The sequence below is a fragment of the Podarcis vaucheri genome, assembly GCF_965113315.1.
Source record: "Podarcis vaucheri genome assembly, chromosome: 16".
Lineage (NCBI taxonomy): Eukaryota > Metazoa > Chordata > Lepidosauria > Squamata > Lacertidae > Podarcis > Podarcis vaucheri.
Window position 1 is genome coordinate 7,795,713 of NC_138754.1, and position 72,089 is coordinate 7,867,801.

At 43.6% G+C, this 72,089-nt stretch overlaps 1 protein-coding gene and 1 long non-coding RNA gene across 2 annotated transcripts; both read right to left on the minus strand.

Moving 5' to 3' along the window:
* Positions 1 to 25,388: 25,388 nt before the first annotated feature.
* LOC309520802 lies at positions 25,389 to 44,618 on the minus strand. Its single transcript, XR_014214436.1, has 2 exons — positions 44,545 to 44,618; positions 25,389 to 25,577 (listed from the first exon to the last, which is right to left on the minus strand). It is a non-coding gene; the product is annotated as an uncharacterized lncRNA (long non-coding RNA).
* A 14,737-nt stretch (positions 44,619 to 59,355) lies between these two features.
* On the minus strand, positions 59,356 to 67,104 carry LOC309521676 (protein S100-A7-like; the record flags this gene model as incomplete). Its single annotated transcript, XM_082204386.1, has 4 exons — positions 59,356 to 59,581; positions 61,480 to 61,709; positions 66,627 to 66,679; positions 67,091 to 67,104. 4 exons carry the CDS (start codon positions 67,102 to 67,104, stop codon positions 59,417 to 59,419), a joined length of 462 nt encoding a protein of 153 aa, XP_082060512.1. The 3' UTR covers positions 59,356 to 59,416.
* Between the last annotated feature and the right edge of the window lie 4,985 nt (positions 67,105 to 72,089).

Sequence of the window (72,089 nt, forward strand, 5' to 3'; positions counted from 1 at the left end):
ATCATCGTCGTTGACGTCATTGCCATCAAACAATCAATGTTAAGGAAATGGAGGAAATGGGGTTAGACTCTAGCCTTCCTCTTGAATGGCAATTAGTTGCCACTGGATCATATTTAAGTTCCATGCTCAGAGGAGGGTTACAAAGGGATTTGGCAGAACATCAAGTTTCCTTAAACTCCCAGTGATGCCACGCCATGAGAAGTGCTAAATTGTAATTTCTACAAAGATGGTAGATAAAAGGAGGACTCACCCAGGTCACCAGCTGTTCCCAATTGATGCCCCAGGAGTGTACAAGGAGCAGAAGGTTGGAACTGCATCCTGTATACCTGAAGAGCACAATTGCTTCCCCCATTGCAAGCAGTAACCCAACTGAGCAACAAACCACCCTCTCCTGCTCCTCACCATTGGCATGTCTGGAAGCTGATCCTTTACCAGTTGACACAGTCCTCTCTCACTCAGCACACGGCCTTCCTTGGGCTGAAGCATTGCACTCTCACTCATGCCCATACTCTGTGGTTCTATTGTATATCTAAGGAAAATGTTGATTATGTCAACATAGGTTAGCAATGGAGCGCTCCATTTCAGTCTGGCTTCCTGACATGTTGACCTGTCAAGAGAACTTTCAGGTGAGTCAAGGAAGTGGAGGAAATGGAGATAGACTCCAGTCACCCTCTTGAATGGCAATCAGTTGCCACAGAATCATATTTAAGCACCATGCTCAGAGGGATTTGGAAGAACATCAAGTTTCTTTAAACTTCCAGTGATGCCACACCACGAGTTGTGCTAAATTGTAATTTCTACAAAGATGGTAGATAAAGGGAGGGCTCACCCAGGTCACCAACTGTTCCCAATTGATGCCCCAGGAGTGTACAAGGAGCAAAAGGTTGGAACTGCATCCTGTATACCTGAAGAAAGTCTCCACCCCTGATTTCAGACAAGACACCGAGGTCCAGATCTGAGGGCCTTCTAGTGGTTCCCTCAATGTGAGAAGTGAAGTTACAGAGAGGGCCTTTTCGGTGTTGGTGCCCACCCTGTGGAACGTTCTCCTATCATCTATCAAAGAGATAAACAATCAAATGACCTTCCGTAGACGTTTAAGGCAGCCCTGTACCAGGAGGTTTTTAATGTCTGATGTTTCGTTGTCTTTTTTTCTGCTCTGTTGGAAGCTGCCCAGGGCGGCTGGGCAACCAATGCAGATGGGTGGGGGACAAGTAATATATTTAATATATCATCATCAACATCATCATTATTAAACAATCAGTATATCTATTTCTAAGTGACTCTAGAAATTATTTATTGCTTTCATTAGATGGATCAATGGTCTCGTTAGTAAAATTCTTGTCAAATTGCTATTTTGGGGGATGTTCTTAAAAGTTTGGAACAGATCGATCCATTTTGCATTACCTTTTATGGGAAAGTGAACCTTGGTTTTGGTACGCTTTGGTCTTGGAACGCATTTCTGGATCAGATTAAATTTGAGAACCAAGATACCACCGTATAATCTTAATGCTCTTGCTAACTTGAAAACCCGTCTAAAGAAACAGTGTCCCATGGACCATGTTCTTTAGAGACAGGTCCTGTGAAGATTTTACTCTGAACATCCCATTTAGATACTCCAGAAGATTCTTTCTGAACCCGGGGATATGATGATCTTCAATTTGTCAATTAATTTGTCTGGCACAGGTATTTAATGGGGGGGTGGACACTGTATTAATTTGATTTAAAGAATTTGAAAAATGTTCTAAAAACAAAGAGTGTTTTGCATCAATTTTCCCGTGAAAAACATTGAGTTAACCAGCCTGGAATCACCTTGATCTCCACTGGGGGCCATTTTTAAAAAACAGTGTCATGTGGACAATGTTCCAATCTTTAGAGGCAGTTCTTGTGAACATTTCAGTTCCTCAAGAGCTCATGCATTGAGCCCTTCTGGACCTGGGGATATGATGATCTTTGTCAACTAATTTGTCAGGCCCAGGTACCTGAACTATATCTTCTGCAGTGAAGGGTGAAGACTGATCCTAATAATTTATCCAGCTGCTCTTCAATTTCCCTGTCTTCCTTTCAAATGACCTTCTATTCCTCTTCATCCAAAATTCCAGCTCCCCATCCACCAGCCAGAACCAGTTTCCTCCTTCTAACAAAAAGAAACAGTATGTTATGTTGGTCTTTAAACAAGATTTCTATTTTCTTACTTAAGTCTTTGGGCCACTTCTCGTTTATCCTACTGGAATCCCCTTATCCTCGAGGGAATGTCCTGACCTGCAGTTTTTGCTGCAGCTAAGATTCTGTTACTGTGCCTCCGAAAAACACCACACAGAAGGTGATGGATCTTTGAATCAAATCTTTATTGTCTCAGGAGGACATGAGCCTTAGAGATGGAGTTGAGTTGATGGATTCTTCACCTCCAGGTTGGTTCTTCATGCTGTGGAGTTCTCATAGGACATGATAAGCCATCTTCTTAGTATATCTGTGAACTCCCAGAAGTCGACCTGGCCTTCATTTACTTCCAAAGCCTCATCAACGACAGAAGAGGCATTTTTGTTGTGCAGTTGGGAGAGAATAAAGAAGGAAAGATGGTTACAGTGGCAGAAACCAGTGGAAAAAGCAAGCGGTCTGCTGATGAATTCAAGCACACACAAGAGTATGATACCCTTAGTCATCCTTCCTGGGATGTTCTAGGAGAGCTGTGTCTCTCCTAATGGCTGCCCTTGGAACTGCATCCTGTATACCTGAAGAAAGTCTCCACCCCTGATTTCAGACAAGACACCGAGGTTCAGATCTGAGGGCCTTCTAGTGGTTCCCTCAATGTGAGAAGTGAAGTTACAGAGAGGGCCTTTTCGGTGGTGGTGCCCACCCTGTGGAACGTTCTCCTATCATCTATCAAAGAGATAAACAATCAAATGACCTTCCGTAGACGTTTAAGGCAGCCCCGTATCAGGAGGTTTTTAATGTCTGATGTTTCGTTGTCTTCTTTTCTGCTCTGTTGGAAGCTGCCCAGGGTGGCTGGGCAACCAATGCAGATGGGTGGGGGACAAGTAATATATTTAATATATCATCATCAACATCATCATTATTAAACAATCAGTATATCTATTTCTAAATGACTCTAGAAATTATTTATTGCTTTCATTAGATGGATCAATGGTCTCGTTAGTAAAATTCTTGTCAAATTGCTATTTTGGGGGATGTTCTTAAAAGTTTGGAACAGATCGATCCATTTTGCATTACCTTTTATGGGAAAGTGCACCTTGGCTTTGGTACGCTTTGGTCTTGGGACGCATTCCCGGATCAGATTAAATTTGAGAACCAAGATACCACCGTATAATCTTAATGCTCTTGCTAACTTGAAAACCCGTCTAAAGAAACAGTGCCCCATGGACCATGTTCCAGTCTTTAGAGACAGGTCCTGTGAAGATTTAACTCTGAACATCCCATTTAGATACTCCAGAATATTCTTTCTGAACCCGGGATATGATGATCTTCAATTTGTCAATTAATTTGTCTGGCACAGGTATTTAATGAGGGGGTGGACACTGTATTAATTTGATTTTAAAATTTAAAGAATGTTTTAGGACTTCCGGAGGCGGCGCGAAACTGCAATGGCGGTCCTCTTCGGTCTCTGAAGAGGGGCTCCGCAGGAAAGGATTGTTCGCTGCGGCACAGCAACGATCCACTAAGAAAAACCATGGGCAGAGTGAGCCCGTGGCCGTGGGACTCGGCGGGCACCTGGAGCGACCCCCAAAACGAAGAAGGGACCCTGTAAGGGGCTCCGGAAGCGCGGAGGGGAAGCGGTGCTGTGAGTTCATCGCTCTTTCTGCGGGAGCAAAGCCGCGCGGCTGCTGCTGATGAGCGCTGACCTTTCTTCCTGGAGCATTGGATTCTAAATTACCTACTCGTGAGTAAGGACTACTCTTTTTGGGATTACAAATTCGGAATTTGGCTGAAAGCGGGGGACGAAAAAAAGGAAGTCCGTCTCTCGGCAAATGCTTAAAGCTCAAAGGCAAAGAAACTGACAAGCTGGAAGCAATTCAAAGGGATTACAAATTTGGAATTATCGTGCGTTGGCGGAACTGGCAACTGAAAGGGTAAAGGCAAGTTTTTTCTTTCTTATTGTACTGACTTAAACTGGGGACTTTCTCCTCTCTGTGGATTACAAAAGTCTAAGACACCAAATATCGGGCTGACAGGAGGAAAGAGAACTGTCATTGCGGAAACTGTATCTAAAATAGAAACTGTTATATTTGGGCGCTTTTGGAAGATACAATTAAGGAACTGTAGCTGGCACCTTTTGGATGAGACTTTGTGGCAACTTGAGAAATACTCTGTAAGTTAAAAAAAGTTTTTGAAGGGCTATTGTTAAACTTTCTGGGACTGCAGGGACTTTAATGGTGGACAAAATTCTTTCTTTCTTTCCTGAACTGTAACAACACTCCCTCTAGTGGAGTTCGGGATTTACAAGTGCCTGGGAACAAACTTTATTTTGACTCTCTGGGAACACCCAGGATGAGACAGTTAAATCAGCCATGATAAAGTGGGCTCAAGACATTGAGTACAACATCATGTTTGAAGACTGGGAAAGGTTATGGACCACCGGTATGAAATTTACGGCATGCAATGCCTTGAAAGAAAACATTATGAAAATGATATACAGGTGGTACATGACCCCAGTCAAGCTAGCAAAGATATATCATTTGACTGACAATAGATGTTGGAAGTGTAAAGAGGCTGAAGGGACATTCTTTCACCTATGGTGGACGTGCCCTAAAGTGAAGGCCTTCTGGGAAATGATATATAATGAGTTAAAAAAGGTGTTTAAGTACACCTTCCCTAAGAAACCAGAGGCCTTCCTCTTGGGCATTGTCGGCCAAAAGGTGTCAAAGAAGGATAGAACGTTTTTTATGTACGCAACTACAGCAGCAAGGATTCTCATCGCAAAACACTGGAAGACTCAAGATCTGCCCACACTGGAAGAGTGGCAAACGCAGCTGATAGTCTATATGGAATTGGCTGAGATGACTGCCAGGATCCGAGATTTGGGAGAAGAAGCAATGGAGGAGGACTGGAAAAAATTTAAGGACTATCTGCAAAAGTTCTATAAATTATATGAATTATAAGAATTTGCACGACTTGGAAAGATTAGCTCCAGCAAAGAGGTAGAAGATATTGAAATTAAATATTAAATTAATGAAAGGATTAAATGTTTAAAGGTTGGAAATGTTATTATATTGGTTGATTAAAGTAAATTGACAATAAGTAATTTAAACTAAAACGTAAGCTTTGAAGGTACAAAAGAAACGCATGAAACAAGGTTATAATTTGCTGAAATTTTTATTGTTAAGAATGCATTGCGGGGGAGATGTGGGGAAGTCCAATAAATAGACTGGAACAAGCTTGAAATAATCAATCTCTCTTTTTTCCTTTTTCTTTTTTCTGTAAATTGATATTTTTCTGTGTAAATTGATGAATAGCTTTTATCTGGGAAAAAAAGCAATAAAAATATATTTAAAAAAAATATTTTGACTCTCTGCTGTTTTTTATTTACACTGGGGGACTGTCTTTCCCAAGGGAAAATAGACAATTTGACCTTGATCCATAGACAGGTGTGGAATGAGTGGCCCACCGAAAACAAGATCTGCAAAAACGAAAGCAGGGAAAGTTCAACTTGTGCAAACAACTCTGACTACTCAGTCACGCAGATCATCTGTCCCAGCTGTATTAGAGGAAGCTGAACAGCCAACAACAGAGGATATGGCTGCAGGAGGAACTGATACTCTTTTAAAAGAAATGCTAGAACAATTTGCGATTTTAAATAAGAAGGTGGATGACCAAACGGCAAAAATTGACCTAGCCACATCCTCTATTACAAAACTGTCTGAACAAGTGGCACAACATTCACAAGCAATTGGAAATCTTAAAGACGCAGCTTCTGAGAATCGGAAATTGGCTGAAGCTGCCAATTTAAAGGCAGACCAAGCAAATCAGAAAGTTGAGGAAATAAAAGGGGAGGTAGGGCCACTACATAAACACATCAGTGACCAGCAGGCCTACCTGTCTATGGTGGAACTGAGAAATCGGGAAAATAATTTAAGATTACGATCTATCCCAGAGCTTGAGAAAGAAGATTTGATTGGCTATTTGACAGTAGAGTTCTCTAAGTTCTGGGGTATAAAAGTAGACCAAGACTTTAAAATAACAACTGCGTTTAGACTGGGGAGAGTAACAAGGAAGGACAGACCCAGGGATTGTTTGATCATTTTGAGATCCAAACAGGAGAGAGACAAAATACTAGACCTTCATTTTAAGAAATCGCTTGAGATCCAAGATAAAAGAGTGGAAATTTACAAGGATATACCAAAACAACTTTTGGACCTCAGAACCGTATACACTGATCAAGCAAGATTACTGAGAGGCAATGGGATACCCTACAGGTGGGAGTTTCCTCAAGGTTTATCTTTCAACTATAAAGGAAAGAAAATCAAAATTAAAACAAAAGAGGATAACCAGAAGTTCCTGCAAGACCACGGAGAGGACCTACAGAAGGGAATAGCGGCTCCTTGGCCTCAACCACAGCCTGGAGTAGAACCATCACCTTCTCCCTCGGGTCCGGAAGAAAAGGAGGACACCCCATAAAGAGCAACAACAGATTGATTCAGGATGTCTCTGCAGCTGTACAGTTGGAACATTAATGGCGCAAATTCCCCGGAGAAAAGGAAAAGGATTTTTCATATCTTGAAAAAAGAACATTTGGATATAATTTGTCTGCAGGAAACACATGTGACGAGACTCCATAGGAAAGTGTTAATTAACAAAAGACTGGGCCAAGAATTTATTTCATCAGACAGAGTTAAGAAGAGAGGAGTGGTGATTTATGCAAAGGAGAACCTGTCACCGAAATTTTTGTTTAAAGATGAACATGGACGAATCCTGGCAATTGAAATACAAACTCAAGGAGAAAAAGTTTTGATATTAGGAATTTATGCACCAAATGAGGGGAAATCGGAATTTTACAAGAAGCTGCATGAGATATTGCTGGACTATCTGGACTACTCTAACATCATTATGATGGGAGATATGAATGGGGTGGTCTCTACCTTAATGGATAAGTCTCAAAACCAAAATTTAACTAAGGACGGCAGACTACCTAAAACCTTTTTTGAACTAACAGACAATATGGATTTGATTGATACTTGGAGGACAAGGAACCCTCTAGGTAAAGAAGGAACTTTCTTCTCTGAGGCCCATCTGTCTGTTGGGGTTGGAACTTAACGGGTTAAGTTGTTCCCATGATGCCACACCATTCTGACGTCAGTTTTGGAAGCTTGGGAGGAGCTTGGGAGGAGTTTTGCCAGTCTCACTCTATGCTGTGAGGGGAAAAGAGCAGTCCTATAATGGCTGCAAGCAGTCCTGGTTTATCTGAAGATATGTTGAAATAAACAGCTGTAAATAGACAAACTGGACTCTGTGTGTTTGTCTGAGAGCTGAGCCAAGCTACGTGACAGTTTTACACCGCTGTGCGAAGCTCTGCTGAGCCGTGACGGAGAGCTGCGGAGCGGAAGCGTGCCGGGCGGCCATAAATCGCTAAGTGAGGTTCGTAAATCAATTAGCGGGAGTCACGGATCACAACAAACTGCCAGACTGTCATGGACAAGAATCGACCAGATCTGGACAACTAGAGGGCTGGCACCTAAGATTACAAGAGTGGAAATCTGCCCAAAGACCTGCTCCGACCACAATGTCCTGAAAATGGAATTAAGATTTACCCCAGCCGGTTCCTTCAGATGGAAAATGAATGACAACCTGCTAAGAGATCAAGAGATTGTAAAGAAGGCCCAAAAAGCTTTAAAGGACTATTTCGAAATTAATTTGAACACCTCGGTGGAAAAGAGAATAATCTGGGACACAAGTAAAGCTGTAATGAGAGGGTTTCTGATACAACAGAATACGATCAAGAAAAAACTCTGGAATGGAAAAAAGGATAAGATATTGGAGAAGATAAGAGATGGAGAGAAAAAATTGAGATTAAAACCAAAATCAAAAGAGATTTTGAGAGAAATTAAATTCCACCAATTACAATATACGAAATTGATAAACCAAGAAGTGGAATGGAAAATTAAACAAATGAAACAAAGATCTTTTGAATCAGCGAATAAATGTGGAAAACTGCTAGCATGGCAGTTGAAGAAAAGACAAAAATTGAACTATGTTACCAATCTAGAGGTTGAAGGGAAAAATATTCAGAAACCAGGTGAAATTAGAAAGTGTTTCCAGAAATATTTTAAAAAACTGTACACGCAAGGGCCTGAGGAAGTGCCTGAGATGGATCAATTTTTAAAAGCCAATGGTCTACCAGAACTATCTCAGGAAAAGAGATCAATCTTGAACTACAAAATAACACAACAGGAAATTGAGGATGCCATTCAGAATATGCAGTTGGGCAAATCTCCAGGCCCAGATGGACTTACCTCCAAGTATTATAAGATATTAAAAGACTATTTGATACAACCATTAATGGAGGTTTGTAACCAGATTATGGATGGAGGGAGAGCACCGGAAACGTGGAAAGAAGCTTTCATTACATTGATACCTAAAGTGGAAACTGAAAAGACTCAGCTTAAGAACTACCGTCCCATCTCACTCCTAAATGTGGATTACAAAATATTTGCAGACATTTTGGCAAATAGACTTAAAAAGGTATTGAATGAAGTAATTCACAAGGACCAGGCAGGCTTTCTCCCGGGCAGACATTTGTTTGACAACACTAGGAATATTATTGATATCCTGGAACTCTTGCAAACTAACATTAACACTAAAGCAGTGTTAATTTTTGTTGATGCGGAGAAGGCCTTTGACAATATTTCCTGGAAGTTCATGAAGAAAAATTTGGAAGGGATGGGAGTGGGACGGGGGTTTGAAAATGGTTTAGAAGCAATTTATTCAGAACAAAAAGCTAAGTTGATTGTGAACAATGTGGTGACAGAAGAGTTTCAAATTGAAAAAGGAACACGGCAAGGGTGCCCTCTCTCTCCCCTATTATTTATCTCAGTCCTGGAGGTGCTTTTGAATATGATTAGGAAGGACCGGCAGATACAAGGAATACAGGTCGGAGCAAAACAATATAAACTGAAAGCTTTTGCAGATGACTTGGTTTTAACATTACAGGAGCCAGAATCTAGTACAAAAAGAGTTTTAGAGTTGATTCAGGAGTTTGGTCGGGTGGCGGGATTCAAGTTGAATAAACAAAAAACTAAGGTATTGGGGGAAAACTTGACATCTTCAGAAACAGATGGGTTTCAGAGGGAAACAGAGTTAAATGTGGTTAAAAAAGTGAAATACCTGGGGGTTAACTTGTCTTCCAAGGATTTGAATCTATTCAAAGATAACTATGAAAAATGCTGGATAGAAGTTAAAAAAGATCTAGAAATTTGGTCAAGACTGAAACTTTCCTTGTTGGGCCGAATAGCAGCTATAAAAATGAACGTTTTGCCAAAGATGTTGTTTTTGTTTCAAACCTTACAGATCGTGGACAGAGTGGAATGTTTTGGAAAGTGGCAGAAGGATATCTCAAAGTTTGTTTGGCAGGGCAAAAAGCCCCGAATAAAGTTTAAAATACTAACTGACGCAAAAGAAAGAGGGGGGTTTGCCCTGCCAGACTTAAGGTTATATTATGAAGCTGCAGCCTTCTGCTGGATGAAAGATTGGATTTTATTGGAAAATACTGATGTCCTAGATCTGGAAGGGTTTAATAATTCGTTAGGATGGCATGCGTATTTGTGGTACGACAAGGTAAAAACACATAAAATGTTCAAAAACCATATTGTCAGAAAAGCAATATTTATAGTCTGGACAAAATATAAAGACCTATTAGAAAGTAAGACCCCGAGGTGGTTATCACCAGTGGAGGCCAAGGCTCGGAAAAAAACCAATATGGAGGCCGGCTGGCCGACATATGGGGAAATAATAGAAAAAATTGGAGACAATTGGAGGTTACAGAGTTATGAAAGACTAAAGAATAAGGTGCAAGATTGGTTTCATTATGCTCAAATTCAGGAGGTGTTTAAGATGGATAAAAAAACAGGTTTCCAGGTGGAAAAATCGAAACTAGAGACAGAGTTGTTAGAACCAAAGACTAAGTTATTATCAAGAATGTATAACTTGCTGCTTAAATGGAACACTCAGGATGAGACAGTTAAATCAGCCATGATAAAATGGGCACAAGACATTGGGTACAACATTATGTTTGAAGACTGGGAAAAGTTATGGACCACCGGTATGAAATTTACGGCATGTAATGCCTTGAAAGAAAATATTATGAAAATGATATACAGGTGGTACATGATCCCAGTCAAGCTTGCAAAAATATACCATTTGTCGGACAACAAATGTTGGAAATGTAAGGAGGCTGAAGGGACATTCTTTCACCTATGGTGGACCTGTCCAAGAGTGAAGGCATTCTGGGAAATGATCTATAATGAGCTAAAAAAGGTGTTTAAGTACACCTTCCCTAAGAAACCAGAGGCCTTCCTCCTGGGCATTGTCGGCCAGAAAGTGTTAAAGAAGGACAGAACGTTTTTTATGTATGCAACTACAGCAGCAAGAATTCTTATTGCAAAGTATTGGAAGACGCAAGATTTACCCACACTGGAAGAGTGGCAGACGCAATTGATGGACTATATGGAATTGGCCGAGATGACTGCCAGGATCCGAGATTTGCGAGAAGAAGCAATGGAGGAGGACTGGAAAAAATTTAAGGACTATTTACAAAAGCTTTATAAATTATATGAATTATAAGAATTCGCATGACTTGGAAAGATTAGCTCCAGCAATGAGAGTGGAGGATATATGAAACTAAATAATAATTAATGAAAGGACCAATGTTTAAATGTTTAAAATGATACTACATTTGTTTTTTAGAGTAAATTGACAATAAGTAATTTAAACTAAAACGTAAGTTTTTGAAAGTATAAAAGAAACGCATGAAACAAGGTTATAATTTGCTGATATTTTTATTGTTAAGAATGCATTGTGAGGGAGATGTGGGGAAGTCCGATAGAAGACTGAAATAAGCTTTGAAATGATCCATTTTTTCTTCTTTCTTTTCTTTGTTGTTGATGTTTCTTTGTATAATTGACTGCATAATCTTTATCTGGAAAAAAGCAATAAAAAATATTTTAAAAAAAATAAAGAATGTTTTAAAAACAAAGAGTGTTTTGCATCAATTTTCCCGTGAAAAACATTGAGTTAACCAGCCTGGAATCACCTTGATCCCCACTGGGGGCCATTTTTAAAAAACAGTGTCATGTGGACAATGTTCCAATCTTTAGAGGCAGTTCTTGTGAACATTTCAGTTCCTCAAGAGCTCATGCATTGAGCCCTTCTGGACCTGGGGATATGATGATCTTTGTCAACTAATTTGTCAGGCCCAGGGACCTGAACTATATCTTCTGCAGTGAAGGGTGAAGACTGATCCTAATAATTTATCCAGCTGCTCTTCAATTTCCCTGTCTTCCTTTCAAACGACCTTCTATTCCTCTTCATCCAAAATTCCAGCTCCCCATCCACCAGCCAGAACCAGTTTCCTCCTTCTAACAAAAAGAAACAGTATGTTATGTTGGTCTTTAAACAAGATTTGTATTTTCTTACTTAAGTCTTTTGGCCACTTCTCGTTTATCCTACTGGAATCCCCTTATCCTCGAGGGAATGTCCTGACCTGCAGTTTTTGCTGCAGCTAAGATTCTGTTACTGTGCCTCCGAAAAACACCACACAGAAGGTGATGGATCTTTGAATCAAATCTTTATTGTCTCAGGAGGACATGAGCCTTAGAGATGGAGTTGAGTTGATGGATTCTTCGCCTCCAGGTTGGTTCTTCATGGTGTGGAGTTCTCATACGACTTGATAAGAACTCTTCTTACTATATCTGTGAACTCCCAGAAGTCGACTTCGCCATCGTTTCTTTCCAAAGCCTCATCAATGATGGAAGAGGCATTTTTGTTGTGCAGTTGGGAGAGAATAAAGAAGGAAAGATGGTTACCATGGCTGAAACCAGTGGAAAAAGCAAGCGGTCTTCTGATGAATTCAAGCACACACAAGAGTATGATAGATTTAGTCATCCTTCCTGGGATGTTCTAGGAGAGCTGTGTCTCTCCTAATGTCATGGGGCTCCCAACTCCCATTGGCCCCAGTTAGCACAGCCAGCAGTCAGAGATGACAGAGGTTGTGGTCCAGACACTCCTGGGGGGAAACACAATGGGGAGAGCTGGCTCAGAAAAATCCAAGGTTGGAAGCAGCGGTAGTTTCAGCCCAATCCTTCTATAGTTAGCAGGCTGATAACCAAGAATAACTTACAGGAGGGATGGGAAATCTGCCCCCCTCACCCGAATATTCCTGGACTCTCCAACTCACAGTGACCCCAGCAGTTGACAGGGCAATTCCTGCACTCAGGGACCAAAATGCATTGCAACCATTGGAACCAAGAAAACAGTAACTTGTAACATGGAATTTTTCACAGAGAACATTCTAATGCAATTTTTGTTTCCTCACTGCTAGATTTCATGACACTTTGTTAAATTTTATGCCAGATTGATTCTAACATTGGTTTTCACTTTTTAAAAAGAAAGTTTGGTCTCATCTTGGGTAAACTGTTTAGAGGTCTTTGTTGATTAAACAGTAAAAGTGTTGTTGTTGACAAAGGACGGCTGGAGAGATAAAGGGCCCCATTACATTCAGTAGCTTAGGGACTCATCAATCCTAAATCCGGCCCTGGGAAGAAGGGGCTGGTTTAAATAGGAACTGGCTTATTTATATCGAGTCAGACTGCGGGTCCAACTGGCTCAGTGCTGCCCACACTGACTTGCAGGAGCTCTCCAGGGTTCCAGGCTGTAGTCTTTTCCAAGCCCTAACTGGTGATGCTGGGGATGCAACCTGGAGAATTGTAACCAAGAGAATTGTAACTGTAACCAAGGGAAGCAGTAACCCAATTGAGGAACGAACAACCTTCTCACCCTCCTCACCATTGGCATGTCTGGAAGCTGGTCCTTTACCAGTTGACACAGTCCGCTCTCACTCAGCACACGGGGTTCCTAAGCGGAAGCACTGCACAGTCACTCGTGCCCATTCCCCCTGTTTCTATTGCATATCTAAGGAAAACATTGATTATGTCATTAAAGGAGCACTCCAGTTCAGTCTGGCTGCCTGACATGTTCTGTTACTGTGCTTCTAAAAAACAACCCACAAAAGGTGATGGTTCTTTGAATCAAATAAATCTTTATTGTCTCGGGAGGACATGAGCTTTAGAGATGGAGTTGAGTTGATGGATTCTTCACCTCCAGATTGGTTCTTCATGCTGTGGAGTTCTTATAGCAACTGATAAGAATTCTTCTTAGTATATCTGTGAACACCCAGAAGTCGACCTGGCCTTCGTTTACATCCAATGCCTCAGCAACGACAGAAGAGGCCTTTTTGTTGTGCAGTTGGGAGAGAATAAAGAAGGAAAGATAGTTACAGTGGCTGAAACCTGTGGAAAAAGGAAGCGGCCTGCTGATGAATTCAAGCACACACAAGAGTATGATACACTTAGTCATCCTTCCTGGGATGTTCTAGGAGAGATGTGTCTCTCCTAATGGCTGCCCTTGTGCGGATTATTCTGCTAAATTAATAAAAAATGAAAAAGTACTTAACAGTTGACTAGTACCAGCCAGGACAGGGGAATGGTAAGTAATTGCTTTACAACTGAAGAGGAGATATCTTCAAAATAAGAAATTTCTTAATCCCGAAAAGGGAATAGCAAAGGGCAATCTGAGAAGTGAGAATTTTGAAAAGATGAAGAGAACTGAAGTGCTTCCCCCATTTCAAGCAGTAACCCAACTGAGCAACAAACCACCCTCTCCTGCTCCTCACCATTGGCATGTCTGGAAGCTGCTCCTTTACCAGTTGACGCAGTCCTCTCTCACTCAGCACACGGCGTTCCTTAGGCTGAAGCATTGCACAGTCACTCGTGCCCATTCTCTGTGGTTCTTCTGCATAACTATTGAAAACGTTGATTATGATACGAATGGAGTACTGCAGTTCAGTGCGGCTGCCTGACATGTTGACCTGTCAAGCGAACTTTCAGGTGAGTCAAGGAAGTGGAGGAAATGTGGACAGACTCCAGACTCCCTCTTGAATGGCGATTAGTTGCCACAGAATCATATTTAAGCTCCATGCTCAGAGGAATTTGGCAGAAAATCAAGCTGGGCAACCCATGCAGATGGGTGGAGTACAAGTAATATATTTAATATAGCATCATCATCGTCGTTGACGTCATTGCCATCAAACAATCAATGTTAAGGAAATGGAGGAAATGGGGTTAGACTCCAGCCTTCCTCTTGAATGGCAATTAGTTGCCACTGGATCATAATTAAGTTCCATGCTCAGAGGAGGGTTCCAAAGGGATTTGGCAGATAATCAAGTTTCCTTAAACTTCCAGTAATGCCACGCCATGAGAAGTGCTAAATTGTAATTTCTACAAAGATGGTAGATAAAAGGAGGACTCACCCAGGTCACCAGCTGTTCCCAATTGATGCCCCAGGAGTGTACAAGGAGCAGAAGGTTGGAACTGCATCCTGTATACCTGAAGAACACAATTGCTTCCCCCATTGCAAGCAGTAACCCAACTGAGCAACAAACCACCCTCTCCTGCTCCTCACCAGTGGCATGTCTGGAAGCTGATCCTTTACCAGTTGACGCAGTCCTCTCTCACTCAGCACACGGCCTTCCTTGGGCTGAAGCATTGCACTCTCACTCGTGCCCATACTCTCTGGTTCTATTGTATATCTAAGGAAAATGTTGATTATGTCAACATAGGTTAGCAATGGAGCGCTCCATTTCAGTCTGGCTTCCTGACATGTTGACCTGTCAAGAGAATTTTCAGGTGAGTCAAGGAAGTGGAGGAAATGGAGATAGACTCCAGTCACCCTCTTGAATGGCGATCAGTTGCCACAGAATCATATTTAAGCACCATGCTCACAGGGATTTGGAAGAACATCAAGTTTCTTTAAACTTCCAGTGATGCCACACCATGAGCAGTGCTAAATTGTAATTTCTACAAAGATGGTAGATAAAGGGAGGGCTCACCCAGGTCACCAACTGTTCCCAATTGATGCCCCAGGAGTGTACAAGGAGCAGAAGGTTGGAAGTGCATCCTGTATACCTGAAGAAAGTCTCCACCCCTGATTTCAGACAAGACACCGAGGTCCAGATCTGAGGGCCTTCTAGTGGTTCCCTCAATGTGAGAAGTGAAGTTACAGAGAGGGCCTTTTCGGTGGTGGTGCCCACCCTGTGGAACGTTCTCCTATCATCTATCAAAGAGATAAACAATCGAATGACCTTCCGTAGACGTTTAAGGCAGCCCCGTAACAGGAGGTTTTTAATGTATGATGTTTCGTTGTCTTCTTTTCTGCTCTGTAGGAAGCTGCCCAGGGTGGCTGGGCAACCAATGCAGATGGGTGGGGGACAAGTAATATATTTAATACATCATCATCAACATCATCATTATTAAACAATCAGTATATCTATTTCTAAGTGACTCAAGAAATTATTTATTGCTTTCATTAGATGGATCAATGGTCTCGTTAGTAAAATTCTTGTCAAATTGCTATTTTGGGGATGTTCTTAAAAGTTTGGAACAGATCGATCCATTTTGCATTACCTTTTATGGGAAAGTGCACCTTGGTTTTGGTACGCTTTGGTCTTGGAATGCATTTCCGGATCAGATTAAATTTGAGAACCAAGATACCACCATATAATCTTCATGCTCTTGCTAACTTGAAAACCCGTCTAAAGAAACAGTGTCCCATGGACCATATTCCAGTCTTTAGAGACAGGTCCTGTGAAGATTTTACTCTGAACATCCCATTGAGATACTCCAGAAGATTCTTTCTGAACGCGGGGATATGATGATCTTCAATTTGTCAATTAATTTGTCTGGCACAGGTATTTAATGGGGGGTGGACACTGTGTTAATTTGATTTAAAAATTTAAAGAATGTTTTAAAAACAAAGAGTGTTTTGCACCAATTTTCCCATGAAAAACATTGAGTTAACCAGCCTGGAATCGCCTGGATCCCCACTGGGGGCCATTTTTAAGAAACAGTGTCATGTGGACAATGTTCCAATCTTTAGAGGCAGTTCTTGTGAACATTTCAGTTCCTCAAGAGCTCATGCATTGAGCCCTTCTGGACCTGGGGATATGATGATCTTTGTCAGGCCCAGGGACCTGCGCTATATCTTCTGCAGTGAAGGGTGAAGACTGATCCTAATAATTTATCCAGCTGCTCTTCAATTTCCCTGTCTTCCTTTCAAACGACCTTCTATTCCTCTTCATCCAAAATTCCAGCTCCCCATCCACCAGCCAGAACCAGTTTCCTCCTTCTAACAAAAAGAAACAGTATGTTATGTTGGTCTTTAAACAAGATTTCTATTTTCTTACTTAAGTCTTTTGGCCACTTCTCGTTTATCCTACTGGAATCCCCTTATCCTCGAGGGAATGTCCTGACCTGCAGTTTTTGCTGCAGCTAAGATTCTGTTACTGTGCCTCCGAAAAACACCACACAGAAGGTGATGGATCTTTGAATCAAATCTTTATTGTCTCAGGAGGACATGAGCCTTAGAGATGGAGTTGAGTTGATGGATTCTTCGCCTCCAGGTTGGTTCTTCATGGTGTGGAATTCTCATACGACTTGATAAGAACTCTTCTTACTATATCTGTGAACTCCCAGAAGTTGACTTCGCCATCGTTTCTTTCCAAAGCCTCATCAATGACGGAAGAGGCATTTTTGTTGTGCAGTTGGGAGAGAATAAAGAAGGAAAGATGGTTACAGTGGCTGAAACCAGGGGAAAAAGCAAGCGGTCTTCTGATGAATTCAAGCACACACAAGAGTATGATAGATTTAGTCATCCTTCCTGGGATGTTCTAGGAGAGCTGTGTCTCGGCTAATGTCATGGGGCTCCCAACTCCCATTGGCCCCAGTTAGCACAGCCAACAGTCAGAGATGACAGAGGTTGTGGTCCAGACACTCCTGGGGGGAAACACAATGGGGAAAGCTGGCTCAGAAAAATCCAAGGTTGGAAGCAGAGGTAGTTTCAGCCCAATCCTTCTATACTTAGCAGGCTGATAACCAAGAATAACTTACAGGAGGGATGGGAAATCTGCCCCCCTCCCCGAATATTCCTGGACTCTCCAACTCACAGTGACCCCAGCAGTTGACAGGGCAATTCCTGCACTCAGGGACCAAAATGCATTGCAACCATTGGAACCAAGAAAACAGTAACTTGTAACATGGAATTTTTCACAGAGACCATTCTGGTGCAATTTTTGTTTCACCACTGCTACACTTCATAACACTTTGTTAAATTTTATGCCAGATTGATTCTAACATTGGTTTTCACTTTTTAAAAAGAAAGTTTGGTCTCATCTTGGGTAAACTGTTTAGAGGTCTTTGTTGATTAAACAGTAAAAGTGTTGTTGTTGACAAAGGACAGCTGGAGAGATAAAGGGCCCCATTACATTCAGTAGCTTAGGGACTCATCAATCCTAAATCCAGCCCTGGGAAGAAGGGACTGGTTTCAGTAGGAACTGGCTAATTTATATCGAGTCAGACTGTGGGTCCAACAGGCTCAGTGCTGCCCACACTGACTTGCAGGAGTTCTCCAGGGTTCCAGGTTGTAGTCTTTTCCAAGCCCTAACTGGGGATGGTGGGGTTGCAATCTGGAGAATTCTAACCAAGAGAATTGTAACTGTAACCAAGGGAAGCAGTAACCCAATTGAGGAACGAACAACCTTCTCACCCTCCTCACCATTGGCATGTCTGGAAGCTGGTCCTTTACCAGTTGACACAGTCTGCTCTCACTCAGCACACGGGGTTCCTAAGCGGAAGCATTGCACACTCACTTGTGCCCATTCCCCCTGTTTCTATTGCATATCTAAGGAAAACATTGATTATGTCATTAAAGGAGCACTCCAGTTCAGTCTGGCTGCCTGACATGTTCTGTTACTGTGCTTCTAAAAAACAACCCACAAAAGGTGATGGTTCTTTGAATCAAATAAATCTTTATTGTCTCAGGAGGACATGAGCTTTAGAGATGGAGTTGAGTTGATGGATTCTTCACCTCCAGATTGGTTCTTCATGCTGTGGAGTTCTCATAGGAATTGAGAAACCATCTGCGTACTATATCTGTGAACTCCGAGAAGCTGACCAGGCCATCATTTCCTTCCAAAGCCTCATCAACGACAGAAGAGGCCTTTTTGTTGTGCAGTTGGGAGAGAATAAAGAAGGAAAGATGTTACAGTGGCTGAAACCTGTGGGAAAAGGAAGCGGTCTGCTGATGAATTCAAGCACACACAAGAGTATGATACCCTTAGTCATCCTTCCTGGGATGTTCTAGGAGAGCTGTGTCTCTCCTAATGTCATGGGGCTCCCAACTCCCATTGGCCCCAGTTAGCACAGCCAATAGTCAGAGATGACAGAGGTTGTTGTTAAGGAAATGGAGGAAATGGGGTTAGACTCTAGCCTTCCTCTTGAATGGCAATTAGTTGCCACTGGATCATATTTAAGTTCCATGCTCAGAGGAGGGTTACAAAGGGATTTGGCATAACATCAAGTTTCCTTAAACTTCCAGTGATGTCACGCCATGAGAAGTGCTAAATTGTAATTTCTACAAAGATGGTAGATAAAAGGAGGACTCACCCAGGTCACCAGCTGTTCCCAATTGATGCCCCAGGAATGTACAAGGAGCAGAAGGTTGGAACTGCATCCTGTATACCTGAAAAACACAATTGCTTCCCCCATTGCAAGCTGTAACCCAACTGAGCAACAAACCACCCTCTCCTGCTCCTCACCAGTGGCATGTCTGGAAGCTGATCCTTTACCAGTTGACACAGTCCTCTCTCACTCAGCACACGGCGTTCCTTGAGCTGAAGCATTGCACTCTCACTCATGCCCATACTCTGTGGTTCTATTGTATATCTAAGGACATGTTGACCTGTCAAGAGAACTTTCAGGTGAGTCAAGGAAGTGGAGGAAATGGAGATAGACTCCAGTCACCCTCTTGAATGGCGATCAGTTGCCACAGAATCATATTTAAGCACCATGCTCAGAGGGATTTGGAAGAACATCAAGTTTCTTTAAACTTCCAGTGATGCCACACCATGAGTTGTGCTAAATTGTAATTTCTACAAAGATGGTAGATAAAGGGAGGGCTCAACCAGGTCACCAGCTGTTCCCAAATGATGCCCCAGGAGTGTACAAGGAGCAGAAGGTTGGAACTCCATCCTGTATACCTGAAGAAAGTCTCCACCCCTGATTTCAGACAAGACACCAAGGTTCAGATCTGAGGGCCTTCTAGTGGTTCCCTCAATGTGAGAAGTGAAGTTACAGAGAGGGCCTTTTCGGTGGTGGTGCCCACCCTGTGGAACGTTCTCCTATCATCTATCAAAGAGATAAACAATCAAATGACCTTCCGTAGACGTTTAAGGCAGCCCCGTATCAGGAGGTTTTTAATGTCTGATGTTTCGTTGTCTTCTTTTCTGCTCTGTTGGAACCTGCCCAGGGTGGCTGGGCAACCAATGCAGATGGGTGGGGGACAAGTAATATATTTAATATATCATCATCAACAACATCATCATTATTAAACAATCAGTATATCTATTTCTAAATGACTCTAGAAATTATTTATTGCTTTCATTAGATGGATCAATGGTCTCGTTAGTAAAATTCAGGTCAAATTGCTATTTGGGGGGATGTTCTTAAAAGTTTGGAACAGATTGATCCATTTTGCATTACCTTTTATGGGAAAGTGCACCTTGGTTTTGGTACGCTTTGGTCTTGGAACGCATTTCCGGATCAGATTAAATTTGAGAACCAAAATACCACCGTATAATCTTAATGCTCTTGCTAACTTGAAAACCCGTCTAAAGAAACAGTGTCCCATGGACCATGTTCCAGTCTTTAGAGACAGGTCCTGTGAAGATTTAACTCTGAACATCCCATTTAGATACTCCAGAAGATTCTTTCTGAACCCGGGAATATGATGAACTTCAATTTGTCAATTAATTTGTCTGGCACAGGTATTTAATGAGGGGGTGGACACTGTATTAATTTGATTTTAAAATTTAAAGAATGTTTTAAAAACAAAGAGTGTTTTGCACCAATTTTCCCATGAAAAACATTGAGTTAACCAGCCTGGAATCGCCTTGATCCCCACTGGGGGCCATTTTTAAAAAACAGTGTCATATGGACAATGTTCCAATCTTTAGAGGCAGTTGTTGTGAACATTTCAGTTCCTCAAGAGCTCATGCATTGAGCCCTTCTGGACCTGGGGATATGATGATCTTTGTCAACTAATTTGTCAGGCCCAGGTACCTGCACTAAATCTTCTGCAGTGAAGGGTGAAGACTGATCCTAATAATTTATCCAGCTGCTCTTCAATTTCCCTGTCTTCCTTTCAAACGACCTTCTATTCCTCTTCATCCAAAATTCCAGCTCCCCATCCACCAGCCAGAACCAGTTTCCTCCTTCTAACAAAAAGAAACAGTATGTTATGTTGGTCTTTAAACAAGATTTCTATTTTCTTACTTAAGTCTTTTGGCCACTTCTCGTTTATCCTACTGGAATCCCCTTATCCTCGAGGGAATGTCCTGACCTGCAGTTTTTGCTGCAGCTAAGATTCTGTTACTGTGCCTCCGAAAAACACCACACAGAAGATAATGGATCTTTGAATCAAATCTTTATTGTCTCAGGAGGACATGAGCCTTAGAGATGGAGTTGACTTGATGGATTCTTCGCCTCCAGGTTGGTTCTTCATGCTGTGGAGTTCTCATAGGAATTGATAAGAACTCTTCTTACTATATCTGGGAACTCCCAGAAGTCGACTTCGCCATCGTTTCTTTCCAAAGCCTCATCAATGATGGAAGAGGCCTTTTTGTTGTGCAGTTGGGAGAGAATAAAGAAGGAAAGATGCTTACAGTGGCTGAAACCAGTGGAAAAAGAAAGCGGTCTTCTGATGAATTCCAGCACACACAAGAGTATGATAGATTTAGTCACCCTTCCTGGGATGTTCTGGGAGAGCTGTGTCTCTCCTAATGTTATGGTCTCCCAACTCCCATTGGCCCCAGTTAGCACAGCCAACAGTCAGAGATGACAGAGGTTGTGGTCCAGACACTCCTGGGGGGAAACACAATGGGGAAAGCTGGCTCAGAAAAATCCAAGGTTGGAAGCAGTGGTAGTTTCAGCCCAATCCTTCTATAGTTAGCAGGCTGATAACCAAGAATAACTTACAGGAGGGATGGGAAATCTGCCCCCCTCCCCGAATATTCCTGGACTCTCCAACTCACAGTGACCCCAGCAGTTGACAGGGCAATTCCTGCACTCAGGGACCAAAATGCATTGCAACCATTGGAACCAAGAAAACAGTAACTTGTAACATGAAATTTTTCACAGAGAACATTCTGATGCATTTCTTGTTTCACCACTGCTACACTTCATAACACTTTGTTAAATTTTATGCCAGATTGATTCTAACATTGGTTTTCACTTTTTAAAAAGAAAGTTTGGTCTCATCTTGGGTAAACTATTTAGAGGTCTTTATAGATTAAACAGTAAAAGTGTTGTTGTTGACAAAGGACAGCTGGAGAGTTAAAGGGCCCCATTACATTCAGTAGCTTAGGGACTCATCAATCCTAAATCCGGCCCTGGGAAGAAGGGGCTGGTTTAAATAGGAACTGGCTTATTTATATCGAGTCAGACTGCGGGTCCAACAGGCTCAGTGCTGCCCACACTGACTTGCAGGAGCTCTCCAGGGTTCCAGGCTGTAGTCTTTTCCAACCCCTAACTGGTGATGCTGGGGATGCAACCTGGAGAATTGTAACCAAGAGAATTGTAACTGTAACCAAGGGAAGCAGTAACCCAATTGAGGAACGAACAACCTTCTCACCCTCCTCACCATTGGCATGTCTGGAAGCTGGTCCTTTACCAGTTGACACAGTCCGCTCTCACTCAGCACACGGTGTTCCTAAGCGGAAGCACTGCACAGTCACTCGTGCCCATTCCCCCTGTTTCTATTGCATATCTAAGGAAAACATTGATTATGTCATTAAAGGAGCACTCCAGTTCAGTCTGGCTGCCTGACATGTTCTGTTACTGTGCTTCTAAAAAACAACCCACAAAAGGTGATGGTTCTTTGAATCAAATAAATCTTTATTGTCTCAGGAGGACATGAGCTTTAGAGATGGAGTTGAGTTGATGGATTCTTCACCTCCAGGTTGGTTCTTCATGCTGTGGAGTTCTTATAGCAACTGATAAGAATTCTTCTTAGTATATCTGTGAACTCCCAGAAGTCGACCGGGCCTTCGTTTACATCCAAAGCCTCATCAACGACAGAAGAGGCCTTTTTGTTGTGCAGTTGGGAGAGAATAAAGAAGGAAAGATAGTTACAGTGGCTGAAACCTGTGGAAAAAGGAAGCGGTCTGCTGATGAATTCAAGCACACACAAGAGTATGATACACTTAGTCATCCTTCCTGGGATGTTCTAGGAGAGATGTGTCTCTCCTAATGCCTGCCCTTGTGCGGATTATTCTGCTAAATTAATAAAAAATGAAAAAGTACTTAACAGTTGACTAGTACCAGCCAGGATAGGGGAATGGTAAGTAATTGCTTTACAACTGAAGAGGAGATATCTTCAAAATAAGAAATTTCTTAATCCCGAAAAGGGAATAACAAAGGGCAATCTGAGAAGTGAGAATTTTGAAAAGATGAAGAGAACTGAAGTGCTTCCCCCATTGCAAGCAGTAACCCAACTGAGCAACAAACCACCCTCTCCTGCTCCTCACCATTGGCATGTCTGGAAGCTGCTCCTTTACCAGTTGACGCAGTCCTCTCTCACTCAGCACACGGCGTTCCTTAGGCTGAAGCATTGCACAGTCACTCGTGCCCATTCTCTGTGGTTCTTCTGCATAACTTTTAAAAACGTTGATTATGATATAAAGGGAGCGCTCCAGTAAAGTCCGTCTGCCTGACATGTTGACCTGTCAAGAGAACTTTCAGGTGAGTCAAGGAAGTGGAGGAAATGTGGACAGACTCCAGACTCCCTCTTGAATGGCGATTAGTTGCCACAGAATCATATTTAAGCTCCATGCTCAGAGGAATTTGGCAGAAAATCAAGCTGGGCAACCCATGCAGATGGGTGGAGTACAAGTAATATATTTAATATAGCAGCAGCATCGTCGTTGACGTCATTGCCATCAAACAATCAATGTTAAGGAAATGGAGGAAATGGGGTTAGACTCCAGCCTTCCTCTTGAATGGCAATTAGTTGCCACTGGATCATAATTAAGTTCCATGCTCAGAGGAGGGTTCCAGAGGGATTTGGCAGATAATCAAGTTTCCTTAAACTTCCAGTAATGCCACGCCATGAGAAGTGCTAAATTGTAATTTCTACAAAGATGGTAGATAAAGGGAGGACTCACCCAGGTCACCAGCTGTTCCCAATTGATGCCCCAGGAGTGTACGAGAAGCAGAAGGTTGGAACTGCATCCTGTATACCTGAAGAAGGTCTCCACCCCTGATTTCAGACAAGACCTTCTATTCCTCTTCATCCAAAATTCCAGCTCTCCACCCACCACCCAGAACCAGTTTCTTCCTTCTAACAAAAAGAAACAGTATGTTATGTTGGTCTTTCTATTTTCTTACTAACGTCTTTTTGACACTTCTCATTTATCCTCCTGGAATCCTCTTAACCCTGAGTGGAATGTTCCTGACCTGCACTTTTAGCTCCAGCTAAGATTCTATTACTGTGCCTCCGAAAAACACCCCATAAAAGGTGATGGATCCTTGAATCAAATCTTTATTGTCTCAGGAGGACATGAGCTTTAGAGATGGAGTTGAGTTGATGGATTCTTCACCTCCAGGTTGGTTCTTCAAGGTGTGGAGTTCTCATCGGACATGATAAGCCATCTTCTTACTATATCCGTGAACTCCTTGAAGTCGACCTCGCCATCGTTTCCTCCCAAAGCCTCATCAACAACAGAAGAGGCATTTTTGTTGTGCAGTTGGGAGAGAATAAAGAAGGAAATATGTTCCCAATTGATGCCCCAGGAGTGTACAAGGAGCAGAAGGTTGGAACTGCATCCTGTATACCTGAAGAACGTCTCCACCTCTGATTTCAGACAAGACACTGAGGTCCAGGTCTGAGGGCCTTCTAGTGGTTCCCTCAATGTGAGAAGTGAAGTTACAGAGAGGGCCTTCTCGGTGGTGGTGCCCACCCTGTGGAACATTCTCCTATCATCTATCAAAGAGATAAACAATCACATGACCTTCCGTATTTGGGGGATGTTCTTAAAAGTTTGGAACAGATTGATCCATTTTGCATTACCTTTTATGGGAAAGTGCACCTTGGCTTTGGTACGCTTTGGTCTTGGAACGCATTTCCTGATCAGATTAAATTTGAGAACCAAGATACCACCGTATAATCTTAATGCTCTTGCTAACTTGAAAACCCGTCTAAAGAAACAATGTCCCATGGACCATATTCCAGTCTTTAGAGACAGATCCTGTGAGGATTTTACTCTCAACATCCCATTTAGATACTTTAAGAGCTCCAGAAAGATTCTTTTTGAACCCGGGGATATGATGATCTTCAATTTGTCAATTAATTTGTCTGGCACAGGTATTTAATGGGGGGGTGGACACTGTATTAATTCGATTAAAAAATTTAAAGAATGTTTTAAAAACAAAGAGTGTTTTGCATCAATTTTCCCATGAAAAACATTGAGTTAACCAGCCTGGAATTGCCTGGATCCCCACTGGGGGCCATTTTTAAGAAACAGTGTCATGTGGACCATGTTCCAATCTTTAGAGGCAGTTCTTGTGAACATTTCAGTTCCTCAAGAGCTCATGCATTGAGCCCTTCTGGACCTGGGGATATGATGATCTTTAATTTAATTTAATAATTTAATAAAAATTATTTTTTTTAAAAAATGTCAGGCCCAGGGACATGCACTATATCTTCTGCAGTGAAGGGTGAAGACTGATCCTAATAATTTATCCAGCTGCTCTACAATTTCCCTGTCTTCCTTTCAAACGACCTTCTATTCCTCTTCATCCAAAATTCCAGCTCCCCTCCCACCACCCAGAACCAGTTTGTTCCTTCTAACAAAAAGAAACAGTATGTTATGTTGGTCTTTAAACATGATTTCTATTTTCTTACAGAAATCTATTTGCCACTTCTAATAGGTGTCTTGATACTTCTTGTTTATCCTACTGCCATCCTCTTATCCCTGAGTGGAATGTTCCTGACCTGCAGTTTTTGCTGCAGCTAAGATTCTGTTACTGTGCTTCTGAAAAACACCACACAGAAGGTGATGGATCTTTGAATCAAATCTTTATTGTCTCAGGAGGACATGAGCTTTAGAGATGGAGTTGAGTTGATGGATTCTTCATCTCCAGGTTGGTTCTTCATGCTGTGGAGTTCTCATAGGACATGATAAGCCATCTTCTTACTATATCCGTGAACTCCTTGAAGTCAACCTCACCATCGTTTCCTTCCAAAGCCTCATCAGCAACAGAAGAGGCATTTTTGTTGTGCAGTTGGGAGAGAATAAAGAAGGAAAGATGTTCCCAATTGATGCCCCAGGAGTGTACAAGGAGCAGAAGGTTGGAACTGCATCCTGTATACCTGAAGAACGTCTCCACCTCTGATTTCAGACAAGACACTGAGGTCCAGGTCTGAGGGCCTTCTAGTGGTTCCCTCAATGTGAGAAGTGAAGTTACAGAGAGGGCCTTCTCGGTGGTGGTGCCCACCCTGTGGAACATTCTCCTATCATCTATCAAAGAGATAAACAATCACATGACCTTCCGTATTTGGGGGATGTTCTTAAAAGTTTGGAACAGATTGATCCATTTTGCATTACCTTTTATGGGAAAGTGCACCTTGGCTTTGGTACGCTTTGGTCTTGGAACGCATTTCCTGATCAGATTAAATTTGAGAACCAAGATACCACCGTATAATCTTTTTTTTTTTTCAATATAGATATTTATTAGTTTTCCAAAAAGAAGAAAAGAAAAAGAAAAAGAAAAAAAGACCACAACAGCAGACATAAGAAAAAAAGAAAAATAGCAACAAAGCACAAAACAAGTGTACAATATACACAATAAAAAAGAATTTTTTACCTATCAAATTAACATTGTCATCTCTGTCATCTCTTTCTGGACTTCCTTCAGCTCGTCCGTAAATCTTCCATAGTCAAAATCAAGATTACACATTGCCTGGTTTGTATTGTCATTACGCATTCCTCTTCCTCTATTTTCCTTAAACAATACCTCTTAGTCTTTCACAGTGCTTCTCTAAATCCCCTTAACGTTATTTGACCTTTACTAATATATTCCAGATAGTCTACATATTTCCCCCAATCCTTAATGAACTTTTGGTCTCTTAGGTGTCTAATCTTCCCTGTTAATCTATCTAAATCCGCGTAGTCTAATAACTTCAATCTCCACTCCTCTATTGTTGGCATTTCCTTTTTTTTCCACTTCTGGGCAAGAACTATCCTTGCTGCTGTGAGTGCGTAATAAACAAACTTATGGTCTTTCTTTTTTATTTCATTCCCTAACATCCCTAACAGAAAGATTTCAGGTTTTTTAATAAACGTATACTTTAGCACCTTCTTTAATTCGACATAGACTTCTTCCCAGAATTCTCTCACCCTCCCACACTCCCACCACATGTGGTAAAAGGAGCCCTCCTTCTTTTCACATTTCCAACATTTGCTGTCTACTTTGTACATTTTCGATAGTTTCGCAGGTGTTATGTACCACCTGTAAAACATCTTCATGACGTTCTCTTTAACCGTCATACACGCAGTAAAATCCAGACCTTCTTTCCATAAATTCTCCCAGTCCTCAAATTGTATAGCATGGCCTACATCACTAGCCCATCGAATCATTACTGTCTTAACTTCTTCATCTGCCAAATTCCAATCCAGCAACATCTTATACATTTTAGATATTGTTTTCACCTCATTATTTATAATTTCCGTCTGAAATTTTGAGTCTTTATCTGCATACCCTCTGTCTTTGGCCTGTTTTCTGAACATCTCACTAACTTGAAGGTGATGTAGCCAGTCATACACATACTCCTTAACTTGCTCATATGGTTTTACTTTCCATTTCCCATCTTCTTTCATTAATAATTGGCCATATGTTGCCCAGTCTCTTCTCATATTAATTTTCTTAACACTCATCACTTCAAGAGGTGAGAGCCAATGCGGGATTTTAGGTTCTAAGATGTTTTTATACCTTTCCCATATTTCGATAAGTGGGCCTCTAAAGATATGATTTCCAAACTCCTTGTGTGTTTTGCTCTTGCCACACCATAGATAGGCGTGCCAACCGAATCTGTTGTCGAAGCCCTCTAAATCGAGTAGCTCCTTATTCTCTAATTTAGCCCAGTCTTTTATCCAACAGAGGCATGATGCCTCATAGTATAGTCTCAGGTCCGGCAGAGCAAACCCTCCCCTTTCCCTTCTGTCTGTCAACAGTTTAAATTTTATTCGAGGTTTTTTGCCCTGCCAGATAAATCTTGATAGCACTCTTTGCCATTCTTTAAACGTTCGGCTCCCCTTAATTATGGGGATAGTCTGGAATAGAAATAGTACCCTCGGTAGCACGTTCATCTTAATAGTATTAATCCTTCCCCAAAGGGACAATCTCAGTCCTCCCCATACTTCCAAATCTTTTCTTATTTCTTTCCACACTGGCTCGTAGTTGTTTTTGAATAGATCTATATTTTTAGGCGTGAGCCAAATCCCCAGATATTTCACTTTCTTGACCGCCTGTATCTGTGACTGGTTTTGGATTATTTCTATTGCACTTTGGTCCATATTCTTTACCATCATCTTTGTTTTCCTTTTATTTAATTTGAAGCCTGCTATTTCCCCAAATTGGTCTATTTCCTTTAGGATTTCTTCTATTGTAATTATTGGATCCTCCGTCATTATTACTAGGTCGTCTGCAAATGCTTTGGTCTTATAAGCATGTTGTCCAATTGTTATTCCTTTAATTTTCCCATTTTGCCTGATTGAATTCAAGAGAACTTCTAATACCATTATGAATAGCAGCGGGGAGAGTGGGCATCCCTGTCTTGTGCCTTTCTGTATCTTTATTTCTTCCGTCACGATGTTGTTTATAATCAATTTAGCTTTTTGTTCTCTATATATTGCATTCACACCATTAAAGAAATTTCTACCCACTTCCATGTGTTCCAAGTTCTTCAACATAAAGTCCCACGCCACATTATCAAATGCTTTTTCCGCATCTACGAACATCATTATTGCTTGCTTGTCAATCCTGGTCGATAGGAATTCTAGCATATTAATTATATATCTTATGTTGTCCCTCATATATCTGCCCGGGAGGAACCCGGCCTGGTCTTTGTGGATAATTTCTGCCAATAGGGATTTCAGTCTTCTCGCCAGAATTCCTGCAAAGATTTTGTAGTCCGTATTCAATAGCGAGATTGGCCTATAATTTTTAACCTGGGTTAAATCTGCATCCTGTTTCGGAATAAAGGTAATATACGCCTCTTTCCAGGTCTCCGGGATTTCCCCTTTTCTTAAGATGTTATTCATAATTTCCTTTAAAGGATTCACAAGTACAGATTTCATCTCTTTATAGTAACCCGCTGTGAATCCATCAGGTCCCGGAGCCTTCCCTCTTTTTAAGTCTTTAATTGCCTCCTCTATCTCTTCTATTTCAATTGGCTCATTTAATCGTTGTTTCTTATCCATTGGAATTTTCTGCACCATTTTGTCTTTCAAAAATCTTTCTATCCTCCTTGAGTTGTTTCTTTCTTTGTTTTTATAGAGGCCTCTATAATACTCTAGAAACTCTTTCCTAATTCCTTTTGGGTCAGTAACCTCTTCTCCTTCTATTATAATTCTATTTATTGTACCTTGTTCCTACCTCTTCTTAATCTGCCACGCAAGCCACTTGCCAGATTTATTTGAGAATTCGAAATTCTTTTGTCTTAGTTTTTCAATATTCCACTCCACTTCTCTATTTAATATTGCAGCGAATTGAGCCTGCAGAATTTTGATGTTTTCTTTCGTTTTCTGACAGTTAGGTTTCCGAATTAATTTTTGTTCATTGTCCATAATCTGCCTTAGAATTTCTTCTTTTCCTTTCTCTCTATTCTTATTTTTAATCGCATTCTGTTGGATAAAATATCCTCTTATTACGGCTTTGCTTGCGTCCCAGACTATGTTGATGTTTGTACCTTTATCACAGTTATCCGTAAAGTATTCTGTTAATTTTTTGTGTGCGTTTTCTACGATTCCCTGGTCATTTAAGAGATATTCTTTCAGTCTCCATCTAAAAGTTCTTCTCTCGTAACTCTCCAGTTCCCATTCTATCGGACTGTGATCAGAGATTACTCTTGGTTTTATTTCGATTTGTTTAACCCTCGGACATAGTTCGCTTGATATCCAGACCTGATCTATCCGTGACATCGAGTGGTGTGGTTCAGAGTGAAATGTATATTGTTTATCCAATGGGTGCCTAAGACGCCAAATGTCTATCAAATTGTAGTTTTTTACCATTGAGAAAATGATTTTGGCAATTTCCCTTCTTTACTTACTCCTTCTCTTAGTCTATCCGCTTCTAGGGAGACCACACCATTCATGTCCCCCATTAAAATGATTTTCTGATCCATATAATCCGAGATTTTCCCCTCGAGGTATTTAAAGAAATCAGTCTTATTGCTATTTGGTGCATAGATCCCAATCACAACCATACTCTCCCCTTGCCAATTAATCCGAACAGCTACCATCCTCCCCTCTTCATCTTTAAATATTTGTTTAGCTTCAATCTTTTTTTTAATATACAACACAACCCCTTTTTTTCTTTTCTCTGTCGGAGGATTCGAATTCAATTCCCAATCTTTTGTTAATTAGCAATTTTTTATGTTTTTTAGCTACATGCGTCTCTTGGAGGCAAATAATATCCAGGTTTTTCTTTTTCAAGAATTGCTCAATTTTATTCCTCTTTTTTTTTCTCGTTCATTCCATTAATATTCCAACTCAAAATTTTTAATCCCATAATGCCTGACATTCACCTAACTTTTCTCTTTCTTTTTCTCTCCCCCCTTTTTCCCCTCTCTTTTTCCTCTCTTTTCCCCTTGTTAGTTTTCTGTGTTTTCTTCCTCCTCCTCTTCTTCTTCCTCCTCTTCCGATCCGCCTCCGTTCGCTTCTTGTTCGTCCTCTGTTCTTATGTCTCTAGGTGATCCTCCCTCTGCTTCTCTTGTTCCACCTTCCTCTGATTTCAGCTCCTTATATTTCCTCAAGAATTTCCCAGTTTCTTCTGGATTTGATAATCTGTGCCTTTTGGACTTCCGGAGGCGGCGCGAAACAAGTAATGGCGGTCCTCTTCGCGCTGCGAAGAGGGGCTCCGCAGAAAAGGGTCGTTCGCTGCGGCAAAGCGACGACCCACTAAGAAAAACCACGAGCAGAGTGAGCTCGTGGCCGTGGGATCCGGCGGGCACCAAGAGCAACCCCCAAAACGAAGAAGGGACCCCGTAAGGGGCTCCGGAAGCGCGGAGGGGAAGCGGTGCTGTGGATTCATCGCTCTTTCTGCGGGAGTGAAGCCGCGCGGCTGTTACGGATGAGCGCCGACCTTTCTTCCTTCTACATTGGATTACAGACCAACTACTCGTGAGTAAGATCTACCTGAGATTGGATTACAAAATTTAAGAATTTGGCTGAAAGCGGGAGACGAGAAAAAGGAAGTCCGTCTCCCGATGGTGCTTAGTGATCAAAGGCAAAGGATTTGACAGGCTGGAAGCAGCACAGAAGGGCTTTAAACCAAGAGAAATCATACGCTTAGAGAAGCTGGAAACTGAAAGGCAAGTTACTTTTATTTCTTTGGGACTGATTCTATCTTTCTTTATGGGGACTTCCTCCTCTGCTAAACTTATTAAAAAATTCTAAAGACTTTAAAAACCCAAGCCCCGGACTTGCAGCGGGACAAAAGGCTGTTTTGCAGATACACTTACAAATCTGAAATGGTTATTTAGAGGCATCACTGTTGGATACAATTTAACAACTGTACTTTGCACCTTTTAAGAGACTTGTGGCAACATTGTGAGAGCTCTGCTTGAGGGAAAAGGTCTTCCCCAAAGACTATTGTTAATTCACTTAATTGCAGGAACTTTAATGGCGACTGAAACTTTGTTTCTTCCTTCCTGAACTGCAACAGTACTCCCTCTAGTGGAGTTTGGGATTTACAATTTCCTGGGAACCAACTTTGCTTTGTCTCTCTGTGGTTTGGTTGTTTACTCCAAGGCCTGCCTTTCCCAGGAAATTTTTGACAGCCTGACCTTGAATCCAAAGACAGGTGGGGAATGAGCGACAGAGTAAAAACAAGAGCTGCGTCGAAGGCAGGGAAAGGCAAACTGACACAAACAACCCTATTTTCTCAGGGACGTAGATCTTCAGTCCCTGCCGTCTTGCAGACTGCACCCTCGCCAACAACTCTAGCTGAAGAAGCTGAACAATTAACAGGTGAGGATATGGCATCTGGAGGGTCTAACACTTTGTTAGAGGAAATGCTACAACAATTTGCAATTTTGAACAAAAAAGTGGATGACCAAACTGCAAAAATTGATTTAGCCACATCCTCAATTACCAAACTTTCAGAACAGGTGGCTAAGCACTCACAAGACATTGGAAATCTAAACGACGCAACATCTGAAAATCGAAAACTGGCGGAGGCTGCGAACCAAAAAGCAGAGGCCGCAGCAAAAGGAGTGGAGGAACTGAAAGGAGAGGTAAGACCCCTCCACAAACATATTACAGACCAGCAGGCCTACCTGTCTTTGGTGGAACTGCGAAACAAGGAAAATAATCTGAGATTACGCTCTATCCCAGAGATTGAGAAAGAGGACTTGATAGGCTTTCTAACAGCAGAATTCTCTAAATTCTGGGGTATTAATGAAGACACAGACTTTAAAATAACAACGGCATTTAGATTGGGAAGAGTTGTTGGAAAGGACAGGCCTAGAGACTGTTTGATCATCTTAAGGACTAAACAGGAGAGAGACAAGCTACTTGACCTACATTTTAACAAAGCACTTGTGATACAGGACAGAAGAGCACAAATCTACAAGGACATCCCTAAGCAATTATTGGATCTCAGATCTAACTATACTGACCTAGCTGGATTTTTGAGAGGTAACGGAATACCATACAGGTGGGAGTTTCCACAAGGTCTTTCATTCAAATACAAAGGAAAGAAGATAAAAATCAAAACGAAAGAGGATAGCCAGAAGTTCCTACACGACAACGGAGAAGACTTGCAGAAAGGAGCAGCAGCTATTTGGCCACCACCTGAGTCTGGGAAAGAGCCACCACCTTCGGATCCGGACAAAAAAGAAGACACCCAATAAAGAGTAACAACAGATCGATACAGGATGTCCCTGCAGCTGTATAGTTGGAACATTAATGGCGCGAATTCCCCAGAAAAACGCAAAAGGATCTTCCATATTCTAAAGAAAGAAAATTTGGATATAATCTGTTTGCAAGAAACTCATGTGACCAGGTTACACAAGAAGGTGTTAATAAATAAAAGACTAGGCCAAGAATTTATTTCATCAGACAGAGTTAAAAAGAGAGGCGTGGTGATCTACGCCAAGGAGAACCTTTCACCAAAATTCTTGTTCAAAGATGAACAAGGAAGAATCCTGGCTATCGAAATATCGACCCAAGGAGAGAAAATATTGATATTAGGAATCTACGCACCAAATGAGGGGAAATCAGAATTTTACAAGAAGCTGCATGAGACATTACTGGACTATCTGGACTACTCTAACATCATTATGATGGGAGATATGAATGGGGTTGTCTCTACTTTAATGGATAAGTCACAGAACCAGAATTTGACCAAAGATGGAAGACTACCAAAAACCTTTTTCGAATTAACTGACAATATGGATTTAATTGATTTATGGAGGACGAGAAACCCCCTTGGTAAAGAAGGAACTTTCTTTTCTGAGGCCCATCTGTCATGGACAAGAATCGACCAAATTTGGACAACTAGAGGGCTGGCACCTAAGACTACAAAAATAGAAATCTGCCCAAAGACATGCTCCGACCATAACGCTTTGAAAATGGAAATGAGACTAACTACTGCCGACTCCTTCAGATGGAAAATGAATGACAATTTATTAAGAGATCAAGAGATTGTAAAGAAGGCCCAAAAAGCTTTAAAGGACTATTTTGAAATTAATTTGAATACCTCGGTGGAAAAAAGAATAATCTGGGACGCGAGTAAAGCTGTTATGAGAGGGTTTCTGATACAACAGAATACGATCAAGAAAAAGTTCTGGAATGGTAAAAAGGATAAGATATTGGAGAAGATAAGGGATGGTGAGAAAAAATTAAGATTAAACCCAAAATCAAAGGAGACTTTAAGAGAAATTAAATTCCACCAGTCACAATATGCGAAACTGATCAATCAAGAAGTGGAATGGAAGATTAAACAAATGAAACAAAGATCCTTTGAGTCGGCGAATAAATGTGGGAAACTGCTAGCTTGGCAGTTGAAAAAGAGACAAAAATTAAATTACGTTACCAATCTAGAAGTTGAAGGAAAGAACATTCAGAAACCGGGAGAAATTAGAAAGTGTTTCCAGAAATATTTTAAAAAATTGTATACACAAGGATCCGAGGATGCGACTGAGATAGAACAATTTTTGAAAGAAAACGGCCTTCCAGAAATATCACAAGAAAAGAGATCAATCTTGAACTGTAAAATAACACAACAGGAAATTGAGGATGCCATTCAGAATATGCAGCTAGGCAAATCTCCAGGCCCTGATGGACTCACCTCCAAATATTATAAGACTTTAAAAGACTACTTGATACAACCATTAATGGAGGTTTGTAACCAGATTATGGGGGGAGGGAGGGCACCAGATACGTGGAAAGAAGCATTCATCACATTGATACCTAAAGTGGAAACTGAAAAGACTCAACTTAAGAACTACCGACCCATCTCACTCCTAAATGTGGATTATAAAATATTTGCGGATGTTTTAGCAAATAGATTTAAAAAAGTATTAAATGAAGTAATTCATAAGGACCAAGCAGGCTTTCTCCCAGGTAGACATTTGTTTGACAACACTAGGAACATTATCGATATTTTGGAACTTTTACAAACAAATATTAATACCAAAGCAGTGTTAATTTTTATTGATGCGGAGAAGGCCTTTGACAACATTTCTTGGAAATTTATGAAGAAAAACTTGGAAGGGATGGGAGTGGGAAGGGGATTTGAGAATGGAATAGAGGCAATCTATTCAGAACAAAAAGCTAAGTTGATAGTGAACAATGTGGTGACAGAAGAACTTCATATTGAAAAAGGAACACGCCAGGGGTGCCCCCTATCCCCTCTGTTGTTTATTTCGGTTCTGGAGGTTTTGCTGAATATGATAAGGGAGGATCGGCAGGTACAAGGAATACGGGTCGGAGCGAAACAATATAAACTGAAAGCATTTGCAGATGACTTGGTTTTAACATTACAGGAGCCAGAACCTAGTACAAAAAGAGTTTTGGAATTGATTCAGAAATTTGGTCGGGTGGCGGGTTTTAAGTTGAACAAACAAAAAACCAAAGTGTTAGGGAAAAATTTGACGGTTATTGAAACAGAGGGGTTCCAGAGGGAAACGGAACTAAACATTGTTAAAAAAGTGAAATACCTGGGGGTCAATCTGTCTTCTAAGAATTTGAATCTATTCAAAGATAATTATGAAAAATGTTGGTCAGAGGTTAAAAAAGACTTTGAAATTTGGTCAAGACTGAAATTATCCTTGTTAGGCCGAATTGCAGTTATAAAAATGAACGTTTTGCCAAAAATGTTGTTTCTGTTTCAAGCCTTGCAGGTCGTGGACAGAGTGGAATGTTTTGGAAAGTGGCAGAGGGATATCTCTAGGTTCGTCTGGCAGGGCAAAAAGCCCCGAATAAAGTTTAAAATATTAACTGATGCAAAGGAGAGAGGGGGGTTTGCCCTGCCGGACTTAAGGTTATATTATGAAGCTGCGGCCTTCTGCTGGATGAAGGATTGGATCTTATTGGAAAACACTGATGTCCTAGATCTGGAAGGCTTTAACAATTCGTTAGGTTGGCATGCGTATTTGTGGTATGACAAGGGGAAAACATATGGAATGTTCAAAAACCATATTGTCAGGAAAGCAATATATATGGTCTGGAAAAAATATAAAGACTTATTGGAAAGTAAAACTCCGAGGTGGATTTCACCAATAGAGGCCAAAGCTCGGAAAACAGCCAATATGGAGGCACACTGGCCAAAATATTGGGAAATAATAGAAAACATTGGAGGTAATTGGAAGTTGCAGAGCTTTGAAAAACTAAAGGATAAGGTGCAAAATTGGCTACACTATGCCCAAATTAATGAGGTTTTTAAGCTAGATAAAAAGGTAGGATTCCAGGTGGAAAAATCGAAACTTGAGACAGAGTTGTTAGAACCAAAGACCAAGGTATTATCGAGAATGTACAACTTGCTGCTTAAATGGAACACTCAGGATGAGACAGTTAAGTCAGCCATGATAAAATGGGCTCAAGACATTGGTTACAATATTATGTCCGAAGACTGGGAAAGGTTATGGACCACCGGTATGAAATTTACGGCATGTAGTGCCTTGAAAGAAAACATTATGAAAATGGTATACCGGTGGTACATGACCCCAGTCAAACTTGCTAAGATATACCATTTGTCTGACAATAAATGTTGGAAATGTAAGGAGGCTGAAGGGACATTCTTTCACCTCTGGTGGACTTGTCCAAGATTGAAGGCCTTTTGGGAAATGATTTATAACGAGTTAAAAAAGGTGTTTAAGTACACCTTCCCCAAGAAACCAGAGGCCTTCCTTCTGGGCATTGTCGGCCAGAAGGTGTTAAAAAAGGATAGAACTTTTTTTATGTATGCTACAACAGCAGCAAGAATCCTTATTGCTAAGCACTGGAAGACCCAAGATTTGCCCACACTGGAGGACTGGCAGACGCAATTGATGAACTACATGGAACTGGCCGAGATGACTGCAAGGATCCGAGACATGGGAGAAGAGGCAATGGAGGAGGAATGGAAAAAATTTAAAGACTATTTGCAGAAGTATTATAAGTTGTATGAAACATAAGACGTCGTATGATTGGGAACGTTAGCCCCAGCAATGAAATTTTATTATCTATGAAACTGACAATATTCATGAAAGAATCAAAGTTTAAACGGGTAAAAAGGATATTATGTTATATTTTTAGAGTAATTGGAGAATAAGAGATTTAAACTTAAATTGCAACTGAAAATGTAAAGAAACACATGAAATAAGGGTATAATTTGCTGGCAAATTTCATTATCAAGAATGCACTCATGTGGGAGATGTGGGGAAGTCCAAAGGAAATTTGAAATAAGTTGTCGAAATGGTTGAGATTTTCTGTTTTTTCTTTCTTTTTGTCTTTAGCTCTGTCTTTTTTTTGTTCTCTATGTAATTTGGAAAAAATGTAATAAAAATTATTATAAAAAAAAAAGATAATCTGTGCCTTTTACCTCTGTATTCAAATGATATTCCTTCAGGGAACTCCCATCTGAATTCAATTCTGTTCCTCTTCAGAGTCTGCGCTAGTGGTTTATAAAAGTCTCTTCGTTTAAGTAGTCTAATTGGAACATCTTTGAAGATGATTATATAATTTCCCCCTATATTCAGTCTTTTTTCTCTATTCATTTGTAGTATCCTATTTCTTACTTCCTTATCCCTAAAGGTAATCAGACAGTCTCCTGGAAATTTTTTCATTTTTGTTGTTTTTACACGCATTCTGAATGCACTCTGAACATTTCTGGCCATTTCTTCTATTGGTACATCCATCCAGGCCGCAAGCTCTTTTATCAGTCTTTCCTTAATATTTTCATTTTGTAATTCCGGGATGGCTCTCAGCCTAAGGTTCGTCTCTCTCTGCCGGAGTTCATTCATGGCTATGACATCTTTTATCTCCTCTTGTGCTTTGTTTAAGTCCGACACTTCAGCTTTAATCCTTTCCTTATCCCGTTTAATATCCTTTAATTCTAATCTTGTCTTCTTCATCCCTTCCTCTACATTTTGCGTTCTTCTAAATACCTCTTTTATCTGGCCTTTAAGTTCGTTTACTGTTTCCTCAATCTTTTTATCCATATTTCCGATTTTGTTATCTACTTGTTCTAACTTATGCTCTAAATTATTCTGACTTTGTTTTATTTCCACTAGCATCTTCATAATATCTGCCTTAGAATCTGTTTCTTGTTTCGATCCCCTCCTATCTCCAGGGGTCCCCCCGTTCGTGCCTTTCTTTACCGTATGCGACATCTTATATTCTTATATTCTTATATTTTCCCCGTTCACCCCGTTTCTATATAGCACCTTCACTTATACCTCCCTCCTCCTTACCTCCCTTTTTTGTTATTTAATCTGTATAGGGTCGCTATTCCCCGCTCAAGTATTTAACAATCATATAATACTCCCCAGCGGGACCTTTTTCCATTCAGAACACCCCCAGTCGGATACACAGACAATCCACAATTAATTGGGAGAAAGGTAGGGTGTCATAAGAAAAAAAAAAAGAAGAAACAGAGGAACAGGAGGGGGGAGAGGGTGAGTTGTAGGGTCAATTAATTTTAGTCTCGCCACTAGAGGTCACCAAGTCTCTTCCAATTAGCTCCCCGAGGTGTAGCAGTAGCGAGGTATAGCAATATCCTGTCCCAAAAGCATACAGTCTCTCCGCATGTCAAACCGTCTCAAGGAGCAAAAAAAAAAAAAAAAAAGAGGGGGGGGAAGTATTTGCAGTAAGTCCAATGTATATATATATTTCCCCGCCACAGGAGTGAATGTAGTTGTGTTCCTTTCTTTCTTCCTTCCACCTTAGACTTTTTCTCAGTCTGCCACGCTCCGAAAATTTTAATGGCGATGGAGCCTTCTCTTCCGGTTTCCCTTCCTTCTACATTTCTGAGTTCAAAAAAAAAAAGGGAGAAGTGCTCCTCTCGTCTACTTCAACCGCCGTTTCGTCAAGGACTCTCTGCAGCAACAATTTGTCCCTGGTCTCCACTTTCCTCCCACATGTCTTTTGATATTAAGTCTCTAAGCGAAAGTCACTTTATAGAAGGGAGATAAGTAAGGAGAAACAAAGTATCCGCCAAGGCAACTTACTTTCGCTTTCCCAGTACTGGAGTCGCGCTGTGTCTGGCAGATCCCGTTTTCGGGCTGAACTCCGTTTATATCTTGGTTTGCTTCCCGACTTCCTTGTTGATATTGTCACAGAGATTAAAGTTGTTTAAGCCGGAGTTCTTTGATGTGAGAGCGCAACGCTTTCCAGACAAGCTCGGGGCTTCGCTAAGTGGAGGTCGGCAATGGCTTCCCTCGACCGCTGAACAACACCGCCGTACTCTTCGCTCCGTTTTTGGAGCTACCTGACAGCTGAGCCGCTCGCTTTTGGTCGCTACGGGAACCAGCTCCTCTGGACACCCTCCAGAGGTGTTTTCGGGGGGCTTCCGCGCCCTGAAGCACCCCCTAATCCTCCAAAATAGCCCGGGGTTTCCCTCTCGGTAAAACCCCCGCTTGTAGCAAGATCGCGCAGCACCGTATAATCTTAATGCTCTTGCTAACTTGAAAACCCGTCTAAAGAAACAGTGTCCCATGGACCATATTCCAGTCTTTAGAGACAGATCCTGTGAGGATTTTACTCTCAACATCCCATTTAGATTCTTTAAGAGTTCCAGAAAGATACTTTCTGAACCCGGGGATATGATGATCTTCAATTTGTCAATTAATTTGTCTGGCACAGGTTTTTAATGGGGGGGTGGACACTGTATTAATTTGATTTAGAAATTTAAAGAATGTTTTAAAAACAAAGAGTGTTTTGCATCAATTTTCCCATGAAAAACATTGAGTTAACCAGCCTGGAATTGCCTGGATCCCCACTGGGGGCCATTTTTAAGAAACAGTGTCATGTGGACCATGTTCCAATCTTTAGAGGCAGTTCTTGTGAACATTTCAGTTCCTCAAGAGCTCATGCATTGAGCCCTTCTGGACCTGGGGATATGATGATCTTTAATTTAATTTAATAATTTAATAAAAATTATTTTTTTAAAAAAATGTCAGGCCCAGGGACGTGCACTATATCTTCTGCAGTGAAGGGTGAAGACTGATCCTAATAATTTATCCAGCTGCTCTACAATTTCCCTGTCTTCCTTTCAAACGACCTTCTATTCCTCTTCATCCAAAATTCCAGTTCCCCACCCACCACCCAGAACCAGTTTGTTCCTTCTAACAAAAAGAAACAGTATGTTATGTTGATCTTTAAACATGATTTCTATTTTCTTACAGAAATCTATTTGCCACTTCTAATAGGTGTCTTGATACTTCTCGTTTATCCTACTGCCATCCTCTTATCCCTGAGTGGAATGTTCCTGACCAGCAGTTTTTGCTGCAGCTAAGATTCTGTTACTGTGCTTCTGAAAAACACCCCACACAAGGTGATGGATCTTTGAATCAAATCTTTATTGTCTCGGGAGGACATGAGCTTTAGAGATGGAGTTGAGTTGATGGATTCTTCACCTCCAGGTTGGTTCTTCATGGTGTGGAGTTCTCATAGGACATGGTAAGAAATCTGCTTACTATATCCGTGAACGCCCAGAAGTCGACCTGGCCTTCATTTACTTCCAAAGCCTCATCAACGACAGAAGAGGCCTTTTTGTTGTGCAGTTGGGAGAGAATAAAGAAGGAAAGATGGTTACAGTGGCTGAAACCATTGGAAAAAGCAAACAGTCTTCTGATGAATTCAAGCACACACAAGAGTATGATACACTTAGTCATCCTTCCTGGGATGTTCTAGGAGAGCTGTGTCTCTCCTTATGTCATGGGGCTCCCAACTCCCATTGGCCCCAGTTAGCACAGCCAACAGTCAGAGATGACAGAGGTTGTGGTCCAGACACTCCTGGGGGGAAACACAATGGGGAGAGCTGGCTCAGAAAAATCCAAGGTTGGAAGCAGCGGTAGTTTCAGCCCAATCCTTCTATAGTTAGCAGGCTGATAACCAAGAATAACTTACAGGAGGGATGGGGAAACTGCCAACCCCCCCCCCCCAAATATTCCGGGACTCTCCAACTCACAGTGACCCCAGCAGTTGACAGGGCAATTCCTGCACTCAGGGACCAAAATGCATTGCAACCATTGGAACCAAGAAAACAGTAACTTGTAACATGCAATTTTTCACAGAGAACATTCTAATGCATTTTTTGTTCCATCACTGCTGGACTTTATAACACTTTGTTAAATTTTATGCCAGATTGATTCTAACAATCGTTTTCACTTTTTAAAAAGAAAGTTTGGTCTCATCTCGGGTAAACTGTTTAGAGGTCTTTGTAGATTAAACTGTAAAAGTGTTGCACCCAAGTGGGGTTTTCCTTTCCTTTTCTGTCTGTGGAACAACTTCTGCAAGAGTAACAGAACATCCCCTCCTTCTCCTCCTCAATGCAGTCACAGAAAATCCACTCTGGAAGGTTGTGGAGAGGGAGCAGAGGGAGGAGAGAGGGAGGAGGCTTGGCTGCCCTTGTGCGGATCATTCTGCTAAATAAAAAAAAAATGAAAAAGTACTTTAACAGGTGACTAGTACCAGCCAGGATGGAGGAATGGTAAGAAATTGCTTTACAACTGAAAGGGAGATAGCTTCAAAACAAGAAATTTCATAATAATAATAATAATAATAATAATAATAATAATAATAATATTTATATCCCGCCCTCCCCAACCGAAGCTGGGCTCAGAGCAGCTAAAAACAGTATAAAGCATTATAAAGCATTATAAAATCATTTCATGATAAAATGAATCCAGTAAAGGGAAAAGCAAAGGGCAATCTGAGAAGTGAGAATTTTGAAAAGATGCAGAGAACTGAAGTGCTTCCCCCATTGCAAGGAGTAATCCAATTCAGCAACAAACCACCCTCTCCTGCTCCTCACCTGTGGCATGTCTGGAAGCTGGTCTTTTACCAGTTGACGCAGTCCTCTCTCACTCAGCACACGGCGTTCCTTAGGCTGAAGCATTGCACACTCACTCGTGCCCATTCTCTGTGGTTCTTCTGCATAACTATTGAAAACGGTGATTGTGATACGAAGGGAGTACTGCAGTTCAGTGCGGCTGCCTGACATGTTGACCTGTCAAGCGAACTTTCAGGTGAGTCAAGGAAGTGGAGGAAATGGGGACAGACTCCAGACTCCCTCTTGAATGGCGATCAGTTGCCACAGAATCATATTTAAGCACCATGCTCAGAGGCGGGTTCCACCAGGATCTGGCAGAACATCAAGCTCCCTTAAAATTCCAGTGATGCCACGCCATGAGCAGTGCTAAATTGCAATTTCTACAAAGATGGTAGATAAAGGGAGGATTCACCCAGGTCACCAGGTGTTCCCAATTGATGCCCCAGGAGTGTACAAGGAGCAGAAGGTTGGAACTGCATCCTGTATACCTGAAGAACGTCTCCACCTCTGATTTCAGACAAGACACTGAGGTCCAGGTCTGAGGGCCTTCTAGTGGTTCCCTCAATGTGAGAAGTGAAGTTACAGAGGGGGCCTTCTCGGTGGTGGTGCCCACCCTGTGGAACATTCTCCTATCATCTATCAAAGAGATAAACAATCACATGACCTTCCATAGACGTCTAAGGCAGCCCCATATGAGGAGGTTTTGAATGTCTGATGTTTCACTGTCTTCTTTTCTACTCTGTTGAAAGCTGCCCAGAGTGGCTGGGCAACCCATGCAGATAGGTGGGGGACAAGTAATATATTTAATATATCATCATCAATATCATCATTATTAAACAATCAGTATATCTATTTCTAAGGGACTCTGGAAATTATTTATTGCTTTCATTAGATGAATCAATGGTCTCGTTAGTAAAATAGAGGTCTTTGTAGATTAAACAGTAAAAGTGTTGTTGTTGACAAAGGACAGCTGGAGATATGAAGGGCCCCTTTACATTCAGTAGCTTAGGGCCTCATCAATCCTAAATCCGGCCCTGGGAAGAAGGGGCTGATATTATTAGGAACTGGCTTATTTATATCGAGTCAGACTGTGGGTCCAACGGGCTCAGTGCTGCCCACACTGACTTGCAGGAGCAATCCAGGGTTCCAGGCTGTAGTCTTTTCCAAGCCCTAACTGGGGATGCCGGGGAGGCAACCTGGAGAATTGTAACCAAGAGAATTGTAACTGTAAGCAAGGGAAGCGGTAAGCCAACTGAGGAACGGACAACCTTCTCACCCTCCTCACCATTGGCATGTCTGGAAGCTGGTCTTTTACCAGTTGACGCAGTCCTCTCTCACTCAGCACACGGCGTTCCTCTTAGGCTGAAGCATTGCACAGTCACTCGTGCCCATTCTCTGCGGTTCTTCTGCATAACTATTGAAAACGTCGATTGTGATATAAAGGGAGTGCTGCAGTTCAGTCTGGCTGCCTGACATGTTGACCTGTCAAGCGAACTTTCAGGTGGGTCAAGGAAGTGAAGGAAATGGGGACAGACTCCAGTCACCCTCTTGAATGGTGATCAGTTGCCACATAATCATATTTAAGCACCATGCTCAGAGGGATTTGGCAGAAAATTAAGTTTCCTTAAACATCCAGTGATGCCACGCTGTGAGAAGTACTAAATTGTAATTTCTACAAATATGGTAGATAAAAGGAGGACTCACCCAGGTCACCAGCTGTTCCCAATTGATGCCCCAGGAGTGTACGAGGAGCAGAAGGTTGGAACTGCATCCTGTATACCTGAAGAAGGTCTCCACCCCTGATTTCAGGCAAGACACTGAGGTCCAGGTCTGAGGGCCTTCTAGTGGTTCCCTCAATGTGAGAAGAGAAGTTACAGAGGGGGCCTTCTAGGTGGTGGTGCCCACCCTGTGGAACGTTCTCCTGTCATCTATCAAAGAGATAAACAATCAAATGAACTTCCGTAGACGTTTAAGGCAGCCCTGTATCAGGAGGTTTTTAATGTCTGATGTTTCGTTGTCTTCTTTTCTGCTCTGTTGGAAGCTGCCCAGGGTGGCTGGGCAACCAATGCAGATGGGTGGGGGACAAGTAATATATTTAATATATCATCATCAACATCATCATTATTAAACAATCAGTATATCTATTTCTAAGTGACTCTAGAAATTATTGATTGCTTTCATTAGATGGATCAATGGTCTCGTTAGTAAAATTCAGGTCAAATTGCTATTTGGGGGGATGTTCTTAAAAGTTTGGAACAGATCGATCCATTTTGCATTACCTTTTATGGGAAAGTGCACCTTGGTTTTGGTACGCTTTGGTCTTGGAACGCATTTCCGGATCAGATTAAATTTGAGAACCAAGATACCACCGTATAATCTTCATGCTCTTGCTAACTTGAAAACCCGTCTAAAGAAACAGTGTCCCATGGACCATATTCCAGTCTTTAGAGGCAGGTCCTGTGAAGATTTTACTCTGAACATCCCATTTAGATTCTTTAAGAGCTCCAGAAAGATTCTTTCTGAACCCGGGGATATGATGATCTTCAATATGTCAATTAATTTGTCTGGCACAGGTATTTAATGGGGGGGTGGACACTGTATTAATTCGATTAAAAAATTTAAAGAATGTTTTAAAAACAAAGAGTGTTTTGCATCAATTTTCCCATGAAAAACATTGAGTTAACCAGCCTGGAATTGCCTGGATCCCCACTGGGGGCCATTTTTAAGAAACAGTGTCATGTGGACCATGTTCCAATCTTTAGAGGCAGTTCTTGTGAACATTTCAGTTCCTCAAGAGCTCATGCATTGAGCCCTTCTGGACCTGGGGATATGATGATCTTTAATTTAATTTAATAATTTAATAAAAATTATTTTTTTAAAAAAATGTCAGGCCCAGGGACATGCACTATATCTTCTGCAGTGAAGGGTGAAGACTGATCCTAATAATTTATCCAGCTGCTCTACAATTTCCCTGTCTTCCTTTCAAACGACCTTCTATTCCTCTTCATCCAAAATTCCAGCTCCCCACCCACCACCCAGAACCAGTTTCTTCCTTCTAACAAAAAGAAACAGTATGTTATGTTGGTCTTTAAACATGATTTCTATTTTCTTACTAATATATTTTTGACACTTCTAATAGGTGTCTTGATACTTCTCATTTATCCTACTGACATCCTCTTATCCATGGATGGAATGCTCCTGACCTGCAGTTTTTGCTGCAGCTAAGATTCTGTTACTGTGCTTCTGAAAAACACCCCACACAAGGTGATGGATCTTTGAATCAAATCTTTATTGTCTCGGGAGGACATGAGCTTTCGAAATGGAGTTGAGTTGATGGATTCTTCACCTCCAGGTTGGTTCTTCATGGTGTGGAGTTCTCATTGGACATGATAAGCCATCTTCTTACTAGATCCGCAAACTCCCGATAGGTGACCAAGGTATCATTGTCTTCCAAAACCTCATCAACGACAGAAGAGGCCTTTTTGTTGTGCGGTTGGGAGAGAATAAAGAAGGAAAGATGGTTACAGTGGCTGAAAAAAGTGGAAAAAGCAAGCAGTCTTCTGATGAATTCAAGCACACACAAGAGTATGATACATTTAGTCATCCTTCCTGGGATGTTCTAGGAGAGCTGTGTCTCTCCTAATGTCATGGGGCTCCCAACTCCCATTGGCCCCAGTTAGCACAGCCAACAGTCAGAGATGACAGAGGTTGTGGTCCAGACACTCCTGGGGAAAACACAATGGGGAAAGCTGGCTCAGAAAAATCCAAGGTTGGAAGCAGCGGTAGTTTCAGCCCAATCCTTCTATAGTTAGCAGGCTGATAACCAAGAATAACTTACGGGAGGGATGGGAAATCTGCCCCCCTCCCCGAATATTCCTGGACTCTCCAACTCACTGTGACCCCAGCAGTTGACAGGGAAATTCCTGCACTCAGGGACCAAAATGCATTGCAACCATTGGAACCAAGAAAACAGTAACTTGTAACATGAAATTTTTCACAGAGAACATTCTGATGCAATTTTTGTTTCCTCACTGCTAGATTTCATAACACTTTGTTAAATTTTATGCCAGATTGATTCTAACATTGGTTTTCACTTTTTAAATCTTTGGTAAACTGTTTAGAGGTCTTTGTAGATCAAACAGTAAAAGTGTTGCACCCAAGTGGGGTTTTCCTTTCCTTTTCTGTCTGTGGAACAACTTCTGCAAGCGTAACAGAACATCCCCTCCTCCTCCTCAACGCAGTCATAGAAACCCCACTCTGGAAGGTTGTGGAGAGGGAGCAGAGGGAGGAGAGAGGGAGGAGGCTTGGCTGCCCTTGTGCAGATCATTCTGCTAAATAAATCAAAAATGAAAAAGTACTTTAACAGTTGACTAGTACCAGCCAGGACGGGGGAATGGTAAGTAATTGCTTTACAACTGAAGGGGAGATAGCTTCAAAACAAGAAATTTCTTAATCCTGAAAAGGGAAAAGCAAAGGGCAATCTGAGAAGTGAGAATTTTGAAAAGATGAAGAGAACTGAAGTGCTTCCCCCATTGCAAGGAGTAACCCAACTGAGCAACAAACCACCCTCTCCTGCTCCTCACCATTGGCATGTCTGGAAGTTGCTCCTTTATCAGTTGACGCAGTCCACTCTCACTCAGCACACGGCGTTCCTTAGGCTGAAGCATTGCACAGTCACTCGTGTCCATTCTCTGTGGTTCTTCTGCATAACTATTGAAAACGTTGATTATGATATTAAGGGAGCGCTCCAGTAAAGTCCGGCTGCCTGACATGTTGAACCGTCAAGGGAACTTTCAGGTGAGTCAAGGAAGTGGAGGAAATGCGGACAGACTCCAGACTCCCTCTTGAATGGCGATCATTTGCTACAGAATCATATTTAAGCTCCATTCTCAGAGGCGGATTCCAGAGGGATCTGGCAGAAGATTAAGCTCCCTTAATTTGCCAGTGACGCCACGCCATGAGAGGTTACGAGTTGTACTTTCGAAGAAGATGGTAAATAAAGGGAAGAGTCACCAAGCTCTCCATCTGTTCCCAATTGATGCCCCAGGAGTGTACACAAGTATTATCTGGACTGAGTTTGTTTGTTGGCTCTCATCCTGTCCATTACCGAAGCAAGACATTGGTTCAGCACTTCCACTGCCCCAGCAGCATATGCAATGGAGAAATAGAGCTGAGTGTAATCAGCATACGTACTACGAACCTCCGGAGAAACCCACCCAGTGGTATAAATATATACACACACACACACACACATTTTTATTGGCTTTTTTACATATCATTTCCAAAAATCATTTAACATTACCGTATTTTTCACCCCATAGGGCGCACTGCCCCATAGGATGTACCTAGTTTTTTTGGGGGGGAATAAAGAAAAAAATATTATTTCCCCCCTAGGCGCGGGGCTGGCGCGGTGGAAGCCCGAGCTTCCCCCAACCCCAGCCCCGAAAACAGCCTGCTATCCGCAAGCCTAGGGAGCCCGGCGGGAAGTCGCGCCGGTCTCCCCAGGCTTGCGGAAAGCTGTGCGGAGCCCGGGCGCGCTCTTCAGCGCACCCCAGACTTCGGAATGCAGGCAGCTCTGCGCAGCCCTAGGGAGCCCGGCGCGAAGTCGCGCCGGTCTCCCGAGGGTTGCGCAGAGCTTCCTGAAGCCTGGAGAGCGAGAGGGGTCGGTGCGCACCGACCCCTCTCTCTCTCCAGGCTTCAGAGAAAGCCTGCATTCGCCCCATAGGACGCACACACATTTCCCCTTCATTTTATAGGGCGAAAAATATGGTAACTTTGTGGATATTTCACCTCTCCCATTGCAAGAATCTACTGACAATGTTTTCAGAAAGGAGGGGGCAGAATCTGCTCATCACTTCCTCCGAGAGCCAGTGTGGTGTAGTGGTTAAGAGCAATAGACTCGTAATCTGGGGAACCGGGTTCGCGTCTCCGCTCCTCCACATGCAGCTGTTGGGTGACCTTGGGCCAGTCACACTTCTTTGAAGTCTCTCAGCCCCACTCACCTCACAGAGTGTTTGTTGTGGGGGAGGAAGGGAAAGGAGAATGTTAGCTGCTTTGAGACTCCTTCGGGTGATAAAGCGGGATACTCTTCTTCTTCCTCCTCTTCTTCTTCTTCTTCTTCTTCTTCTTCTTCCACTCCAACCTGACTCTGTGGAAGTCTGAGTGTTATCTGTGTACAGTGGTGCCTCAGGTTACATATGCATCAGGTTACAGACTCCGCTAACCCAGAAATAGTGCTTCAGGTTAAGTACTTTGCTTCACTGTAGAGATAAGATGACTGCTTAAGCAACTGTAACACTCATTCAGTCCAGTAGCCTCTGTTAGTCTTTAGTTTCTAGTTTATTTTTAGTTTGCAGCAGCTGTAAAAGAATAAAGAAGATATGCTTCAAAGCCGTCATTCGTGTAGTTCATATTCTGCTGTGCTCTGCGGACTTTGGCAATGAGTTAGGTGCTCACAGCTCAAAGTTGTGAGTCCATAGCAGTTAGACTTGCTTCGCTTCAGTGGAAGGTCTCTGGAAGTGCTTTCCCAGCTCTCCTGGCCCAGTCAGGGCTGAAGAGGTTGAGCCCAGTCTTTGGCACCGGCTCAAAAGCGAAGCTGACATCGGTTATGGGGCCCAGTGGCTTCTGACGCTGATGCCGGATGGCAGAACAGAAGCTGCAAGTTGGATTTATTTGCGGTGCCCAGAAGCAGAGTTTTTGGAGCTGTTTTCCACGCTGCTGCTGCTGCTGCTGCTGCTTGTTTTATGGAGGTATGTTGCTGGCTGCCAAGAAAAGAAGATAGTGTCCCTGTTTGACTGTTAATTGTGGGAGACAGTGGAGGAAGAGAGTGGGAGAGAGAGTTGCTGAAGGAGTCCCAAGTGTAATGGCTTGGCTCTCCAACAGAAGCGAGACGCGGGCAGTCATTATCTCAGGTTTATTGCTCAAACACATAAATCACTTCGGAGCTCCTTCACTCAGACTCTGTCTGACTCCAAGTTTGCAGTTGCCGAGCCTAAACTCCACCCCTTCCTCTTCTTCCAACAGGGGGGAAAACCCTTCGAGTTTTGGGGCTGGCTATTCCTGGCCTCTCTCCATCTGTTTCTGAGCTAAGATTGATATTTTGTGTATCCCTGCTCTGGCTCCCCCTTCCTTGACCACTATGCTCTGGGATCAGGTTACCATTGCTATCTGCTGCCTGCCCTCTGTTCTCTGAAGCCATGCCGCTAGGCTGTCCCTCCTCCCTCTCACATTCCAGTGGTCTTATCTCTCTTTCTCTGGCCTCATTTCCAGCCCCTGTCAGCTCCAGAACGAAGCTGTCAGGCAATTGCCATTGGCTCAGGGGCGAGAGGGGAAAAGCTGGATGGATTACAGAGAGCCCCCAAAGATCATGGGAAGCAGCACCTCCTCAGCGGAGGAGAGTCACCACGCCTCCGGTGGAGAGGAGCTGCAGGGCTCGGGGGAGGCGAGACGGTGCCAGGACACCTTGCCTGAGCAAAGCGGGTAGGAGAGAGGTCCTCCGTTACCCACGCCCTCCTTGCGCAGTAGGCTTCCACGCAGAGAGGGGAAGCGCAGACTATGCGTCAAGAAACTACTCTGCAGGGGAAGGTTTAAGGACTGCCCACTCTCAGATTCTGCCAGTGAATGAGTGAGCCACGGAATAGTGGAGCTCTGCATGGTGAAGGTTTTTTTGGCACCAATAACAAGGCTTTTTTAAGGGACGTGGGTGGCACTGTGGGTTAAACCACAGAGCCTAGGGCTTGCCGATCAGAAGGTCGGCGGTTCGAATCCCCGCGATGGGGTGAGCTCCCGTTGCTCAGTCCCTGCTCCTGCCAACCTAGCAGTTCGAAAGCACATCAAAGTGCAAGTAGATAAATAGGTACTGCTCTGGCAGGAAGGTAAACGGCGTTTCTGTGCGCTGCTCTGGTTCGCCAGAAGCGGATTAGTCATGCTGGCCACATGACCCGGAAGCTGTCTGCGGACAAACGCTGGCTCCCTTGGCCAGTAAAGCGAGATGAGCGCCGCAACCCCAGAGTCAGTCACAACTGGGCCTAATGGTCAGGGGTCCTTTTACCTTTACTTTAACAAGGCTTTACAGCTGACCAGGGAGGCATTTGCCTGATTGCTCTCAAGCAACCCCCTGATACCCTCACAGAAGCTGACACCAAGACTTTATTTGTGTTGAACATAGGGAAGTGTCTTGCTTTAATTAACAGCAGGCATGGCCTGTGCACATTCCGGCCAAATGGCTCTATCTTTTCCTCAACTCACGCCCGAGACCTAGCCAATGTGGCAGGTCAAAATGAAAGCGCTTTTACAGAGGGAAAAGCTATTCCACACCATAGAAGATGACCCCCCCCCCAGGAGGATGCAGATGAATGGCCTGAGTGGCACGTTGCAGACATGAGAGCCCAGGGGACAATTGTCTTGAGTGTCTCAGACCACTTGTTGGTAAACTTAGAGGGTCAAGAGACTGCACGGGCTGTTTGGCATAAACTGAGAGATATGCATTTGAGACAAGGTGCTGGTTCCAGCGTGATTTACTTCAAGAACCTGTGCAGGCTGCAATTAAAGAAAGGTGGCGATTTGCCCAGCCATCTGTTCCAATTAAAACACCTCAGACAGGACCTTGTTCAGTGAGACCTGAATATTTCAGAGGCTGTGTTTTCAATGTTAATGATAAATAGCCTAGATGATTCTTTTGATGGCGTAGCTGCCCAAATATCAACCATGCCTTCTGACCGGCTAACAGGAGATTGTGTGTCTAGCGTGCTCTTGAATGAGTGGGATCACAGACAGGATCAAAGGCGAAGCTGACAAACGTCGTATCTTATACAATATTTTAGATTTCCATCAACCACCTCTGATGATTTTCCATTCTTTATCACTTATTCTGCATTTCTTAATTTCTCTGTTACTCTGAATTATCATTAACTAATAATTCTCTTCATAGTCTTTCTTGTAATATTTCAAATAGTCTTCCTTACAGAACTTCTTGCAGTCCTACTAGCGTAATCTGTTCATTACAATTGCTTTTCAAATAGTTCATATATTTCATAGAATCATAGAATCATAGAGTTGGAAGAGACCACAAGGGCCATCGAGTCCAACCCCCTGCCAAGCAGGAAACAATTTACTCCAGTCTTCTAAGAATCTCTGGTCACGCAGGTTTCGAACCTTTCCTGTTAATTTATGTAATTCTGCACAGTCCATTAATTTCATCTGCCATTCTGCTTTCGTCGGTAAATCTTCTTGCTTCCATTTTTGTGCCCCCACCCAGTGGTTTCATGTAGATGTTAAACAACATGGGGCTAGGATTGAGCCCTGTGGAACCCCACACTGAAGGTTCCATGGGCCTGAAAAGCATTCCCCAAGCAACAATCTCTGGGAACGGCCATTCTAGTTGGACTGGAAGCAGCACAAAGCAGTGCCACCCACTTCTAGTTTGGAAAGTTGCTCCAGAAGGAAACCATGGTCGGTGGTATCAAAAGATGCTGAGAGGTCGAGGAGAATTAACAGGGACATGTTTCTCTTCTCTCTATCTCAACAGAGGTCATCATACAGGGCAACCAAAGCAGTTTCTGTGCCTAAACCCCGATTGAAATGATCCAGAAAATCAGTTTCTCCCAAAAAGCACCTGGATCTGGTCTGCGACCACTCACTCCAGAACCTTGCTCAGGAAAGGTAGATTAGCAACTGGCCCGTAGCTAGTTAGGTTTTTCGAATCCGGGGAAGCTTTCTTAAGGATTGGCTTTACCACCACCGCCTCCAAACAGGCAGAGACCACCCAATCTCGCAAAGAGGCATCGATCAACTCCCTGGATCAGCCAGCTGTATTTCCTTTCCTTCGATGGACTTCCAACTTCACTCTTGCAGTTTAAATGGGAACACTTCTTACAAATTTTGTCAGTGTTTTTAACTAAAAGCTAAGGATGGGGCAATGAGCTCTACGTGGGGTTACCTCTGAAGGTGACCCAGAAAATGCAATTAATCCACAATGTGGCAGCTAGGCTGGTGACTGTGAGTGGCTGCAGGGACCATTTAACACCGGTCCTGAGAGATCTGCATTAGCTCCCAGTACATTTCCGAGCACAATTCAAAGTGTTGGTGCTGACCTATAAAACCCTAAACAGCCTCAGCCCAGTATACCTGAAGGAGCGTCTCCACCCCCATCGTCCAGCCCAGACACTGAGATCCAGCACCGAGGGCCTTCTGGCGGTTCCCTCATTGCGAGAAGCCAAGTTACAGGGAACCAGGCAGAGGGCCTTCTCGGTAGTGGCACCCGCCCTGTGGAACACCCTCCCTTCAGATGTGAAGGAAATAAGCAGCTATCCTATTTTTAAAAGACATCGGAAGGCAGCCCTGTTTAGGGAAGATTTTAGTATTTAATGCTGTATTGTTTTTAGCACTCAATTGGGAGCCGCTCAGAGTGGCTGGGGAAACTCAGCCAAATGGGCGGGGTAGCGTGACTGGTTTCAAGAGAGATGACTCCCAGGAAAACATTGCATTGCGCTACCACCAGGCTGTCCTAATAAATTGGGTAGCGCACTAATTATTGCTGCTCTCGTGTGTGTGTGTGTGTGTGTGTGTGTGTGTGTGTGTGTGTGTGCGCGTGTAAAATAATGGATCCACAAAATTCCTGGACTCTTCTTGGTGGTGTTATCAGCACCTTAAACAATTCAGCAGCATCAAGAAACTTGGCTATCTCACCGCTCGCTCCTGACCCCAGGTCAACGTGTTTAAAAGTACAAGTCCCAAAACCGGCAAGAGTATTGGAAACAAGAAGAAATTCTGATGAAAGAAGAATGGCAGACAAAATTAATGGACTATGCAGAACTGGACAAAATGGCAGGAAGGATTCAAAACCTGCAGGACCAGAGATTTACAGAAGATTGGGAGAAGTATATGAATTATTTGTAATCAACAAATTACGCTTGTTGGACTGCAAGAAGTTTTGTAAGGAGAAATATACGAAGTGTTACAAAGTAGAAAATAACAGAGATATTGGTTATGAGTTTGAAATGTAATAGGGAAGATAAGAAATGCATACTGAGAGATTAGATTGGAAAATTTTCAGACAGGATTGATGGAAGTCAAAAATTTGAATAAGATGTAAAAGTGTAGGAGTGCTCTTATTAATCAGAGTTCAATCCTTCCTTTACTTTGTGAACGCCTCATAAAAGTATGTTTAATTACTGTTGAAAATGATATGTTAAAAAAACTAATAAAAATTATATTAAAAAATAATAATAATAAAGTACAAGTCCCAAGACCAATCCTTCTTGCATCCCTCCTTTGGAAGAACAGCCCATTAATCAAACATCCTAGCCGAGCTCAATGCATGTACCTTTTGCACCATCTAGTGGCTCAGATCGTTGTCACAGTATGATGACAATCTTGCACAAAGCACCCAGTTTCCTTGATGCTTGTCATTAACCAAACGAGCCTCCTAATTTCCTGACCTGCAGTACACGTTCTGCCTGCGCTTCTGTTGCTCTTGCTCAGGGCTGGAGTCAAATGCAGGCCAGCAATAAAGGAGGAAGATCTCCGTTGTCAGTGAAATTAACTCTTTATCCAGGGAAACAAACGTACAATTCGGCCTCGTGGCCTCAGCAACATTTCTCAGTAGGTCTTGCCCCTATGGAGCAGTTGCCAGGACTGGAGGTCCCGGCCTTCCACACCTCCCTAAGCCTCTGGCTCTCCCAGATGTTTCCCTTTTATATATATATATAAATACATCTTTATTGGTTTAAAATTCAACCTTACAACAAAGTTAAGCACATAAAAGAAAGAAAAGGAAAATTCTCCATATCAAAAAGTACAAAAAGTTTAAAAGTAACAAGAAAAGAAAAAGAAAATAGCAATTAAAAGTACCAGATATTTATACAGCATCATGTCTTATCCAATAAAGTCTTCTGTGAAAAGCTTCCAGTCATTCTCATTATACTTTTTATATTGTCTTGATTTTCTCACACAGTTTGTTTTATATCTTTTTCCATATATTCCTCTAAGACCTTTATTCCATTTATTTATTATACACAAATATCATTCAATTCTGCTAGGATGGTATCATTTTTATAATATAGTCTTATGTATTCCTTAAATATTTTCCATTCTCCATATACTTATTGATTTAAGGTTCCCCTGACTTTTCCAGTTTGCTAGTTGAAAATACTCTATCATGAGTGTTTGCCATTTCTGTTATTGTTGGTGTTATTTCGCCTTTCCAACTTCTGGCCGCCAGTATTCTCCCAGTGGTCTCTCCCAGATGTTTCCCAAGCAGCCTCAACATGCGTCTACACACCTCAGGTCCCTGCTCTGCCTTCCTCATTATCCTGCACATTCTTGGAGACCAAAGGGGAGAGGAACTTGTCTGTGCTGGTCCCGGGGGCTAACCGAGAGCCAAGGTCTGAGTCCAGTCCTAGGTCGATGGTGCGGTATGGAGGCTGTGCGTCACAGCTGTAGCTGCTCCAAGGCGGGGAGTCGGGTGAGGTCAGGAACTCTGGCAGAAGAGCAGGACAGGGTGCAGGCAGGAACAGGCTAGCAGCAACATTGCTCCCGCAACCTGGGACTGGGCTGACTGGCTTTTATCTGCCCCGAGGCATAGAGCGGCCCCGGTCCACAGGTGACTCGCCTCTCCTGGCCTGGAGGAGAGCACTCCTCCTGCAGGAACTTAGTTCCCTCCGTCTCTCTGCCCTGAGCCTCTGCAGCTCAGGAGAGGCTGGAGAGTTACTGGATCCGGAGGCAACCTCCTCTTCTCCTGACGGGGCTGAGAGTGGAGCACCTGCAGGCAATGGGACCTCCATCACCTCAGGGGCCAGAGCAGACTCAGCTGGTGCCTGCACCTGAGGATTCAGCACAGGTGAGGACCCTTCAGACTCATGCCCCAGCCCTGGCTCAGCTGGTTCTGGAGGCGGGGACTCCTGTGCAGACTGGGATTCCTCAGGTTCAGCCTTTTGAGTCCGAATCCCAGGCCATCACACCGTCGCAGCAAGAGAGGGAGACTTCCTGGATTTTTCAGCAGCCCCTTGACCCACCCACCCCCTTCTCTTCTTCAGCCTTGGAGTCTGAACTGCTCCCTATCACAGGCTCTTCCCGCACACTTCACCCTGTTGCCCCTTCAAGTATCTGGCACCTCCTCAGTGGCGTAGCGTGGGGGGTGCCAGGGGTGCCGGCCGCACCGGGCGCAACTTCTGGGGGGGGGGCGCTCGCTGCCTCCGGAGTCGCCGAAGAGCCTCGGGCGCAGGCTGTAGCGGAGCCGCATGTCTCGCAGCGCCCGGCTGAAGGCACCCGGCAGGCAGCGGCTCTCAGCGCTCGCCGCAGAGGACGCGCCAGGCAGCCCCTCCTCACAGCCCCGCCTCCGCCGGTGCTGCTGCAGCTGCTGGGCCGTTGCATTTTCCTCGCCTCTCTGCCCCCTCCTCCTCCGGGCAAGCGGCGTCGTTTGGGCAGCAGCGCCAGCGGCAACTCGCAGGTTAGGGGGTAGGGGGGGCGCAAATTACGTGCCTTGCCCCGGGTTAGGGGGCGCAAATTACTTGCGTTGCCCCGGGTGCTGACAGCTCACGCTACGCCGCTGCACCTCCTCCCAGTCTTCTCCCTCTGATCTCTCCTTGGTATCCCATTACCTCTGGGGATTCCCTTTGGGGTTCCCCTGCTGCTGCCTCCCACCGCTCCTCCTCTCCCAGCCAACTTGGACCGAGAACTTTGTGAACTTGGACTGTTGATAAGTGTAATAAGAATGTTACGGTCTTATATATATAATAAGTTGGGACGCGGGTGGCACTGTGGGTTAAACCACAGAGCCTAGGGCTTGCTGATCAGAAGGTGAGCGGTTTGAATCCCTGCGATGGGGTGAGCTCCCATTGCTCGGTCCCTGCTCCTGCCAACCTAGCAGTTCAAAAGCACATCAAAGTGCAAGTAGATAAATAGGTACCGTTCCAGTGGGAAGGTAAACGGCACTTCTGTGTGCTGCTCTGGTTTGCCAGAAGCGGCTTAGTCATGCTGGCCACATGACCCGGAAGCTGTACACCGGCTCCCTCGGCCAATAAAGCAAGATGAGCGCCGCAACCCCAGAGTCAGCCACAACTGGACCTAATGGTCAGGGGTCCCTTTACCTTTTACTACACGAATCCTTCTTGAAATTTTGTCTTGCTTTTTGAACAGCTGTTGATGGGTGCTTTTTGCATGTCAGCCGTGATAGGAACTTTTTCATGGTGTTTGGGAATTGTTCCAATAACCGTGTGTCTCAGAATGCCTCTGCGCTACATTGGAACAAGGCAAAGAATGAGCAAGGCCTTTGTGTAATGCTACGGAGGCTTTCATCCTGACTTAAACATACCAGAAACTCATCCTCTTTGATGTGCCTGTTAGAGAATCATTCCGCCAGAAACAAGTAGAAGTTTTTAGAAGGTTCCAGAACATTCCTTTATATATGGGAGTGGCACTCTGAGCTTAATTAGCATCAACTGGAAGTGCCAATAAAAAGGCCACTTGGCTTCATTTTTTGCAGGCTTCTGACCGAAGTGTGCCTGTAAAATCTGCTGAAGGACCGTTCCTGTAATTTACGGCATGCAGGAGATAAGAGAGACTTTGTTTGAAAGTGTGCTGTTAATTGCTGTTTATATTAACAATTGAAAAATATCTTTGCTACCATAATGCTTGTACCCGGTCAGGGAATAAAATCTCTTGCCCGAGACATCACAGAGTTTGGTGAGTCATCTTTAAAACAACTTCTGTTGTTGTCCACTGCTTCCGGGAAGATCACTCTGCTGAACAATTGAAAGAGGTTTTACCTACACACAAGTATATGCGCAGTGAGAGTGTGTGGACAGTGAACTTTTAATAGTGCCAAGTGTGGGGACTGTGGAGACACAGAACTGGGACTGGAGAAGAAGAAAGGAGAGATTCTGATGGACTGGAAACTTGCTTGAAAGGAATAAGCTGTTACTATACAGTGGATGCTCGGGTTGCGAATGTGATCCGTGCGGGAGGCACATTCGTAACCCGCAGCGCCCCGTCTGTGTACATGCAGGTCGCGTTTCGGCGCTTCTGCACATGCGCAAAGCACGATTGTCCAGACCCGGAAGTAACCCATTCTGGTACTTCCGGGTTCGGCATGGTGCGCAACCCAAAAACATGCAACCTGAAGCGTCTGTAACCTGAGGTATGACTGTACTGGGGTTGGATGAAAAGTGTTAGTGTTTTTGATTGTGTGTGCTCTAATGCCTTTGTTAACTTACCTGTTATTCTTCTACAGGGGAGCTGCGTTCTGCTGCCTGTTCGTTTATCTGGGAACAGATACCTTGTTCTTGGAGAGAGGTAGAATCATAGAATCATAGAATCATAGAGTTGGAAGAGACCACAAGGGCCATCGAGTCCAACCCCCTGCCAAGCAGGAAACACCATCAGAGCACTCCTGACATATGGTCGTCAAGCCTCTGCTTAAAGACCTCCAAAGTAGGAGACTCCACCACACTCCTTGGCAGCAAATTCCACTGTCAAACAGCTCTTACTGTCAGGAAGTTCTTCCTAATGTTTAGGTGGAATCTTCTTTCTTGTAGTTTGGATCCATTGCTCCGTGTCCGCTTCTCTGGAGCAGCAGAAAACAACCTTTCTCCCTCCTCTATGTGACATCCTTTTATTTTTGAACATGGCTATCATATCACCCCTTGATAGTGTTGTTGTTTTTTGGGGGGGAGCGGGGAATCAGTTGTTATGCCTGTGGCCCCTTCTAAACTTTGCATCCAGCAGGGTTGCAATTCCTGGAATAGCCAGGCTAGCTTCCTGGTGTGGTAATGGCCTAAGTATGGGTTATTACGGCCTCGGTCCAGTATACCTGAAGGAGCGTCTCCACCCCCATCGCTCTACCCAGACACTGAGGTCCAGTGCTGAGGGCCTTCTGGCGGTTCCCTCACTGCGAGAAGCCAAGTTACAGGGAACCAGGCAGAGGGCCTTCTCGGTGGTGGCACCCGCCCTGTGGAACGCCCTCCCACCAGATGTCAAAGAGAACAACAACTACCAGACTTTTAGAAGACATCTGAAGGCAGCCCTGTTTAGGGAAGCTTTTAATGTTTGATGTATCACAGTATTTTAATATTCTTTTGGAAGCCGCCCAGAGTGGCTGGGGAAACCCAGCCAGATGGGCGGGGTATAAATAATAAATTACTACTGTAGCACCCTGCTTGTGGTTAACGCTTAGCTGGAATGAAATATTCAATGCAGCAATAGAGAAATTAAAATAATAATTTATTTGTCAGACAAATAAATGAGAGGCACAGTGGTATATGGTTACCAAGCTCTGGCCTGGCCTCCTGCCATTATGGCCAGCACTTATATTCCCTTAATCCAGCCCCCTTTGCTCCTCCTTTGGCTGCCTCTGTCCAATCAGCCTGGTTGAATTTCCTATTGGCTGATTGCTATAACCAATCCTAAAAGATACACCCATTTCCTATTGCCTTTTATGGGATACAAAAAGCTATATATTCTTCTATCTATAAATGACAAATAAGTAGTCATATATCTTACATTTGTCTCGACAAGGAACCTTAATTACCAGCTCACCTCTTGCCCTCCTTGCCCTATTGCCCTCCAAAACAGATGGTTAATAATTTTAAATTTTTATCTTAAACAGATGTCAGAGATCTTGGGTTCACATTCTCATGCATCATCAATGAAAGATCTCCTTTTTGGAGGTCTTTAAACAAAGGCCTGACAACCATATATCAGGAGTGCTCAATGGCGTCTCCTGTCTGGCAGGGGGCTGGGCTCATCTGCCCCCCTGGTCTCCTACAGCAATATGACCCTATGAAATAAGAATTTAACATTTCTTTCTTTCTAGATCCTTTGCATAATTACATTTAAGCCAGTATATTTCATACATTATCATAGATAGCTTTTTAGAAGAATAAAACAATTCTCAAAGTAAAAGGAAGGACTAGTTTACAGCCTCAAAATAAAATAGGGGAAAAAAGCCTCTTCTTGTTTACACTCCCCTTCTCTAGCCAGTTGCTCTTGGCCTTTAACCTTAGGAAGATATGGCTCAAGTTTAATGGAGGCACATGGTTTTATTTTACTGTTTACCTACTTTTAATTATGTAGGGTCAGTGTAGCCTTGTTCTTCAGCCTATAATTCCCTTTGACTTTGAGAATTGTTTTCTGCTATAAATCAGGGGGCCCCCTTGTCCAGGAGGATAAACATCTTGCCAAAGTACTTAGGCAGCTGGTCTTCTGCCTGGCATAAAACATTTGAAAATCTTTAAGCTCATTTTAAAATACAGACCCTAATCAAACTATAAGCCTTGATAAAAATGCAGGCTATGATTAGATGCCTCACTACTACTACTACTACTATTATTATTATTATTAACATAACAAAAGAAGTGGCTCAGCAACACAGGGCAAATGGCTGGAGGGGGCGGCCTTCCTCAACTAACTGCTGGTGAGAAAAACAAGGCAGGTAGCAGGCTGGGAAGCCAGAGTCAGAGCCATGCCCGATTTCGGCTTGAATCCAAGGCTGTGGCTGTGCGAGAAGCAAGAGCCTCTTGGGCTGTTAATGCTGCGAGCCCCTCCATCGTAGACTCAGCCAGGGGTCAGCAACCTTTTTCAGCAGGGGGCCGGTCCGCTGTCCCTCAGACCTTGTGGGGGGCCGGACTATATTTTGAAGGGGGGAAATGAACAAATTCCTATGCCCCACAAATAACCCAGAGATGCATTTTAAATAAAAGGACACATTCCACTCATGTAAAAACACGCTGATTCCCGGACCAGATTTAGAAGGCAATTGGGCCGGATCCGGCCCCCGGGCCTTAGTTTGCCTACCCATGACTCAGGCTGTATATATGTGTGAATAAACTATATATCTTAAAGAGACCACAGTCTCTGCTGTCCCTCATTCCAAGGAAACTGAACCCTGGATAAGCTCCTGGAACCCCTGGAAATTGGGGGAATTGAGGAAGTACGTTTGCATTTTGATTATTACAGAATTAAGCATTTCCTTCTGTAAAAAAATATTATAATAATGTTACTTTTTATAGGCCGGTGTATGTAATGGTACTGCTGGTTTTTCCTGTTATGATCAGCCATTCTATTCTGTGTATGTTTTTGCTATTATAAATTCATGGTAATGGATTTTTGGTTTTTTAAAAAGGTATGTTCCGTTGAGACGTGGTGGGATTACCTTCATGGGAGGTTTTTAACAGAGGTTGGGCAGCCCACATTGCAAGGAGCCAGACTAGATGACCCCGGGGGTCCCTACCGATGCTACAGTTCTATGAACAGATGCTTTAGGGTCACACGCCTCGTGCAAATCCTTTATTTGGCAGCTTTTACAACAGGCAGTACCAATTTACGGGGGGAGCTCAATCGTGGTCTGGGCCACATCGGTCCTCGCCGTGACTCAGGCGATGGGTATCGTCTGCCAGGAGAGCAAACACTTTGGTGAACTCCTCAAAAGTCAGTTGTCCGGTCTTGTCAACATCTGCCTTTTTGAAGAGCTCTTTCATGTAGCCTGGGCGGTTTCTGTTCTGTAAGGGAAGATGGGGAGAACTAGATGAAACTTTGGTTGGCAAATGCTCCTCTGAAAACATCATGATCTGCCTTATTCTTTGACCTTAGGGGACCAGATATGGCTGGACTACAATTTCCATCATCCATCACCACTTACAATAAAAACCATAATAAAAAAATTCCTTCCAGTAGCACCTTAAAGACCAACTAAGTTAGTTCTTGGTATGAGCTTTCGTGTGCATGCACACTTCTTCAGATACACTTGAACAGAAGTCACTAGACCCTTATATATAGTGAGAGGGTGGGGAGGGGTATTACTCAGAAGGGTGGTGGGAATGGGTGATTGGCTGATAGGTGTGGTAAATCAGTTGACGACTGTTAACGACTGCAATTGGTCTTACAGGAAAAAGCAAGGGGTGAGATGGCCAAAAATAGCTTTATCATGTATAATGAGATAAGGATCCAATATCTCTATTCAGACCAGGTCTCTCCATGGTTTTGAGTTTGGTAATAAGTCCCATTCCCACCACCCTTCTGAGTAATACCCCTCCCCACCCTCTCACTATATGTAAGGTTCTAGTGACTTCTGTTTCAGTGTACAGTGGTACCTCAGGTTACAGATGCTTCAGGTTACAGACACCGCTAACCCAGAAATAGTACCTCGGGTTAATAACTTTGCTTCAGGATGAGAACAGAAATCGTGCGGCAGCAGCGGGAGGCCCCTTTAGCTAAAGTGGTGCCTCAGGTTAAGAACAGTTTCAGGTTAAGAACGGACCTCCAGAAAAAATTAAGTTCTTAACCTGAGGTACCACTGTATCTGAAGAAGTGTGCATACACACGAAAGCTCATACCAATAACAAACTTCTCTAAGGTGCTACTGGAAGGATTTTTAAAATTTTATTTCAGCTGCGGCAGACCAACACAGCTACCTACCTATATCTAGAATTGCAGGAGGGATGTAGGTGCAGACTAAAAGCTCACCTGCCAGGCCTCCCCATTTGGCCCCACATGGCCTTTTGAGGGAAGCTATGCCCAGCAGCCCTGCAACTAAAATCATACATAATGTGGGGCGTTGGTGTGGCAGGGAAGGCTTCAAAGGGAGAATCAGGGATTTGAAGTGGGCCCCCAATAGTTCCTTGGGGACCACAGTTTGGTTAAAGGTGCTGAGAGTTGCTAGGGGACCCTCTTTTCCCCTCACAGCACTACAGTTCCCAGGGTGGTTTAACAGTCCATCCCTTTTCTTGGGGAACTCAGTAAAGACCAGGTCTCATCTAACCCCTGCATCACCTTTGTGCAAGCAAATCAGGATGAACTCTCGGCAAACAGGTCATCCGGATGGCCCCAACATTACAAGAAAGCTAGCATCTTAAAAAGCAAAGACATCACGTTGCCAACAAAGGTCCATATAGTTAAAGCTATGGTTTTCCCATTAGTGATGTATGGAAGTGAGAGCTGGACCATAAAGAAGGCTGATCACCGAAGAATTGATGCTTCTGAATTATGGTGCTGGAGGAGACTCTTGAGAGTCCCATGGACTGCAAGAAGATCAAACCGATCCATTCTGAAGGATGGAGTCCCGAGTGCTCACTGGAAGGGCAGATCCTGAAGCTGAGGCTCCAATACTTTGGCCACCTCATGAGAAGAGAAGACTCCCTGGAAAAGACCCTGATGTTGGGAAAGATGGAGGGCACAAGGAGAAGGGAATGACAGAGGATGAGATGGTTGGACAGTGTTGTCGAAGCTACCAACATGAGTTTGACCAAACTGCGGGAGGCAGTGGAAGACAGGAGTGCCTGGCGTGCTCTGGTCCATGGGGTCACAAAGAGTCGGACACGACTAAACAACAACAACAACCTGACTCCCGATTTTTTGCAAACACATTTGCACCACCACCATTTCCTCTGGCTTCACTCACACAGGCAGCCAGGAAAGTGGGAGCTTGGCTCTTGAGAAGCTCCGTCATGTCCTTGAGGCTCAAGAAGTCATCCTTGCCTTCCCGAGGAGCAAATTGATGGTAGATGTTCACAATGATCTCGAGCGCCAACTCCAGAGTGCAGTGAGGCAAACTATCCGATGTACTCGGAGCCTTGGGATGGGTAACCGGGGGGTGTTGGTGGGTTGCCATTCTCTGCAATCTCTGCTGACCTGGAAGAGGCATGAAACTGTTAAGATATTCCGTTCCACCCTAAGAGAAACAGGCATGACTGTTGTGTGCCACATGCCTGTTTACATTCCAGCACAGCTTGCTGGGAACTTCCATTTGTGTATAGCTTTTGCTTATGCTTCTTGCTTTGGACATGCAAGAAGAGCAGACATGTTTTTCTTTGTCCTGATGTGTGATGAATATCATTGCTCGTGCGTAAGTTGCCGCCACTCCTGGCTAAGTTGGCTTGTTAAACCTTTTCTGTCTCGACAGCCCTTCACTTCGTGGCTGCCTCAGTCACTAGCAGTATCCGTCAGTGGGCGTTTCTTAAACCTTTTCCAGCATAAAAGCTGTTTGACGCCAAGTCTCCTCCTATTCTCCCTGCACGGAAGTCTTCTGCGCAGGGAGGGTGTGGGTAGCGGAGGACCCGTGCTCTCCCCGCTGGTGTCCAGCGAAGAGTCCTGGAGCCCTCTCGCCGATTCCCCCATCTGCCCCCCTTTATCCCTGGTGTTGATTTGCTTCCCCAGCTGATGAGCTGCCTCTCTCCCTGCTGGGTCCCTCTCCAGCATCACTTGAGAGCCTTCCCCCCGCCTCTGGCTCCGATGTCAGTTCCCTGACATGATGTATGCTAAATAAACTGCTGTGAATATGCTTTACATATATGCCTCTATCTGCCCTTCTGTTGAGAAGAGGTTTTTTTTTTTTACTCTGCTGGCTTGCGTGCTCAGCTTCTGAAAGGTGTCTGAAGAGCCAGTATGGTGTAGTGGTTAAGAGCGGTAGTCTCGTTATCTGGGGAACCGGGTTCGCGTCTCCGCTCCTCCACATGCAGCTGCTGGGTGACCTTGGGCCAGTCGCACTTCTTTGAAGTCTCTCAGCCCCACTCACCTCACAGAGTGTTTGTTGTGGGGGAGGAAGGGAAAGGAGAATGTTAGCCGCTTTGAGACTCCTTAAAGGGAGTGAAAGGCGGGATATCAAATCCAAACTCTTCTTCTTCTTCTTCTTGAAGCCCTGAGTCACAGTTTGATGCAGAACCAAGGACTGGAGTTTGACTGGCAACCAACCGGTGGGCTGGAGCCAGCTGGGGGCCTGCCAATTGCCCCCGTTCCCTTGGACACATCTCAACAGAAACGTGTTCATAATCATGGGCCTTTTCGGCCACTAAAGCTATTAAGAATTTAGGAAGCCGCAAGCCAGCAAGATATTCCAGTTCAGCCACCAGCAGCAGATAAGGATGTGTGAATACGTTTCGATTTCTCAGTTCTCCAAAAGACTATACACTGAAAATACTATGATAACACTGAGAACAGTCGTGGGTTCCTGCCCATCGCCCCTTGCAAAGAAAGAACCATGGCAATTGTAGATTGTTAAGGGCTGGAAGTCTCTCCTTGTTCCTATGTTTCAGTCATGTTCCACAGGAATACGTGGCAGGGCTGTCCACACCCAGATGTTGTTGTACGAACAGCTGTGGAGGCTACAGGGCCTGAGAGGGACATGCCCAGACCCCTGGTCCCTCTCACAGAACTCTAGGTTAGGTAAAATCATCACCTAACTCTCCGAAATTATAAAGACCTCCTAAAGGACTCTGCAAATGAGGTAGAAAAGCAGAGGCCTCTTTTGTGGGGTAAGGAAACATTTGAGAAACTATTACTACTATCATCATCATAAACGCCACCACATTTATAACTCGCCCTTTACCACCAAGTTACAACCATTTAAGATTTAAAAAACAGTTAAATCAGATTACAGGTACAGGAACAGGTGGAACCAGAAAACACACGCCTTGGGTGTCAAAGGCCAAGTGAAGAAAGCTGTAAAGTCGTACAGTAAGCCTGCAATTTACACAGGGGTTACTTTCTGAGGATTGCGCCTAAAGCTAAAATTACGTATAGTCAAAACACATTTGGTTCAATGGCGGTTGGGTTTGCCAAAGTCCCCTTTTGGCCACTTAAAAACATATTGCCAAAACTTAGATAGCTTGAGGGTTTACCAGGAAGCGAAAAGCCAGATGAACCTCTGTGAGGCGGGAATTCCACAACTTTAGGGGCTGCCACAGAGAAGGCCCTCTCCTGGGGGACCACCACCCCAAACCTCTGAGGGAGGGGGAGCTACCAAAAGGGTCACCTCTGCTCATTTTATTACCGGGGGGGTGGTCCTTTAAGGAGGAAGAGGGCCTTTAAGATATTTGGCGCCTAAGTCGTTTAGGATTTTAAACACAAATGGGCGGGCCCTGAATTGGGCCCAGAAACAGACCAGTAGCCAATCCACCGCTTTTAGAACAGACCTTATGTGACATCTAAAGGCAACCCCAGCCAACAGCGGAACATTTTACCCCACTGCCCAGGGCGGGCACGCACCCAAGGGGGGCGGGGCACGGAGGGTGCCCTCCCAGGCGCAGGATAGCCACTCTGGTGCATGGAGCGGCACGCGTGCCCTGCAACCAGGGGGCGGAACGAGTCACCGATGGCGGACATTTGGCGTGCTGCCCACCCGCAACTGCCAAATGTCACCCCCCTCAGCGAAGACACCCAGGGCGGTACGCCCCCACCATAACCCCCTTCCTCCACCCCTGACTCCAGCCACTGTGTTTTGGACCTGTGGAAGTTTTCTGAGACATTTCCAGTTGCAGCACCATGTACCGGTTATTGCAATCACTGGAGGACAGGTTTTGGCGCAACATTTCTCTAAAGAGAGGGGTTATAAGAGAGAGACTCACCAAGCTTGCCAGCCGATTTCTAGCCGTGGGTGTGATGTAGGGCTCTCCTGGCACTGCTTATATATACCTCCCTGAGTCTGGATTTCAGCGATGGTGATGACACAAGATTCAGATGAGGGAGTGATTGGGTGCCACCGAGGAATTACCATACAACCTGTTTCCTGATGGGAAGTCCTTAATCCTGACCAAATTCCATATGCGTCTGAAAACGCCTTTCATTTTGTCACCTTCCACTCTTGTGCAATGATTAAGAGCCAAAGTTGCCGTGATTGCAGTGGTGTTTCTTGTATCCATGCCTTCTAGCCTGCACTGCAACAGTCGAGGGAGGGCAGGAAGCCAGGCAGAGAAAGTTAGACTTCGTCTTTAGCTTCGCTGCCACCGCTAAACAGCCCTTTCAACCTTCTTGGACTAAAAGTGGTCCAGCCTATTCCCAAGAGTGATTTGAGCAGGATGACAAACAGGTGGTGGCTTAATAACCTTTGAAGGTGACTAGGAAATAACTAATCCAGAATGCGGCAGCTAGACTGGTGACTGGGAGCGGCCGCCGGGACCACATAACACTGGTCTTGAAAGACCTACACTGGCTCCCAGTACGTTTCTGAGCACAATTTAAAGTGTTGGTGCTGACCTTTAAAGCCCTAAACAGCCTTGGTCCAGTATACCTGAAAGAGTGTCTCCACGCCCATTGTTCTGCCCGGACACTGAGGTCCAGGGCTGAGGGCCTTCTGGCGGTTCCCTCACTGTGAGAAGCCAAGTTACAGGGAACCAGGCAGAGGGCCTTCTCGGTAGTGGCGCCCGTCCTGTGGAACGCCCTCCCACCAGATGTCAAAGAGAAGAACAACTACCAGACTTTTAGAAGGCATCTGAAGGCAGCCCTGTTTAGGGAAGCTTTTAATGTTTAATAGACTATTGTATTTTAATATTCTGTTGGAAGCCGCCCAGAGTGGCTGGGGAAACCCAGCCAGATGGGCGGGGTATAAATAATAAAGTATTATTATTATAATAATTACTATTATTCTGATCTTGCAACGCAGCCGTGCAATTTCATTTTGCAAAGGTCACCTTCCTGGGGCAGGTGATGATTAAAAGCAATATAAAGGTATATTTCCTGCAGCAAAGATAATCCTATGTAAATGCACCTGAGAGTAAGCCCAATTGTATACAGAGACAGATTTCCTTCTGAGTGTTGCTGCAGGAAGGCATAGGATATGGGAGGGGGTGTCTGTCTGTCTTCTCTCACTGCTACCTCTCTCCCCTCCACTTCCAGTTTTATCTATTTATGCTAATTGAAAGAAAGCTGGTGCAAAACATGCCAGTGTAAAGGGACAAAAAGGGGCATGTGGATGGTAGGAAGTGGGATTATTATTATTATTATTATTATTATTATTATTATTAATTGAATTTTTGAATTTATATACCACCCTATACCCCAAGGTCTTGGTGCACTTCACTGAATAAAATCAAAATATAAAACCACAAAATACATAATCAAAATAAAAACAACAACCGTAATAACCCCCCACCCCCAAAAACCACATTTTAAAAGGGCATAGGATCATCACAACATTTAAAGTAAGACAATTAACAAAGCCACTCGTTAGAAAGACCATGATCTCAGAAATGTCTGCAGGAATATTTAGGGGCAACCAAATTGGCTGGGTGCCTTTCTGATACAGTTAAGCTGCATCCTAACTGTTTACTGGTTCTTTGTTCATGTTTCCTGTTTTCTTTTCCCAAGCAGAGATAATGTCTTGGCATGGTGGCAGCTCCCTAGAAAAAGGTCAGCAACTTTGGGGTTCCCCCCTTTAAAAAGGTCAGCAACACTGGGAAATGGGGGGGTCCCCCGCCGGAGGGATCTTTGCACCACAGCGCCGGATATGCAAACTGTTGTGGACATGCTGGGAGCTGGATTTGAGACGGGGGAAACGAATAACCGAAGGAAACAGAAGTAGACAAATTGGCCCATCCGTCCCTTTGATAGGCAAAATCCCATTAGCAAGAAGGTGGTGAGCTCAGCTGTACAGAAAGGATCCCCAGTTCCCACAGTTCCCAAACTTGTTTTACCAAGGGTTTTGCAATCCACTGTTGAAAACCCTTTGGTTCCAATACACAGAGAGGCGTCCTTGTTGTTGAAATGTGGTACCCGGAAGGAGAACCAATGGAAGAGCCATCTCAAAAGTCCTCATCTACATCCCAAATCACTTACTGGAACTCTGAAACAGGTTGATCCTTTGAGGAGACTGGCTCACCTTCAGGCAGCTTTGGCAATTATTTCCCAATCGTGAACTTAGCAGAGTCAGACCCTTGACACACCTAGATCAGTAGCATCAACACAGATTGGCAGCAGCTCTCCGTGGTTTTGGGCAGAGCCATTCTCAGCCCAGCTGGAAATGCCGGGAATTCGATCTCCGGCCTTTGTCCATGCAGAGACACCTCTACCAATGAGCTGTAGCCCTTTGTCAAACAAGCACATTTCCAAAATGCAGTCACAGACTAGACACGTTTGTGGAGGCCATAACTAGCCATTCAAAGAAAGGAGGTGCTCTTTGTTGTATTATAAAATTGTAGAGTTGGAAGGGACCCTGAGGATCATCTAGTCCAGGCATGTCCAGGTTCAAATAGGCTGTGATCTACTATCCAGTATCAAAAACTGGCAGTGATCTACCACACTCTCCCTTTGTCATTCTTCAACTTCTTCGCTTTAGGGGCAAGGGGTTAAGGCATTGTTGGCGGCCAGAGAAACCCTGACATATACTCGGAGTCGAGTGTGGATTTCATGCTCTTTATTCAGCTCATTGTAGGGAGGAAGGCCAGTTCCCCCGAAATGTCTGCTTTATTTACATTATATACATTATTTACACAATAGGCCCCATGTGATTGGCTAATTCCGGGATTCTCCTGTAGATCAATCAGGTTGCGGATTCACTTCCACTTGGAGTTGGATTGGGTGGCTCCTGTGGACCAATCAGACTGCTGCATTTTGGATCCTATTGTTCTAGGACCACTCAGACTGGTGCATTTTGGATCCTATTGTTCTAGGACCAATCAGACTGCTGCATTCTGAATCTTATTGTTCTAGGACCAATCAGACTGCTGCATTTTGGATCCTATTGTTCTAGGACCAATCAGACTGCTGCATTTTGGGTCCCTAACTGCTAAAAAGCCAGGGGAGTTTGAAAATACAAGAGAAACATTGCTGGGTTTTTAATAACCCCACTCTCCAGCTTCTTGTTCAGAGATTGGCAAGAACTGAACATGAACAGAGAGCTGGGCACCACGAGGGGAAGGAGGCATGCTAAAGAGCTGGGAGATGGCAAGCCAGCTATGTAGGGCAAATGTCTTGGAAGTGTGCAGGTAGATGCATGCTTCTTTTTGTATATTGTGAAAATAATTATTTATTTGGATTTATGAAATCTATTTTTGAAAAAGAGGGCTTAATAGTTTAGCTTATTAAATGGCAATGTTATTAAATACACTAATGATGTTCATTGGCCCTTGGACATTTGATTAAGCTCGATGAGTTGACTTGCTTAAATACACAATGAGTTTAAAGGAGTAATAGAGTTGCCTGGAAGTTGCCATCAAGACAGACAAGGCGGTTTCTGAAGGGGCAGCAGCAAACCAGTGAGCATTACAAAGCCCAGCTACACTTGTAACATTCAATATTTTTCTTACACTCGTCCATTATAGTGCTTTTGTTATTTTTCTCGTTGAATAAAACACGGTGAACCATGTGTGCCATCGTCATGGATTGCTCTGAAGTCATTTCTTCACCAGGTAAAGTCATTTTAGCCCCCACCCCCTATTCCACCCCCAATCCGTCCTGTACTTTGCCTGGCCAAAGCCAGCAACTCTGAGTCAAGCCATTAGTCCATCTAGGTCAGTATTGTGGACACTGACTGGCAACAGCTCTCCAGGATTTGCAAGTGTTATGGATATTACGGGGGGGGGGACACATCTTTAAAGTTGTTAAATGGTACAAATATTATGCATAAATGTATCCTTTCAGCTTGACAGCTCAGGGAAGTTACCTAGCTTTAAAAACCACATAAAATCAACTCCTTTGCCAGTTTCCTTCATTCCACCCCCAATTTGCTTCATTGGTCAAGGACTTGGAAACCACTTGATCCCCGCCATAATCCCTCAAGCAGGAGGTCACGTACTCGCAGGAAGGTACTCATAGGTGTCAATCACTGGGCAAAGGCACTCCTTTGGACTTGCCCAGGTGGCAGACTACGCAAACCAAAGTTCTATCGTCCCTTTGTAGTAGGTGCTTAGAATGTACTTCCCAATACATATCCTGTATCCACCTGTTGCCCCAACACATCCCTCCTATATTAATCATGTATAACCCTCCCCTTTTCTGATATAGCAATGATGTAGTGATGATGCTTAATGAACTGTATGCTGGGATAAAAAATTTGTTGTTGTTGTTTAGTTGTTTAGTCATGTCCGACTCTTCGTGACCCCCTGGACCAGAGCACGCCAGGCACTCCTGTCTTCCACTGCCTCCCACAGTTTGGTCAAACTCATGCTGGTAGCTTCGAGAACACTGTCCAACCATCTTGTCCTCTGTCATCCCCTTCTCCTTGTGCCCTCCATCTTTCCCAACATCAGGGTCTTATCCAGGGAGTCTTCTCTTCTCATGAGGTGGCCAAAGTATTGGAGCCTCAGCTTCAGGATCTGTCCTTCCAATGAGCACTCAGGGCTGATTTCCTTAAGAATGGAGAGGTTTGATCTTCTTGCAGTCCATGGGACTCTCAAGAGTCTCCTCCAGTACCATAATTCAAAGGCATCAATTCTTCAGTGATCAGTCTTCTTTATGGTCCAGCTCTCACTTCCATACATCACTACTGGGAAAACCATAGCTTTTACTATACGGACCTTTGTTGGCAAGGTGATGTCTCTGCTTTTTAAGATGCTGCCTAGGTTTGTCATTTCCTTTCTCCCAAGAAGCAGGCGTCTTTTAATTTTGTGGCTGCTGTCACCATCTGCAGTGATCATGGAGCCCAAGAAAGTAAAATCTCTCACTGCCTCCATTTCTTCCCCTTCTTTTTGCCAGCAGGTGATGGGACCAGTGGCCATGATCTTCGTTTTTTTGATGTTGAGCTTCAGACCATATGTTGCGCTCTCCAATTTCACCCTCATTAAAAGGTTCTTTAATTCCTCCTCACTTTCTGTCATCAAGGTTGTGTCATCTGCATATCTGAGGTTGTTGATATTTCTTCCGGCAATCTTAATTCCGGCTTGGGATTCATCCAGCCCAGCCTTTCGCATGATGAATTCTGCATATAAGTTAAATAAGCAGGGAGACAATATACAGCCTTGTCGTACGCCTTTCCCAATTTTGAACCAATCAGTTGTTCCAAAGTCCTTGTGACCCCATCCTCGGGGTTCAAAATTCCTCTTTGAACCTGTTGCACAATAAACTTTGGTCTACAGCTACCGTATTTTTCGCTCTATAACACACACCCGACCATAACACGCACGTAGTTTTTAGAGGAGGAAAGTCCGTAGGCATGCCACCCGTAGGCATTTCCTCCATAACACGCACAGACATTTCCCCTTACTTTCTAGGAGGAAAAAAGTGAGTGTCATGGTGCAAAAAATACAGTATTTGCTCCGGTTGGTGGCTGGACTCCTTCCTTTATTCCGCAGGGACCTGCGGGCTCTGCCCAATGAGCTGGGTGACTGAGCAGCCTCGCACCTAGATATTTCCGTAACATCAAGCAAGGGGTCTCTCTCTCCCAGCCCTACATGGGCATGCCAGGGACCAAACCTGAGACCTTCTGATTGCGCCAAACAATAGCCCTTCTCTAGTTCCTGCTTGCACTGGCTCCGCCCACTGGCCCATGCCCCCCCAAAAACCTCGCTAAGGAGGGAATGTGGCCCTGGGGCTGAAGAAGGGTTCTCCAGCCTTATATGCGCCATGAACCTGAAACTCGGGCAATTGTACTATGTTTCACAACACCCCATAGACTTCAGGAACGTTGGGAGTTGATCATGAAGGCAAACTTCTTTTCCTTGTTATTTGTTCCAAGCCAGCGCCTGGTATCTGCCTATCCTTCCTGTTAGTGCGGTTCCTTTAATTATCCACTGCTCTTAGCCATTAATATGCAACCCTCCATTGATATGCCAAGCAAGTTGTTCTGTGGCCCCATTTGCACAATCCAGGTTACCAGATTCGACAAGCAATAGCTGGCTTTTCCAAGGCTTGCAAGGCGGCCTGAGTTATTAGTCGTGGGTGGACGGGCGTCGCTGCTTTCCGTGTTTTCATACCCCCAAAATGTTGGGTGTTCTCATAATGGACCACGTTGCACCAGCCACAATGCTGATGTTTACTCATTTAGACGTAAGTACATAAGAAGAGGTTGCTGGATTAGGCCAATGGCCCATTGAGTCCAGCATCCTGTTCTCACAATGGCCAACCCAGATGCCCCAATGGGAACCCACAAGCAGGACTCGAACACAGGACCCCCTCCCCTCTTGCTGTTTCCGGCTATTGGTATTCAGAAGTATTCCTGAGGCGTAGCCATCGTGGTTAGTAGGTATTGGTCGCCCTAAATCACATGGCGTTAAGTACAGTGGTGCCCCGCAAGACGAATACCTCGCAAGACGGAAAACTCGCTAGACGAAAGAGTTTTCCGTTTTGGAGGTGCTTCGCAAAACGAATTTCCTATGGGCTTGCTTCGCAAGACGACAATGTCTTGCGAGTTCCTGCTGGGTTTTTTTCCTCTCCCCCCCCCTTTTTCTAAGCTGCTAAGCCACTTATCAGCTGATTCGATCAGCAGATAAGCCGCTAAAAGCCGCTAAAAGCCGCTAATAGCGCTAATAGCGCTAATCCGCTAATCCTTCAATGGGCTTGCTTCGCAAGACGAAAAAACCGCTAGACAAAGAGAATCACAGGACGGATTCTTTTTGTCTTGCGATGCACCACTGTAAATTAAACTCTTTCTTAAAGGATACAAGGCTGCTCAGCCCAGGCCTGGTGAGCACATCAATTCATCCCAGTAGATCTTGCCCATATTATGCCGTTGTGGGGGTCTCTGCCTTCCCATAGCTACCTAATTCTCCTCCTCCTCCAAAGTCCTTCCCAAGCAATCTGAGACTCCATCGCCGTGCCTGTCTCTGTTAATAATAATAATAATAATAATAATAATAATAATAATAAATTTTATTTATACCCCACCTGCCCCAGCCAGAGCCAGGCTCAGGGCGGCTAACACCAATAAAATTTCAGTAAAAACATAATAAGAAAAAAGAAAAAGAAACAATTTAAAATACAGGTTAAAATGCAATTTAAAATGCAGCCTCATTTTAAAAGTCAAAACCATAAGGGGAGGGAAACATAAGGGTCAGACTGAGTCCAAACCAAAGGCAAGGCAGAACAGCTCTATCTTGCAGGCCCTGCGGAAAGATGTCAAGTCCCGCAGGGCCCTAGTCTCTTGTGACAGAGCATTCCACCAAGTTGGGGCCAGTACTGAAAAGGCCCCGGCCCTAGTTGAGACCAATCTAATCACCTTGTGACTTGGGACCTCCAAAATATTGTCATTTGTGGACTTTAAGGTCCTCCACGGGACAAACCTCCATCTCCGGCATGATTTGTGATCGGTTCCTCACTAATTTGGAATATTGGTGTTAATTATGAGGCGCTCCTGCAACGGCATAT